Source organism: Amblyomma maculatum, chromosome 6 (assembly GCF_055883805.1).
Source record: "Amblyomma maculatum isolate TAMU_Amacu chromosome 6, ASM5588380v1, whole genome shotgun sequence".
Lineage (NCBI taxonomy): Eukaryota > Metazoa > Arthropoda > Arachnida > Ixodida > Ixodidae > Amblyomma > Amblyomma maculatum.
This window is the reverse complement of record NC_139349.1, coordinates 73,108,226-73,180,314: the sequence shown is the minus strand read 5'-3', so window position 1 is coordinate 73,180,314 and position 72,089 is coordinate 73,108,226. Positions and strand designations below refer to the sequence as shown.

The window sequence follows — 72,089 nt, the reverse complement described above, 5'->3', positions numbered from 1 at the left end:
CTGAAAAAGAATGTTTTGGCTGCAGGAGAGCAATATCACCGAGGCTGATCAACCCACATGTAAAATTGCAGAACACTCTCATGCTGTGCAACAAACATCGTTGTCTTCAGTATGTTCCCACTGCCGCATCATATCACTCAGTGCAGTGAACATCATCGTCTTCATGAAGCTTCGCCTCTGCCGCTCTTTCATTTACTCTAGGTAAAGATGTCATTAGATACATCATGTAGGCGAGCGCTGCCGAGACCTTGAGCGTATTGTTGGGCGAATGCACGAGGCGGTGTTACAAAAAGAGGCGACGTGGAGTAGAGGAACTCACTACCGCTGAACACAGAGACCATAGCCCATGCGAGATATAGGCTGTCCAGACCATCGAACAACAAGTAGCCATACTAGTTCGTTGCCAAGAGGCTTATGAAGGAGAATCGAGGCAAGATTGAAGCAGCAGCAGCAGCAGGAAATGCGCGGCCGGCTGATGGCTAAAGCTCGTGAAACTTGGTTCGAGAATAGCCGAACCTCTTAATTCTTTTTGCAATAAAACATCCGCAATAACTAAAGAGCACTTAAAAGGATGGCATACACTGTTTAGCTCAAAATGGGTTGGCGCATTCATCAACGTGTTTCTCATAGATAAAATGCGAAACTGCAGCATCATTCCCACCATCGTATTTTGGGACGAAATAAGATTTTTTGCTTCCTCTCTGAGCAGTGTCACATTAATTGGTTTCACAATCGGAGAAGGTAGATTGCTGCGTTTCCTTCAGCCTGCATCGGTGCAACCAATACATCCATCACTGCGAAGCCTTGTACAGGCCACATCGAAACAACTTTGAGCGGATAGTTCTCCAGTTCAAATAACTCTGCACTGCCGTATAAATTTCCATTGGAAAGCAGCTGCGGCTCTATGCAGTCCCCGCAAATTCAGCCCTTCACAGGTCAGAAAAGAAACCGGCTGCACCGAGCCTTGCGGTGGCCAGAAACTCGGAACTCAGCCGAATTTCCTGGAACTTCTGCTTGCGCTTGATGGGCTCTGGCATCGCGTCTCGATGTTTTGCTTTCCAGACAGGAAAGCACTCCGCTGTGCAGATAGCAACACCGGGAACTCTTTTGTCAAAACTCGTACCTGACAGGTGGTGTTGCCTTGAACCAACGTTTCTAGTTTGTTGGCTAGTATTGTGTGAGAATATGTACTGGCCTATCTGCATGGTGTTCGTTTGAACAAAGTCTAGGTTTTTATCCAGACATTAGCGCAAGAAGTTTGAATCGAAATTTAGGGCACCATCTCTCAACTTGTCACTTAAACGGGCCTTTCGATCGTCTAACTGGCTTTCCTTATCTTCGCCTAGCTCAGTATCGCGTTTCGAGAATTACTAATATAAACTGCAGAAACAATTGCTGAATTCGTTAAGTAAGCTTCCCGTAGTTCCTGGGAACGCAGCGGACTTGTGTTTGGGCTGTGAAAGAGTGAAATAAGCATACAGTCTTCGCAGACGTCAGTCGTCGTCTAGCTCGTCGCAAATCAGGCGCAAAGACATTTTGCCACCGAAGAAAATGACTTTCCCCTTCGATACGGAACACGGAACACAAAGCAAGAGACGTCCTCCTCCCTTGTGTTGTCTTCGCGTACCACACCAGAGTGCAGCAGATTACCCGCACAATATCTTAATTCAACTCTTATGCGCGGCAAGAAGGCCATCAGTAAACTCGACATCATGCTGTTGAACTTCACTAATGTGGGCAGTTTCGACGTCGCAGCCTCTCTTCAACATGCCGCGTAAGCCTGGCTACTGATTGTGGACAAGCAACATACTGACGCTCGACGCTAAGACCTGCGACGATACAATGCAGAAAACAAATAAGGAGACCGATTTTGGGATCGGACAACCATTCGCCAAAACGGGCTGATTGAAAAGCTTCTCCATCGCTATTTCAGCCCATGCGAAGTCCTTCACCGACAAAGTGAGCTGTCGGATCAAGTCTTACCTAACAGAAGAGAGCCCAAGTAGAACTGGGAGGCTACTTTGCTCGGTTTCTCAGACGTGCAATGCCAAAATATCTTGATCCAGACTGTATTTGTGGTGGTCTTGTCCACTGGCTTCCCAGACCAAGGATGTAACGTAGTGTATAGAACCTCCTAATGAAGCTCTACCCTCTAATACCACGCTATAAAAGGTTGCACCAATATCACCTCCCGCGACGACACGCGCAACCTGAAGACGTGATGTTGCTCATCACTGTGCATATTATGCGTGCTCAGTGACACTGCAGCGTCAAAGGGTATTGTTTTTGACCATGCTTCATCTTCTTTCAATGCGCCCGGAAATGCCTGAGAGGGGAGTAAAGCCGCGAAGCTGTGTAGTGTTTCTTTATTTGGAGTCAGCGTTCGCCGAGAAGCGGCTTCATCACCTTCTAACATAAAATGCCCTGAGATGTATCTTCCTTGCTAACACCGCCCAGTTTTGCAGTTCTTCATGAACTCAATTCAACCTAATGAAGAATGTAATTTAGAAGAAACATGTTGCTTTCGTGATTAAAGCAATACCGCGTCACCACTGTATATAAATTGCGGCAGCCTTCCTTCTATGACTATCAACAACACAGTCGCGAAAAGAAATCGGAATAGCATCGATTAGTGATATCACGTGTCTTGAGTAGCAGAGTGAGAAAAACGAGTGAGAGAGAGAGAAACACAAATAATCTGTTCAAGCGACTCATAAACAAGACTACTGACATCTGAGACTGAGGAACATCCGGTGTTACTTTGTCCCTGGAATGCAGGTCTAAATACCAATGTAGACTGACAACACTGCTGTTCGGGCCCAGGATGGACTACGAACTGGCCAGTACTTACGGCCAAGTAGCCAACCTCTGTCCTTCTCGTGGCGGCCTCTAAAATGTGAACATGGCGCTTACGTCACTTTTGGGTAGATTTATGCGGTGATGAGAAGACGGCGCATGACTGCGAACGTTACCTCGCCCTCTAGAAGAACCAGAATGTCCTAATGAGTACCATTTCTCTTTATTGCTCTCTTCGTAAACTCCTCTCTTTATAGGCTGTCCATTCACTTCGCAGAAATTCGATATACAAGCTTTCTTAACTTCTGTTAGTCTGGCTTCCTGGTGTGAACAAAAATACGTCACTATGCGGAAAGGACCATTCTTCATGGCCAAGATTGATGCCTCATGACAAACCCTTTTTCCCGCCAGTACGTTTAGTTACAAATGGCAAACGTGGTTACAGCTTATCATTTTTTGCGTCCTGAATACAAATATTTATCAGCCTATAGAGGGCCTCATTGTTCACAGCTTTCGTCTTTGTTTTGTTTTCCTGAATAGGATAGAAAACAGGCCCTCTTTGTTCCTCCTTAACCCAGAATTTTCAATAAATGGCACATGACAAAAATTTTATGCCCTCTCTTTTAGCATGAGCCATTCTGACAAGAGCCTTTTTATTCGCCTAAATTTTTTTCTCACTTTCGATGTGAACTATTGTGGTCAGTTTGCCAGACTCGCCTTATATTTGCAACTCAAATATTATGTGCGACCAGCACACCGCTGTATACAGGCGCGTGTTTTGCCTTTACCCCCCGTTTCACTTCAGCCACTTAGAACTTACTCAAGGGTGTGGTACCACGCCTCCATAAGCACGAAATCGGTTCATTTGCAAAGTAAAACCAGCTAACAAGTGAAAGATATTCAGTGGAAGTAATGTGAAGATATAGAGTTAGACTCGGCATGCCACAGCACTGCGCGCATAAAACGCCATACCGAAAAAGGGGCCCATTAAATGGCTGTTCGTTGGCGGCACTACTAGATATTTGAAGCTGCGGAAGAACACGAAATAGGAAGGCTATCGGCTGTTTCCATTGTCGAACTCCTTTTTCACTACACTTCAGCCCCTTCAGTACGCCTCTTTCCGAGACCTCCTTCACAATTCCTCAACTATCTGGCTCGAGGCACTTTGTGTCTTCTCGAAAGAGCTGTTCTGTTTCGCACTATCGGCAAACAGCCGCCGTACTTCGCAGTGTTTATTTGCCGTTGTCTACGGAGTTCCCAACACGTGGCTGTCAATGCTTATGTTGATACCAAATAAATAGAAAATAAATCCTGTTGATTATATGTAACGTTGACTGATTTATAGAAGGACTCTATGGGTAAACGTTTTAGGCATGCTCCTTTTTTTTTCTTAGAAGTAACACGAGCCGTTTACTAGTTGATGTCATAGTCAATGCCTCGGTATTGTTCGGCCAGAACTTTCAAACGCGTTCTGCTTTAGCCGATGCCATTTTGTTATCGCTCAGTCCTTGTATTGCGTTTTCCTCTTAAGCCTATGTAGGCCGCGTCAAAATAACGACAGGTTACCTTGTAGACGACCCAACGATATATAGCTAGCTTAATCAAGAGTTTTACCTGCACAGTGCGTTGTCGTACTTTTCAAGGATGGGGTATCGTCACATGAGCGCTATAATCAGAAAAAACGTCCGCACCAGGCTTCAACTCCCAGCATGAGCGCAGGGTTATAGGCGATAGTGTTTTCGTGTGTCGCAGGTCGGTGTGGCGGAAGAGGGTGGTGCTGGCCCACATCATCTGCCTTGAATTTCCATTTCGCATCACGTACTGCCTTATCTCTTGAATACAGTTCCTCTGAGTTTCAGACATATGCGTGCCTTGTAAGCACGGTTGAAGGTTGAAGAAGCGACTGAACGCTTGTACGCGACAAAATGAGAAGAGTGCGACTTTTCGATTTGAGTGGGCTTACGGCATACATTGGTATCCAAAAGGCTCTCAGAGAGAGACAAAGACGCTGAGAAAAGCAACTCAGTCGTCAACGTCTTCCAATTTGACCTGGATACATTGCTAAGACGTGTTGAGTTTGCGTAAAAAGGCTTGACATCTTTCCAGCAGATGATTCATAAGAATCATCGGCTTAATGTGGAAGAACCTGTAGAGAGGGTTGAAGGAATGAAGATGTGCAGATTCAGTGCATCCTAGGGCAAGGGAAGTACATACACCTTTTATTTCATTTATTCAATATTGTTTTCAAACAACATAGCAGTGTTGAAAGAAATACGTAGCCAAAAAGTCAGATTAAAGGCTTGACCTGGGCTACGCACCTTGGTCAGGTAGCTGTGACAGCGAATTTGGTGTTATAACAAAGTAGTGAGGGACGACTGACACATGCAAGATTAGCTAATACATATTTGGTGGGTACAGCAAAAAAAAAAAGAAAAGGATCCGCGATATATATAGGAGAAAGCTGTAGGAGATAAGCAACAATATAAATTGTATAAAAGCAGAAACATCATAAGAAAGGGCACTCAAAATTAATCTGTAAATGCAAACCGATGCACCGAGAAATACGCTTGAAGTAATTAGCAAGGATCAATGGCACATTAAAATTCTATGCATGGACGGCTGATCAAACATAGGAGTACCATAATAGAAATTGAACTTGAACGATGACGTAGTGATACATTTTAATACAACTGTTGGCACAAAGACAATTGCAGCAGGTTAATCTTGAATCGAATCATTTGATACCCGTAGTTTTTTAGGCAATGTGGTATGTTCCATACTTCAGCGAAGCGCAAAGAACAGGGTTTGATACGGCGCGTTTGTTGCGCAGCGTTATCAACGGTCGGGTTATTGTGTTTTCTTTTCGCTTTATATCGGCGTTTAGGCGTTGCTTTGTAAAGATCAGTCGCTGGTGTCACACCCAGTGAATTGAAAACCGGCTATGTGTGACCATCAAAAGGAGCATTAGCGATTATTCGGGCTACCTTCTTCTGTAATTTATGCAGTTGGTATATATTAGTCGACGTCGTAGTCCCCCGCACCAAGTGGCAGTACATGAGTTTAGATAAAAGTAGCGAGTTCCTTCTGACGCCAGGAGGCAAGAGAAAACGTACTCTGGAAAGCATACCAAGAAAACTGCTCAACTCGCTCAAAAGGCGATTCACATGACTGTCTCTGGACATGTTTCCTTCAAAAAATATCCCAAGACATTTCATCAAAGAAACTATTTCTATACGGGTAGTTCCGAGTGCGAGCGTAGGCAAAGATTTAGGATGCTTGCTTTTTGGTCAGAATAAACTGCTTTTGTCTTTATAGTGTTCACATTTAGAGATAAGCTTTTGCTCCATGTTGGTAGTTTACTAAGTGTTCTGTTGGCACAGGTAGCCAGCTCCGTAATGGTTGGCGCTATGTACAATATAGTCACATCACCTGCGTCAATTACATATTTAGGACTGCCGTCTATGCGTGCAACGTCATTGATACAGAAATTGAACAATAAGGGGCCAAGTATGTTTCTCTGAAGTACACTTGATTGGATGGATACTAGATCGGAAAAGCAATTGTTAATTACTACTTTTGTAGGCTATACTGTACATATGTTTTAATCGGTTTAAGAAAAATACCAGGGGAGCCATAACGTTCATGTTTTTTTAATGTCTGCGGTGATTAAGGCTGTCGAACGCATTAAAAGCTCAACAAAAATACCAAGTGTAAAGCATTTCTTTTCAAATGATTATAAAAGAGTTTCTTTTTCAATTATAAGGGCCATTTCAGTTGATTTACCTTTTACAAAGCCAAACTGAGAAAGTGATGTTGTGCTTCTTAATAAAATCTGTCATGCGCTCATAGGTCAATTTTTTATGCACTTAGAAATCTAGGAAGTAATGATCAATTGTTCGATAAGGTGTTCTTATCTCCGCGTTTAAATGACAGTTAACTTAGTTATTTGTAATGGCTTGGAAAGGTGCCAAGAGAAACACTATAGTTGATTATATGTTCTAGAGGTGTAGCTATTATGATTGATACTTGCTTTATTGGTTTTAATTACAGCCAGTCGGCCTCACAGCTTTTCTTATTAACTAAACGGAAGTACCCTTGACCGTTCAAAAAGCTGCCTGTAAAGAGTTCATTAGAAGCGAAGTATTTAATACACAGGCAGAATTTCACGGTTAGGCAGAGATCGTAGGCATTCAGCACTGCCGCGTCTATGGGCTCCATACTATACATAGTGATACTACCTGGTCTTATTTACATTTAACTATGACACAGCAAGAAAATATATATTTATTGGTCCTGCATAAACCTTCCTTAGTTTTAGCGATAAAGCTTAAATATTCTTCAATTTATATATTTGGTATTTTAAATATTTTGGGCTCAGTCAAGTATCCAATATTTCGAGCAAATGGCAGAATTTTATTTCAAATATGAAAACTGAACCAGCTACTAGTCATTGCGCAAAAATTTTTATTTGTTTCTTTCCAGGCTTTTCAACGTGCTGAGAAGGTATGTCCCAAACCTGCTAATAATTTCTTTTTCAATCAGGCGAAAATTTTATATAGCCTCTCCACATTCTCTCGCACTGCATAAGCTTTCTTGTCATTTTCTGTATTACATTTTTCGTTTAGGAAGATTAAGAACTTGATGCATTTCTGATTAAAAGAAAAAAATCTGAGACTTCCCTTATAGGTTTCGGATTATACACCCTGCTGGCGATATTAATAGGAAATGATCTTGCATTATTATGTCAATTTTATATTGTGAGTAAAGCTGTGGTTACTATTGGTATCACCTGTAATGGGCGATATTTTTTATTCCTGTCAGGATAAAGAAATCGTTCCTGACTCCAGTAAAAACCAAAACAGAAAACAGGCATCAACACTGTTAGCTCATCCAGATTACATATATTTTTGAATTTTACTTTTTAGTCGGTTGTGCATCATATGTGCTGAAAAACCTAGAAGTAGGACTCATAGATCATTTCTTCTACCATAAAGCATACCCTTATGAAAATTCCAATGTGGGAAAAAGTAACTGAAACTGATGTTATCACAAACCTTCAAGATGGTAGTAATCTTGTGTTATTGCTGTACACCGCATAGCACAATCCAAGGTAATCTATATTGTAGGTTGCCTTAGCACTAGCTGCAAACGGTCAAACAAGCCTCCTTGTTCACATTTCCAAGAATCCTCGACGAAATTCCATCGTCAATTTCCCATTGTGCCTGTGACCAATAATTCCAGTTTCGATCTGAAACAGGCCACTCACTCTCCTTCACATTAGTAAAGGGCAATCACTAGCTCGAGTTAGTATTTTTATAAGCGTCATTTTACGTCTTAGGTCTCCATGAGAGTATGGAAGTTAATCCCGCTGTGCAGTTCTCCAACCATTTCTTTTGAGTATAGTCAGAAAATTGGCTGTTAGTCCAAGCGGCCATCCTAGCTTGCCCATAAGTGGTAAGGCTTGTTAATGCTTCAATTTTGCAATTTCAGACTCGTTCTCAGAACCTGCTGTGGCCGTGTGAACTCAACCATTCTCTGTTCGTGGATATCAAGCTTCTTCAACGTTCCAGACTCTGAAGGCGCTCCCGGCGCCCTGTCATTCTGTACTGGAGCCACCTAGCCTCTGAAGCTGAACGAAAAAACATGCAAGAAATGAATCATATAAATTTGAGGGTAAGCTTCCCAATCGAGGTTTACTCTTTTAAATGGGTATGGTAAACCTAGATACTTAACTGTTATGAAGGAACGTTGCTTTTACGGTTGTTTGCTATTCTTAACTTCTTTTCTTGTGTTCAAAGATATATTTTATGACTGTAGGTCTCGACGCCGATCGCATTATTACACACAGAACTGCACTTACTCCGCATTACAGCAAAAAAGAAAACTTTGAGCGGTAGTTTTATTTCACGCCACTCACTGTATCCCAGTTCGCCATCATTTTAAAGATAACCTCCATTAAACCATCGCAGATCTGTTAAATTGTGACATAATGAGATGATTAAAGTCCCCATTAAGAGGCGACTGTAAGCTTGTGGTCACGGTAAGGGGATATCCGATGTCGACGACCCCGTGGTAGCCATCATAACCGTAGTACCACGGTCCTTCCGCTTTCTACCGCGAACATACAGCTTGGCCATCTGTCGTAGAACATGAGCGGTGAGGACGCAGCACACTTTAACTGGCTATGCCTTTCTTGGCTAGTGCCCGTTTGGAGTCGAAGTAATACGGCAGCCGCCATAATAATGCTACTATGGAAGCCGCAAAAATGCTTGATCTCAGCTACCGCTTTATGCTGTATGAGGTACCCCCATTTTAGACAGAACTTCACTTTTTGTTTGCGACCGTCTTTTTATGCAGCTATTGAAAGATGACATGCAATGTGTACCATTAAAGATTTTTTTTTTAAATTCTTGCATTGATTAGGGGATGTACAAGACGACCACCTGCGAAAGCACCATATCTGCCAAACGTAACCGAAAAGCTCCTCCGGCTGAGCAGCCCCGCCGGCAGGCGGAGCAGGTGAGGGGAAGGAGAGTTGATAAATTCAAATCTTTATGTGTCATTGACCCATTGTAGAATGAAACAGTCGGTATGCCCTTACGTTCAGTTGTTCGAACCAGTGAACACATTTAACATAGTTTAATTGGTAACTTGTTTATTGATATGGCTGTAAAATGTTCACTTCCCATTCTGTGATAGGCAGAAAGGGCTAACAAATATATTACGTAGGAAAAAATGCAAGAAAATAATTATTTTCAGTCTTTTGGCTACGATATATCTTTGAGGGCTTGGTTAATATTTGCACATTAATCACTGCACATCAGTAATTGTCGATACACATGATGTTTTATTTTTTGTGAAAAGAGGGTCGCGAATTACGCAAGATACGACCGGGGATGAATGAAAAAAGCCTTTGTCTTACATGGTACTTAATTCGGATATTTCAAATAATTCATATTTGGTTCATAAGCTGAGTTATGTCTCACTTGCTTGAATTTAAAGCAGCAGTCAGGTAAAACAAGTTAGACCATTTTCACGCACAATATTAAAGTCGGAGGATTCAAAGTGCAAGAAATTGTTTACCATCGAGTGAAGTTTTCTAATTAGGAAGAGCTCTGTTGTAAGCTGATCTTGCGTTCCGTTGAGATGAATACCTGCTAGACAATATTTTTGCTTTGGGCATCTTCTGAAAGTCAGTAGTCAAAAATAAACAGCAAAAATGAACGGCTTCATACATGAGCTCTCCGGTGAATTTGTACTGACGCAATGGTGGGAACACAAACCTGCATAAGTACTCGCCTCTCATTCTGCGCAATTTAATACGCCAAGTGAACGGTCGATAGCAGTGTTCCTTGTATACGGCGAAGATGAAGAGGCTGTAAGGGATAGGCAGGCGCTTCGAAAGGCAATTAGCTGCGTGACCAGTTTTTCACTCTTTAGGTTTGACATCCAACGAACAAGCTGTGTATATCGGCCACGTGGGTGTACATGTCTCGGTACTACCCGTCATGTTATCACTGACATGTACGCCGTTTTCTTCTTAACGGCCACAGTACGACGTTTTGAATCAGAAATTAGAAACTGTTGTCTCACCACGCCATTGATAGCAAAGTGCTTTGTTGAAAAGCTGGGCCTATATTTCGCCACGAGCGTACACGCCCCGCTATTATCTGAAGGTTCCATAAAATTAGAAAACCTTGCGAGCAGTGTAAAAACTGCTTCTCAGCACTCTCTAGGAGAAAAAGCGTATGTAGATAGTGCAGGTAGGACCCGCTCTGCAGAATATTGAGGCTCGCCTCGTCGCAGGACTAGACAAAGTCACAGTTTTTCTATCACTAGGCGTCATGAGCGCTTTTGACTGTTGCTTCAGACACTTATCATTAGCATTCATGGCTCTGAAGGAATTACTTTTTAGAGGCACTTGCGTTCCCTTCAACACGAATGTAAATCTTCGATAGTACGTGCTCGCGTGCCTGCAGAAACAGCGTGGTCAGTGCAATGTCCTCTAGATAAGAAATCTTAGTCTGTACTAGGGTAACGAAAGGGCTCTGGTAGAGGAAAATCATGCCGCATTTGCAACCGACGTCATGACCTAGCAACCTAGCTTACCAGCACCTTTCTTCTGTGGCCTGTGTCGTTTCGTGCCCGTACGTTCTTATTCAGTGGTTTATAACGCCAGAAAGCTTTGTGGACCGAAACCGTGCTTCTTATGATGAGTAGAAGAGTGTCCATTGAGTAATTTGGAGCCACCTACTAGGATATTTCGGTTCGCGTTCTTTCACTGCAAGTGACTAACGAACGAAGCAATCATGATTTAGGTCTAATTCACGAAGGAGATGGGCGGTGCTGTGCTGCCTTCGAATAAGTGGATACAAAAGCGAAAAACAAAAGATGGATATGTTCTCTGGTGCATTACCCGCCTCCACGGTGAAGACAAAAACACGTCATTTTACCGGCAAGTAGTGAACGTGCAGTATACGTGCGATAGTGGAAGAAAACAGCCTGCTTGCACCAGGATCCACTCTCCGTCCAAGTAACTCAGTGTAATATTCGAATGAGGTGCATCCAAGGTTGAATGTGGTGCGAATTTTTTGGGTGCAGTCCCTTTTATAGTGCAGTGCTTGAAACTTCGAAACATCCACGGAATGTTTAACTATGCGACGAAATGCAACGTCATCCGCTGTGTTGAACTGTTGGCGATGCTGTACATTCCTGCCACGCGTTTCTATATATTTGTTTAGTGCAACTTCCTTCTACGGTGAAAAAGACGAGAATAATTTTTCTTTACTACGATTAGTGAAAATTGCATTCTGGGTCGCATTTATCCGTTTGTCGCCCGAGTAACGCAAATTTTGAGGACTGATCAGATTAAGCTACAATTCGTCTTGCGCGTAATTGTCTTTAATAATCTCTTCTTGCTTGCTGCTGGCATATTTGTGAGCACAGCATGAGCAATGGCAATAAAAAATGATTTTTTTTAACGTTTAAATCAGTAACTATCTCTAACACCAAACCATGCCTGACCTGCTTAATCGACCTTCCGCTCTGTAAACTAGGTTCAGGCCGACTAAACTCTAGCCAATGTTGTTCTCAAAGACTGATTGCTTTGGCATGTATTTTCCATGAAACGCCACATAACCATATATCGGGTCAATAAAATGCCTCTTACGCTTTTTCATGTTGGTGACGTTGCGTGATTATCGACAAGTAGACGTTCCTCTGTGTGGCTTTAACGTTCTTGTTTTCCTGTTTTGCGTATTTTCATGGAAGATGCTAACGTGTGCTTATTAGCGATATTTCGAATAAACTATCGTTTGGAAGCCAGCGCCTCATTGCATCCTTGTTAGCAGTCAGCTGGGCTGTTTCTCAAGAAAGGAAGTCTTCACATTTTGGTCATCATGGTGATTCTCAAGAACACGGCAGTGGCGGGACGTTATCAGCAGGTTCATGGCGTTGCGATTGCCATTATATATTGTTGTCAGGGAACATTTTTGTGGTTGACGAGAGTTCGGGCGTTTGAATAAATCCGAGGCAACACTTTTATTTCACATCTGAAGAAAGAACGAGCATGGTTGCATTTTTGAGAGCCGCGACGAGTAACCGTGAAGGGAAAACAATTTATCATGCAAGAATGAAATGAGCTGCTAATGTTAATTTTAGCTAATTAGGCATGCTGTCCAGCCTCAGGTGTAACTGTTTCCAAGTTCGCCTCACGCTTGTGTCGCAACAACAGTAACCGAGATGCCAGCCGCATGAGCTTTGCGTAGAGGAGGACGTGAGCAAGCCTTGGCTGTCTGAGTGGCATTGGGCTGTGTCACTTCGGACGGCAAGGCCATCATCATGACATGAATATGGGACCACCAGATCGTCCCTGCCATCATGCGCTTCCGCTGACAGAGTGCGATGGAAATCGTTTCTGCCACCACTCGCGCACATCTGCTTACTTAATGTTTACATCTTTTTCCATCTGCAAAGTCTTCTCCAAGACTCTTGATAAAAAGGAACCTTTTTAGGACATATGCTTTGCCATGCTAGGCTCTACGGTAACATATCCTCGTTTCGTAGAAGGCAGGAAGAAATTGTTGACAGCAAAAAAAGAACACGGAAGCAAAAAAGTAACCTCAGTATTTTACTTAACGTTTCAGTAATCTTGTGAGTTTTTTTGTTTAACCCTCTTCTTATTCAATGCACTTTGTGTTGGCTAGATGGTGCATTTAATAATAATAATTTTACAGGGAAGGGAATGCACAGTAGCTGTCACACTTGTTCCGTGGACACCGGCCGCCCGCCCGGAGCGCCAGTTCCTCTCACCTTCGCCATCTCCGCAATAGCTCCGGGGGAAGGTGACCAGGGGAAGAAAAAGAGAGCTCCTCTCAAAATAGAGGAAAACGATGTTTGTTGTCGCGACAGGCAGGAGAGGGTAATGTCGAATATCCACGATATCTACCATTAGACAAAAGATTTGCGAAGAAAATTGGTTGCGCAAAGTGTCGATGACGAAAATTCTTTCGACAGCCCGCATTTGTCAAAAAACTCGATAACATATTTTTGTACAGCAGGTACAAATGTCGGCAACAATTGCCATCGTAGCGACCAGAGGAAAGTGAACTTGGAGGCATCAGGTCAATGCGAAGGTATTGAGGCGTTTGAAAAGGCCAAGATGGAACACGATGAGCCTGATAGGAATGAGCTCAATGCGATAACAGACGTTGTTCGCTTACTGAAACTGCTCTACACATGCTTGACCGTTTCTTTCTTGCGTTCTTAAATTGAACTCTCCTCTTCATTTTCTTCTCATTCATTTTACGCCGTTTTTATAAAGATCTAGAAATCATGTACTAAGGGTTATTTTTATTAATTGGAGTAGGGGCTTCAGTTAGACGAAACAGTGTCTTTAGCTTCTGGAATGGAAAAGAAGCGACACTGCAGTTTATGTGGAGCAAAATATTCCCGCTTCATATATCTGAAACGCGAGTTCTTTGTTCGATGAAGTGTTGTTAGTTTCCAGTAATTGGACAAAAACCTAACCATATCGGTGAAGGTCCTTGACATAGCATTATCTGCTATTTCTCCTCACTAGCACATGACACGTTTAGAGAAAGACGTCTGAAGACGTCTGAAAAATGCGTTTCCCGAATGTACGAAACTTTCGCTTCCGAATATAGTGAAAGTTTTGGGAAGTTCAACAAAATACCATTAAAGTGAAAACTGTGACCCTCGGTACTGCCGCAGAGTATCTCAGAGAGAGTAAATTGGCATGCTGTTGGCTGACAAAGGCCACCGTGGCCGGAAGCGCACTTACCAAATTTAGAACGCTCCTGCAGCGTCACGGTCGCCCAGCCGTTCGGTTAACGAAACCTGAGCAAACTCCCACCGCCCACCTCTGCTAATGAATCCAATGGCTGTAGTTCTTTAGGATTTGTTTTCTAACGCCCATATCACGCAACTTGTACTTTGAGTTCGAAAGCACTACTTCGCAAGGCCTAAATGGACCAGCATTCTCTGGGTCTTTCACCTGTAAAGATTAGCGAAAAAAAAAAAAAAAACGTCGAACGGACTTCGAACGCAGGAACATCTTGATCGATATGAGTACAATCACCGTAGCCAGTCAGCTACGTTTTGCTCCCACTTTCTCACGTTGTGCAATGCATGTAATCGTCTTGAACTTGGTTTGGTTTGGTTTGATGGTTTGACGCCACAAAGGCTATGAGAAGCTAGGCTGTAAGGGGACTCTGGGCTCTTGCTTACCAAAAGTAAACGACGAGATTTATCCTGAGCAAGTACGGAGGCCGCATTAGCGTTCAGTGTTCTGTGCTTCAGGGCTGCCCGCTCATCAATAATATTTTGCGTTTACATTAAAACCTTGTTCATGAAATATTGAACAAAAACAGTACCAATGAATTTACAGTACAAAGCGGCGGTTGAGCTGCTAGCATATGTAGGCAATTTTGCGGTTTTTGCAGTCGACCAGCTGAATATAAGCGATAAGCTATCAAATGTTTCCGAGGTTTCAGCAGTCACGGGTAAGGAGGTTATACTGGTAAAATTGCCTTTTGCTCTGACATCAACGGTGATCATCACAGTTTTAAGATTTCACTGGCGTGCATATTACGACAACACTGCACTAGTAATTGGAAGTCCGTCTCGATGGGTGTCACAAAAAGGAGCCGTATTACCAAGTGCAGATTAAACTAGCGCTGTAAAAAGTTGAACAATTGGAGCAACCTGTTGATTTTTGCCGGAGCCAATGTGCCATGTGAGTAACTTAAACAGCTGTCCCAGTGAGAGGACCTTCGAGCCGACTCGGACGCACAGCATCAGCTCATGCTGGCGCAGTGGGCCAAAGCCGCTGATGAGGCCAACGGACTCCTGGACAGAGGACTGCCGACTACTGCTCTTTCCTAACTCGCTACCCCTAACCCCAACTTTCCCCAATAAAGTTTATCAATCAAATCAATCAAAGCTGCCCCAGTTCATCTCTGAAATAACAAAACCGCTTTTTTTCGGACAGGACTTTCTGAGGGTGCTTTGCACGCTGTATTGGCTTGCGAAATGCGCTAGCTGCTGATCATGTGATAGTGTCTAACAACCAATAATAAACATATCAAAAAATGGTACCTAGGGGCAAACATTGCCAACGGCAATGGTCGCCCTACCTAAGGATCACCTACCAGTTATTAAGGGACATTTTTTCTAAAACCAATAATGACAAACTTAGCTAATTATTCTTTACTATAATATTAAGCTTCCTATCAAAAAAAAAAAAAAAAAAAACATAGTGACCATTCCACGCTGCTTCCGACAACCCTGAACTTCCAAACATAAAATTTCAGGATCCGGCAAGTAAACTAGCTTATGGTATTGGTCCCAAGTAAGGGTTCTTCCCTCAGGCACTCTAAATTAACGAGTAGTATAAATGCGGTAGGCGGGCTCAGGATTTAAAACAACGAGACAAAAGTTCGTATTTTTGTTTGCTCTCTTCCTCTGCTATCTCGCTTGTAATCCTGAATTGATAAACCCACTTCTAACTTTTCTAACTGAAAGCTTTAAAGTTCACTGTAGTAGATACACACTGGGAACTAATGATCCGATAGTTAGCATTGTCTCCTAAGTTGAAATCAGCTGCCGTTATCTTTTTATTCCTCGCAGTCGATGTAAAGTAGAATTGGGGAAGGTATAAACAAAACCGCACAAAGAATCGTCAGATCATCGAGGTTCAAGCTGAAAAGAAGGCTTGAACAAAAGAATGGGCTCATTTTAATCCGTATAGCATAGAATTCGGCTCATTTTTATTTGATATAGGATTTGTGATCACATATTCAGGGATTTACTGGATAATCTTCGTTCCCACTGCTTTTGCAAAAGTAAAATGAGTAAATGAGCTTTTTGTACAAACGAATTCCGACATAGTACTGATTTTGTTTAATGTGACTCATTCCGAAAATTCCGCATCAGTTTTCGTGTGGTTAAAATGTAAGGGGAAGTTTCTGCCTACGTATATCTTCAGAATTTAATGAATTTAGTCGCTTTTCAATATTTCATACTTCTACTATTCCCAAGCGAAAAATTGCAAGGCACTAAAATTACGACTTCATGTGTAAGCGACAATATGCTATTCTAACTGTATTTTGTTCTTGCAGACCACAAAAAAATGCATTTACATTGTCTAGCCGAAGCAGTATAAGTTGGTTATCACACGCAACCCGCCTTCTTTCAGTAAGCTAGTTATACATCTAAAATGGCTCGCTCCATACAAATACACCTCAAGGAGGTCCAGGTTGTGCCTTTCGTCTTTTTATGAGCACCTTTTCCGACAGAAAGAAAAAAGTAAAAGCCGCACAGTTCTCAATTTTTCCCGCGGATTTTTATCTAGGAAGCCTGAGAGACACCATTAGAGAAATCGTCGAGTCTTTTAGAAAGGAGATCCAAAACAACCCTGGGCTCGAGTAAAATTATCCCAGGAACAAATTATTCCAAAAGCCAGTGAAGAAAAAAAAACTTCGTTTCTGCGAGCTTTGCGGGACAAATGCTTTTCTGATTATCATAACTTAAAAGCGAGCGATGTCACTCTCCATAATTTTACTCTTTGCAGCATATTTTTACTATGCTACGTATGTGTAAAATGCTCAAAATTTATTTTCTACGGGATTTTTAAGGTTTCTTGCAAATAGTGCAACTAGGGGAAATTTTAAATATTGCATGTATATAAGATTCATATCATCAATAATGATCATCATATGATCATTTTTGTTTCTAGAAGCCACCGAATGAATCCGCTTCAGAACTCAAGGTTTCATCATTAATACCGGTCTTTGCTTCTTAGCTCTTCTCACCGCAAGAGACTATGCTATTTTAATGCCAAATTAGATACAAAACCTTACACAAATTCAATGTCACGTTCCACGGGACGGAATTCTGGGAAGATTAGTTCTTTAATTTTCAACGTCCCGTCATACTTTTTTATTCATGCTTCTGTCTGCATAGTATTATTTGCAAGAGGAGTTGTGAAAGAGTACTGAGAACATATGTCACGTTATTTACTCATAACTTGCATTCATGACATCGAAACGACAGCTTGATACAAACTCTGCCTAAATTATAACATGCTCTTTACCACGTCAGGAATCCTTCCTGTAGAATAACCTAGTGCAGCTTATAGCTCCCGCATATATAGCCATATTCATACGGTATAGAACTGTGAGAAAACATATCTTCGAGCTATAGCTGTAAGTATTTGTCGAGAAAACTTATTAGCAATGCAGGTCTCCTAAACAGAACTCTTCACATAATGCATCTGGCTACGCAAAAACCATCGTGCCGTTTCCAGCTCACATGTACACCACTTACTACCGGAAAGGAAGGCCAGTCAATAAGATTCGCATTCTCACAAAAAATATACGTTATTGGCTTCGTCAATACTTCGAAGTGCCTTTATCATTGGGGTACTCTGTGGCACATTTTTCTCTAGTAATGTTCTCAGAGTTGAAGGCGTGTACAAGCGCTCCAGTAACAGAAGCAACCGACCCATTTTCGATTTTGGCAACCTGGAAAAATTCCCCCTCTCCCCATCCGTTTCGGCATCAGCCACCGTCTCCTAATTGCTGAATTTTCCTATATCTACGGAAAATAAGTGAAGCCCGCGTTATTAGATGCATTCGCTGATATTTACTTAAAGACACTACACAGCACATCATGGAAATGCCAGCAAGAGATAATTTGAAATTTTTATGTAATTTACATTATGTAATTATGTAATTCATTTATACAAAATTGCTTGGTTCAATATTAGCTTTCGTTTTTATTGTCATAGTTCGGTGACATTTTTTTCTAAGAAAGAGTACACTGATTCATATGAAAATCTCTCTGGTATACAATTGACTGTTGAAAGGTTGACCCGAGGTTCTTTAAGATCCAATACGAAGCTGCTTTTTGCAGTGCACCTTTTTTTTTTCCCCAAATCTAAGCGTCTAATGTTTATTAGTGATGAATTAACTAACTTTTTAATCAGTTTTGTTATTTAAACAATATTATCACATACAAAAGCCACTTTTAGGTCACAATCGAAGCATATTTGTTATTTTTTAATTACTGACAGCAGATTATGCCCATCGTGCATGATACAATACCTCACGATAGGATCGTTCTCAGGAAGCAGTCTCCGGAGCACACAAGAACAGCAGTAGGTGTACCTGTTACAGACCTGCTACCTAGCTTAAGCTTTCCACGTCCCTTCGAGTTCCTTCTACTCACTTACTGCACCTTATTAAGCCTATTGCCGTCCTTTGCCCTTTTACTTCTCTATCGCCATATACAGTTTGCTAAAGCCGATGGCATCGAGCCCTTTCTGGGGAGCGAACAACAGCCAGCAGCTCCGTGGATATCTTGACATGAGGACTCAGGCAGTAAGAGGCAGCCACGTTTACTGTGATAATGGCACACCTCTTCAGCCTCGTGAGTGGAGCTTACACGAACCTGCAGGAAATGTCGGCAAAGTTACCCAGTTGCTTAGGTAGGAAGAAAAGCAAGGGAACTCTATCTAATGCCAAATGCAGGGGGAGCCGAACTCAAGGATCCATCTCTGTCTGGTCCATCAAGAAGCACAAAAGATAGGGGTGCACAGGTTTAACGACGTCTTAGTAGAAAGACAAGGCGGAAAAGGCTTCTTCTATATAATGCTACCCACATTGCTTTATGAATTCGCTGCCTCATGAAGTCCATCGGCACATTCCTTCGAGCAGTCTTCACCGACGAGAGCGCACGCAAGTCCAAATCGATCTTTACTGCGTGTACATAAAAGTAGCTGAAATTTTAGGCTAAATGCTTAAAAATCAATTAGTAACCTGAGAATAATTATACAAGGGTGATGTTGCGGCCGTCCTGACTGCGAGGCTCTTTTAGGAAATGCAGTGGTAAAACAAGTTTTCAGGCATGTTTCCAAAAATCAGCTGGAACATGTTTATCCACTCGGAGAAAATTACCAAGTACCATTGCGATGATGAATTTTAACTACCGAAGAAAATTTTTTATATCATTGTAACTGTCTACTTCAGAGAGAAGTTTCACAAATATTAACAGCAAGTTCTGATTGTCCGCTCACTTCAAGACGGCCATGCCTTCAAAGTTTCGAAATATCAGGGCAAAAAACTTGGTCAAGCGATGAACAACAAGGACTTCGGCCGCCCCTGTTTTTTTCTTTGCGCTGATTTTTCATGAAATGAACCCGTTCCTACTAGCTCAGCTCGCCGTGTTCATGCCTTCGAAAGTTGACTCGCAAGTGCAAGCCCCAATAGCTCTTTCTTTTGAACTCTTCTACTCAGGCACAAAAGTTCATAAGGATAGCGATCTCCAAATCACTGTGCCTGAGGCTGCCAGTTCACCATGCACGGAAGAAAGCAGCGGCGATGGCTTGCATGCTGGCGCAGCCGGTAGTTTCATTTAAAGTCAAAAGTAGCATTTTTCGTTCTCCTCGTTCGAATGTTCTCATATTACGTCTACATCATAAGGCGGACACTGTGATTTGGTTTAAAACAGAGTTCTGATGTTTGTATACGACACAAATGCATTATGCAAAGTATATACTGAGAGAAATTTGTCTCCTCAAGTAATACCAACCCAACAAAATTATATTTATGCCAATTCTTATTTCGCTTTTTGATCGACAGTAGCACTAGAAGGGTTAGGTTCCTGAATGCCGGTTACCTGACGGCTAGTTTTGGCAACCTTTGCGCAGAATTGGCGCGTCTTATTTTCCTTTTTCGTATCAACGGCCTTAGAAGTAATCAGTTCATGCGCAGCTTATTTCGACAATAGTCTGGCATGAACTCAAGCAGAAATGGTTTTTACCCTCATGGCCCCCGTAAATGCCGTGGCTGCACGAAGTTCTCCTTACACCCTCTAGACTGTCAGTTGTGGGTATGAAAGCTTAAAGCGTGTGCACCACGAATCATTGGAATTATACGCGGTTCTATGAAAATCGACCAATACCATTGACTTAAGGGCCTTGATTGAGTGGCATCCACAGCCATTTTTGTCTAGTTTTCCTCACCTTTAGGGAAATATAGCGAATATAATTGAAACTTCTAAAGCATGGAACCGTTGTCTATTCAGTATCTTCGGGAAAAAAAAAAACGGGCTGAAACATGCGTGGTTTAGTACCCACGAAACGTACGCATCCATATAATAGTCAGCGCCCATTTCTATTAACAAATATATCCCTAATGATATGAGTTGAACTATTGCGTTGTTTTACTTTATTCTTTCTGTATAAATGGGTTAGTTGAACTCATAGCCGAGTGTTCTTGACAATCATGGCAAGGAATGACAAATTCATGAATGCGAATACTCTGCTAGGCTGCTGAAAACTAGCAACGAAAATACTTATATTCTACTTTTCAAAATAGCAAAATTTGTCCTTCGTGTTTTTATAAAAATCTGAAGATGAGCTCACGGTGAAATATTTAAGGATGCAAGACGACTATTTTCTTAGACAAACCACTGATGCGGTGGTCCTTAAAAAGGTTAACACTGTTTAAGATAAAGCGTGCTGTTTCTATGATGGAACAAATAAAACGCTCCTATTACATAAGCGCATCATTACCAGGCCTGGAATTTACACCTAATAGGTGCAGACAGCATTGAATAAATACAAATAGCCAAAACCGGTTTCCCGGAAAGAATTTACAGAACAGATCACTTAAAATCAACACAAAAAACTTGCTTGCTTCATCTTTATAATCGTCAAGTTAAAGAATGCTCGTTATTTACGTTACAAGCTTCTATATTTACCATAGTTCGCCGTGATGAATATTTGGGAAACTGCTCTGTATTGTCTGGATGACAATCATACAGGAATGAAAATGTGTAATTTGCAGCTGAAAAGCTGTATTTGCATTAACTAAAATTGAGGGGCGAATGAAATTAAATATTTACCTCAGAAAGGACTTTCGCCAACGAATAATGCTGAAAAAAAATTTTATCATCTGTTAAATAGAAATCTTTTGCCTTCATTTCCTGTATGACATGTACGAAACAAAATAATGTCTCAAAAATAAAGCAATAGTTTGTCTCTTGTGAATATTCTGAAAATGTTGCCTTCAATTAACTGCGCTGTCTTCCTGTTATCTTTATGAATAACTAATGCACAGATGTCTTAATTCAAAAGAGAATTTTTTTTCTATATCATACATTACAAATTCGGGAAAGATTAACAAAGACCGCTTCACACGCAGCCTGAAATTTGAAACATAGATAAATATCAGTTCAGTTCAGTCGTTCAGTCGTGTCCGACTCTTCGTGACCCTATTGACCATGTCACGCCACGCTTTCCGGTCTCTCACTATCTTCCTAACATCACATAACTTCATCTGCAGTGCCTCGAGGATGCCATCTAACCATAGCGTTCGCTGCCTACCCCTTCTCCGGCGACCCTCAACCTTTCCCAACATCAAATCTTTCTCCAGAGACTCCTCTCTTCTCATCAGATGACCAAATATAGTGTGACACAAATAACCAGGGAATTGATAGAAGCCACTGCAGAAAAAATGTACAGAAGAAGCTGTGCATTGTTACGAAAGATGAAGGCTTTTTATATGATGAAAGATTATGAATCTCCCAGACGTTGTGAATAACAAATTTGTGAGGCCATATTGGATGGTTCATTACTAAAAATAGATTTCTTGTCAGAGCACAGTACTTAACCCAACAAAAAGTTGTTAGTGTAGACAATTCATAGTGGCGAAATGCAGTTATCTCTGCTCACGGCGGATAGATTTTGTGGTACCAGCCTGGCTATTTGTCAATAAACCTCGAGCCATTATACATCATGCTGAGCCGACTACCCATTGAACATTTCCTTGGTAAGAACAGAAATGAGGAGGAGAGGGGGGGGGGGGGGCGGCACCTTAAGTGGTAAAACGCATTAGGAGTGGAACAAGTGAAAATTAAAATCGAATTATTAGGTGCGCAAAGAAAATAAAGGAGCCCCAAAACGGAGTGAAAATGACTGGATACGTTGTACTTTTGTTGCCCCTAATACCCGTCCGCTTCTTAAGAGACGCGTTCGAAACCACGTGTATGCTGCAAGCCCAAAACGCCGCTTTGTACAAAACAACTAACGCGTTACTCTCCCTCCTTATCCCTCAATTCATACACATTTTAGCTATTTCAGAGCCCATTCACTATGATTTCATGCAGGATAGTCTATGGAAGCTAAACCTGCCTAACAAGTCAAAAGCAAAAGTTTCTTCTTCTACCAATAATAATTGTGGAATAGTATCTTTTAAACTTGGAAAGAGGTTAACGTTGTTATAACGATAGAAGAAAGCAGCTTCCGCCGAGCGTATAGCCTTTGCCTACATTTTTTTTTTTATAACATGGCCTCGTTTAAAAGGTAGCAATTAGAATATAGATGCAAAGGACGAAATCTGCATAATATGTAGGATTATCTTCTTTCAAACGTCAACGACCCTCTATCAGAGAGACCAACAAGATGGACATTAGCAAGACCAGCAGCTGGCAGCCATTATCAGAGTCCTTGCTACCGCAAGATAGTATATGACAGAATCTACTTTGGCTCGCGATATCGCTTTGCACAGCGTCAGCGCAACAGCAGCAGGGGAAGCAGCAGAATCAATAAGGGGCATTAGGGCCTGGGCTTAGCGGCAGAAAGAGGACCGGATGGGCTGGACAAGCCACATCCGACTGCTGATGCGGGTGCAAATGAATTAGCTTAGGGAGAGAACTACGCCGTGGAGAGAGAAATTTATTGCAGACGACGTGGGAAGTGTAAGCGTCATGTAGCATCTCGGTCTGCTTCGCGAGGAAATGCCAACGTTCCTAGTCAGCACTCAGAGTGGGAGAACTAGAGAGCACGGAAATCGTCTTCGGGAAAAATGTGCCAAATTATTAGGCCACGTCTAAGAGCGTCGAAGAGTGTGGTGCTTGCCTGTTGCCAACTAAACTGGAAAGCAGTGAATGTGTACATTAAATCGGTGTAAGTGTTAATTGGTGTAAATCGGTTTAAACATGATGTAAGTAAGCGACATATGGCTCGTGAAAGCAACAGAAATCTCCAGTGGTTGGTTTTTACGATACTGTTGTGTTATTCGCGCACCACATGCCAACACGGTTACGTGCTAGCGCAACGTAGTGGCTCCTCGTTCCAGCAATCTGCCCCATTGGTAGAATTTTCGAATAGTTACGCGACAAAGAACATTCGGCTGCCCCGAAAAAAATAAAATCTATAACAAGTATATGAGTCACTCCATGCCAAAGGTATCCGAGTTGGGGATCGGCCCTCTCCAAACTCAACAAAACGTTGATTAATAAATCAATGTACGTAAGACTCTCCATAACAAGTACTACTTCAAAAAATATTGGCACTAAAATTGAACAGAGCCACACTAAGAAGAATAAGGTAAAATTTGAAACAAGGTAGGCTGTGGCGTGTAATCTGGCGAAATATTTACATTAGTTGTGCTCTTTCCAAAAAAATTCGAGCCACGCTTCAGCTGGTAACATGTTTCATTATAATTTCTTTGAACTTTTATAAACAATTTTTGTTGTATTCAAGAAGAACATTTTTGAAGTGTTGCGACAGAGGACATGTCATGACTGCCCATCACTGCCAAATGACTAAGAATAGGAATCGGCGCTGCAAGAACAGTTGCTTTTTCTAGAACCTATTTGTTCGGTCATGTTGATCCTGTTTGAACAAACCCGGATCATCTCTTCTCGAGCGCTGTGTTTAAAAGAGGAGTGTTGTGCGAAAATGGAGTCAACTGAAACAAAAGGCAACCTCAACAGTGAATATTATCTGCTAGGTAGGCCGTAGTCTCGCCATAGTTACCCTCTGCTTTCTCTTGTTTCTAGCCGCCCCTATGCCGGAGCCGACATAGGTACTCGGCTGGGTCACTGAACTCTGACAGTCGACATTCCTTCTCAAATGTTTATGATAAGGCATTTTGTTCAATCAAAAATGCATACAGTGCATTAACATGTGTAGGTCTAGCATTTTATATAGTTGCTTACACATATGCTTTTTTCATCGGCTTAAGCCGCAGATTACATTCCGAGGTGGCTCCAGTAAAAGTGGACAATATATATTGCAAAGAGCACAGGTTCATGTAGCATCTTCCAGAGCATTTATTGTTAATGTTTGTCTTATACAAAAGAAGAAATTAAACCCCTTGCCGCCTGATCTTACGTCGGCCTTGCAGTTTAATCTCACTCATATGGACATTTAACCAACCGCGAAATAACCACGTTGCTTCTAATCTAGCCCGCTCAAAAGGGGTTGTGCCGATTTCCGTTGTGGTGAGACGAAGGCACGTGTGAATATGCCTGCTGTGAAAAAATAATTCCCATGATTATGACAACGATAATACCCAGTTAGTACAGTGCTGAGGTATGAAACGTGCAATGCCAGTATGACTTTCACCTGAACAGCCATTCCGAACAATGGTATAAAGATGGCGTGTTTTTTTTTTTCTTGAAGTGCGCCTTCTGAAAATCGATATGGTCTCAACAGCGTAAATGGGAGTATCTTCTGTAGTTAAAAATTGATGAAATGAAATTATTTAACCTTCGTAAGGCCTTTGAAGGTTGTCTGTGATGCTAGGTGCTTTACGGTATCGCAAACGAAAAGGCAAGCATTCTTATGTGAGGTGTTTCGAAAAAGTTCCACTCTGCGATTATGTAAAATTAATTTTTGTATGAACGATTAAGGAAGTTCTTTTTGCTTTTATATTATTTGCATGTAGCACCATCCAACGGAATAGAGTCCACACTTGCCGGAGATCTCTCTAGAACGTTTTCAGGGCTGTGGCTTTCAAGCGGTACTGGGTTTTAGAGAGTATCGAATAGGCAGAAGTGATAAGTGAGATGATGTATTCTCATCCCCATGAGAAGATACAAGTGCCGCGCACGTACTTGCACGCGTGATCCTATCAATACTTCCGGGGTACCGAATGAAACATGTTTTAATACTACACGTAACGCATGAAAGCTCATTTGTTCCCGCTGTTTGAGGAACGTTTCTGGGTCTCCTCATGGTGTCATTGCTGCTTACGTAATGATTCTCTTCCCGGCACAATATTTAATCCGTCATTGTGATCAAACGAATGAAATATTACTCCCGGTATTGTCAACCGTTACGCCCCCGCGGCTGTATTCAGAGGATTGCGAGCGCTCTATGCAACTGTTGGGTTGCGCACAAGGTTTCATAGAACTTCGGGAATCTGCAAAATTCGCGGGGATCGGCACAGGGGAAGGTGGAAAGAAGGAAAAGCGGGGACTCCCTATGGCGTAACTCAGGTATAGCGAGACGATCATATCTGCTGGTGTGGATGCCCTCTCAAATTATTTGATTTCATCTTCATAAAGCACTGCTCCTATAAACACAGCGCGTGAGAAGCCATGGGTTAAAATGTGATGAGCAATACCTTAACATGTTATTGCACGGAAGGAGGGCAGTTAGAGCAGCGGAGGGTTTGCGTTCTGCTACTATGAATGACCACTCACTGCTGCAGCGCATAATATCAAAATGTTTCCCCACTAAAATAAAATTGAACTCAAATAAATTTTTGAGTGGTTTTTAGCATTTCACCGCTAAACTGTACATAATATGATTAATACTTTATCGAATTGTAAATATTATACAGAGCTGAATAAAAGGTATGATTACTTAGGAATTTCCAGTCAGGTTTTCACTAAAGTTTAATAAGTATGAATTTTGCGCGCAAAGCACAAATTAAGAAACACAGAAAAAGCTGGCTGGCGGCTTTTATTGCATGCATGTAAATAGTATAACTTATATGTATATATATTGCTGATAAAAATATTGAGCGCAAGCATGCTATTTTTTTGAAATTTATTACAGACGGGGTTTTGCGGTTCTTTTAAAAATTCAAAGAACGGTCACATAATGGACTTTCTTCAGATATATTAAGAGAAACTGCTTTTAAGTGTTCGCAAAAGCCAGAACATTAGGAGGCGTAAATCGGAGGAGGTAGAGCGGAATCCCTTGGGGGTTTGAAATTTGTGTGTTTCAAATGCACCCAAAAAGGCTTATGATGTTCAAGTAAAATGTATAATCGTCAATTCGTTGCGTTTGTTATGCCTTCAAATGGGCTTGAAATAAGGAAGGTTGCGGCATTAAACTGAGCTCAGGAGCTTTCGCAGTTATACTTGTCGCGACTTAGGATAACTGCAGGAATTGGACTCTCAAAGAGATCGCATACTGGTTAAATAATAACGCACCAGGATCGTGGCGAAGTCATTAAAGTTAGAGTTAGTACACCCATAATAAAGATTCTTTTTGCGTCTGTGAGTAAAACTTTACAACCAGAGTTGAACTGCTGCATAACGCATCGCCCACTCCAGAAGTTCCGTGAATTGCATGTCAGACTGAAAAGATTTCAGTACATTTTATCTATTTTACGAAGGCGCGATATAAACTAAATGCAAATAAAGGCTGCCTACGAAAAATTAAGGAAAGTTTTAACACGGCTACACTGAAGTAGACAAAGCGAACGCCAGCGACCCCTATATTCATGTCTGCGAACCTCGAGGACACCAAAGCCCTGCATAGACGTCGCGAAGATGTCGGCGGTATTTTGAAGGGGATACCCCAGAAGGCGAGCCAAATGGGTAGTGGTGGCGAGAAAGGGTAGCGGGACTGGAAGATTGTGTGGCATTGTGTCAGGCAATATTGTATAATTGTGGAGATCACCTGCGAATCTCGATCACCTGCAGATCTTAAACGTGCACTGACATAGCACAGCACACGGACACTTCTTCGTTTCGCCCCCTTCGAAACGCAGCCGCTGGTGGTCGGGATCGAACCAGGGTACTGCGGCACAATACTAGGGTATCTTAGCTGCTGCACCACCGCGGTATTCGAAGGATTGAGGCTACGCTTCATAATAATAATAAGGTTCAAAGGAAAGGAAAGGCGCAGTATCTGTCACATTTCTTCTGTGAAAGGGAGGAAGGTGGGAAGGGAGGAAGGTGGAATGGAGGAAGGTGGGAATGAAAGCGGAAGGAGAGAAATGGGTGCCATAGCGAATGGCTGTTGTTGTTGTGGCTGTAAAAAGAAGGAAAAGAGAATGCACGGGCCCGCCACTGGTTGTGCAGCTGAGCCACCTCCGTGCTGTTATGGCTGTAGGAAGAAGGAAAAGAAAATGCACGGGCCTGCTACTGGCTCTGTAGCTGAGCCACCTCCGCTGCCTCGTGCGGACAGAAAAGAAAATAAAGAAGAAATAAAAAGAAGAGGGAGAGAAAGCCGCGTGCCACAACAGCCGTAGTCCACCACTGAAACGGTGGCGGGTGCAATGACAGCCTACGGCAGATAAAAATTCGGTGGCCGGCTAGCCTGCGCCGCAAGCGGCAGTGACCTACCTGTCCCAGCCCCATAAGGGCCAGGAACAGCCACCCTCGATGCAGGGCTCCGGAGTAATTTCGACCACCTGGGAATCTTTAACGTGCGCCTCCATAGAAACGCAGGTTAGACTTCAACACAGATGTTTCAGCAAAAAAAGGCAGAGTATATTTATAGCCACACTTCGTTCTGTGCCTGCTTGCAGGTAAATAGCTAGCCCACGCTACGATTTTGCGTTGGAATATAGAAAAGGAAAGGTACAATATTTTCACACTTTTTCGGGGACACCTCAATGACATAGCAACTGTGTTACCTATTGCTCCTTGAAGGTGAAATGAAGGTCAAAGTAAGGCTTGTGCGACGGCTACTTTATCTAGCGTAGTGAAGCTTTCACTTCAACATTGTAGAGGCTCAATGATCCTTAATACAAGTTTCACGAGCGTCAACTATAAGCCGCAGTCTTAGTCGTTGTTCACTCTTCGATCGTGACTCGCTTCCGTGCTTAGTAAGCTTCTGACAACTAGTTAGCCTCGCTTCTCGAACGGTTCGATGGTCTCAAAAGCCTCTAGGCGCGGCTACGGTCTCTGTCTTTGGCAAAATGCGTGTGTATGCAGGTTTACCAAGACAAAATGAAGGAGCGTGCAGATGAAACTTCATGAAGATGGTGACGTTTAGTACACCGCGCGAGAGTATTTTGCAGCTCGAACGCTCGAACGTATTGCAAGATGACGATGTTTACTGCATACCAAAGCAGTGTGTTGCAATTTTACATGAAGCGCAACGATTAAGCGTGATCGGCTCCGGCGACAGGATGTTCGCTCGTGTATGAGCAAGAGGATGTTTTCTTCACAGCACAACTTGAAGATGATGTTTTCTGCACCACAAGTGGCGCGCGAGTGCGTGGGGACATCTATGAAACTGATGCGGTAATAGGTGTAGGAATAACGCGAAATAATGCAAACTTGCGTATGAACGCATTGGAGCTGAAGCTTTGAAAGAAATAAAATAATGTGACAACGCCTGTGTGCAGTCTCCGCCTTCCACCGGGAGGAGGGGGGTTGTACGCGCCACTAATACTTTTGCTGCACATCAATATCACATACGCTGAGAGCGGTGAATATGGCCACCTTGGTCGCCCTCTCGGGATGAACTAATATCTCACAATCTCCACTCCATTGTAGTGTTCAGTGGATGGTTAAAATGTAATCCACAGCTCACACTCGACACGTAAGCTTTATCATTAAGCGATCCACTTTCGCTACAAATAGGTCTTTTTAAAGCGGCTGCCCTCTAATATGTTAGGAGAATCTTTGCCAAAACCCTATAGCCGTGAACAAACACAGCACAAATAAAGCAATTTAATTTGAATGTGCATCCTCAATAGACTCTTGGCGCCGTTGTCTATCTGTTCAGACTGAGTTAACTGAAATAAAATACTATTACAGCACGTTCGAACGTTTTGCGCCACTCGTAACTTTATTTCTCAGAGCTATGTGATGGGTTAGTTGGTGCATGGCTTTTTCATAATGACGAGTTGCGCGAGCAAAAAACTGTCACAGGAAAAAAGAGAAGAGCAAAGAAAGAGTGCAATTTTTAGTTTTTCTAAGAGTTCCAAAGTTCACCTTGAAGTTCGCGTGCTCACATAAGTTCGTATTGCTCGCGATCTAATGCTCTATCCCTAGAAAAGTTCGTACCACGTGAGCACCGAACGATCTGCAACACAACAGCAGCCTTCGGGCATTTTCAGTAATGAGGAGCGTGCCGAATCGCGATGGATCGCGACTTGGAAGTTGACGCGCTTGCAGATATCCCCCTCTCCTCTACCCACCCGCTGTCGGCTGTTTCAATACTAGTCGAGGAGCTGAGTTCCTGGTGAGAAGCAGTGTAGTCGGAACTAGATTGATATGCACCAGTTCTGGGTCAGAGAGTGCATGCTATGAGTGCATTGATTCAGATTGACTAACGTAACGGTAAATATTTCGTGAGAAGTTCCCTCTACTATTCTGAGCCACGACAGGCTTTTTAAAGAAGCCTAAAAAGACAATTCTCAGTAGCGAAACAGTTCCCTGGGGCGGCTTTAGAAACTTCGCACTAGTTAGTAGCCAGGATCTGTTTTCAGTATAAGCGAAGCAAGTTGTTCCGCTAACAATGCAGCTTAAGGCCATGAGAATGGAGAACTTCCAAGTGGAGATCGAGTCATTAAATATTCAAAGCGCGAGACCATAAAGTAACCAAAAAGTTTTTTTTTTTATATATATCAGACATTCAGCGAAATATATCTGGGAGAAAACTCGTGAACAACTTATTATCAATGTCGCATGCTGTCTACGCCGACCTTAGCGAAAAGGTCAAAGTAACGTTGAGATTTATGGCGCCCGTGAAATTAAACACGCTCAGAAGCGAAAGTGACAATCCTGCACAGACAGAATATGGCAAAATGAGACGACATGAATTATCGATGAGTGCAGCCACGAAAAAAAAATCAAGCAATTGTCAACCCGTACTTCATTTCACGGGGATCTGGTTCCGGACGTGTCGTTTAAAATGCTCAAAAGGGGACAGTGCAGACAGAGAACGAAGAAAATAACTAACAAAAAAGACACTGAATTACAACTGAAGTCTATTCGAAAGAGGCGAACACATAAGGCAGTGAATATGCAAGCTCTCAGCTTTGCCAACGACAGGGGCGCTGTAAAAATGTGATTACAGGCCATAAAATTACAAAAAATCTTAATACCTATAGAACGTTTCATCAAGGGGCATTGGCTGTGGGAAGCGTGACATGTGAAAAGGATAAAAGTGAGATGCAAGGCGAAAGATGGATCATGCGACATGGCGTTACGTAAAAAGAAGGAAGTCGCTAGCGCTCTAGGTGAAAGCGCTAATTAAGTTTTCTAAGGAAAACGGGTATTACTTATTTCCAATCAGCAGTGTGTTTTATTAGTATACAATTGGTATACTGGTGACACAGGTGTCACGTACGCCCTCCTCCCCCCCCCCCCTCTCTCTCTCTCTCTCTCCTTGGTCGTCATGTGAACCGCTACCTTCAAGAATGCAGACGGCAGTCCAGGCATCAGAATTTATCTGGAGGCAGATAAATTCCATCCCAACGAATGGGAGCCCAACAGTCCGTACTCAAGCAATTCGAACGTTAGGAAGCATAATCACTCCTACACACACGAAGAAAGCAGCCTTGGTTGAAAGGTCCTCATCCCACGAAAGCTGAGCAAAAGCAAGCTTCTGAGAAATGTATGCACCGCAGCCCCAAAAGCGAAATCAAGAGACACCAACATGCTTATATAACTAGGCGATAATGCGTTACCCGAAGTGTCTTACACGAGGTTGCAACCAGGTTGCATCTATACACACTGCGAGAGAGCAAGCCAAAGTTCTTCGATCTAACAAAGAAAGCGGGTTCATCGTGGTAGTCAATGGAACAAAAGGCAATTAGACACTACGAGATAGTTTTGAAGAAATCAAGAGAACAGCACTAAATAAGGAAAAAGGGGAAGCGACAACTCTTTGCCAAAAAGCAAGCTTAGAATAATTAGCCTCAGATATCAAGAACTGCAAATGCCTAATATCGAATGTCTTCTTTACAAAAGCCCACAAAGAAGAGTTTCCTTTTCGTGTAATGGGTCACTGAACTAGGAATTTGGCTGCAAACTTCAGGTGCTTATTTGCAAAAAATTGATCTTGGAGCTTGCCATTCATGACCCCTTCTTCATCAAAAACCCAGAGAAATTATCCCGCTACTTGCAGCAAGGTGCCCTGAAGGGGTGGACATCTTCTCAGAGAGATCAAGGACCTCTACCTCACTCTACCGCAACCAGCTCTTCTAGCAACCTTCAGTGAAGCAGTAAACCAACACGAAAGAATTAGTTTCAAAACACTTGTGGCATCTGTGTCACTATGTTCCTCGACATGCTGTGCGTCTACCATTACCCCACTCTTCTTTGATCGGATGCTTTATATGCAAAAGGATGACGTATGCATATGGTCTTGTCATGTATTAGTGCTGAGCGACCTGTTGCTAACCAAACATGGCAGGAACATACTACCAGATCTAAAAATACGGACGCCAACATCATGCGGTGTGTTGACGATTACCTACTCTATTTCAAATCGATCGGCAGCAAACGTCTTGCAACACTTGATGGTATCTAAGGCCTGCTTAGGTTAGATCTGGTAAGCTCTCATTGACCTCAGAATTACCAGCAAACAACAAACTTAGGTCCCTTGAAAATGCCCTTACAATAAGACGAGATTAAATGTGCTGGAAATACGCGCGACGCTCCATGAAGCGCCGTCAACCCTTCTCGTCAACTACTCGAAACTAGTGAAGCTCAGCATTGCCACACCGACTCTAACGAACACACTTGAATGATTGTGCTTTCGTCATTTGCCGGCCAGCGTACAGGCTTAAGTCGGACGGTTAAGAGACATAGGTTTTCCCATGTCGCTCCCTGCAGCTTGACAGAAAAATCACTGCGAACGCTTCACCATGACAGTCGCACTAACAGTATGACGGATCGGGCAAGAACAGCGGTCAATCCCTAAGTACAAGAAGTAAGCCTAGATCCTAGAAGATAACCAGAAGACAAGGAATTCGCCTAGCGTTATTGGTGCCCAACAAACTAGGAGACCTGTGAAAAAAGTCAATCAACACGATCTGCCGAAAAGAGCGAGTAAGATTAAGTACAAAACACCATATTCGAAACTCTGTGTGGCGTCAGTTGTATACGTGACATTGCTGTCATATGATGCGTCCTACATTGGAAAGACAGGAGGATGCATGGTATTGAAGAAGACTAGCTTGTTGGACCGGTTGCTGTATTATACGTGAAAAAGTGGAAACAAACTGTAGAAAGGACATGCTCTTGTGAACGCGTCCTTTCCGCCGGTTTTTTTCCACGTAGAAAGATTCATCAACGAGCGTCTGAGGAAACACTCTAACTCACTCAAGACTAGCACAGACAGTAATTCGCATATGCGCTATAAGAAATTCTCTTGCCTGCCGGCCCTCAACAAGACGAAGATTTTGAAAAGATAGCGGAAAAAGGCACAGGGAAATTCATGAAGTCTGCAGGACTCAAACTCGCGACGGTATGCGTGTCAGCACTCCGTCCTTCAACCAGCTGTAAAAAGCGAGAACCTATCTGAAACAAAAAGTAAACTTACACCATGGAAAACCTCTTTAGCCCCTTTAACTAATGCCGCGTTCTTCGTTTTACCAAAACACATGTTCCATGATTCATATTTCACCCAGCATCTACAGACATCCTCGATTCTTGAAACTTTTTCAAGCTTGCAATATTTATCTAATCGTATCGCTTTTATCAGCCTTTTATACCACCCGTAAAGCTCACTCGGCTGAAAGCTTGCCTAGGATCTAATTTGTGGGCTTCTTTAGAATGAAGTTCAATTATAAATCACCGCTTGTGCTGTTAGTGCTTCTCTTTGTCCTGTGTCTGCGCTGTTCCCTTTGACACCCTTTAACACTCCAGAATTTTTAAGGTCCTTAGAGTCCCCTTTCTTGTGAATGAGGATAATGTTTGCATTCTTCCATTCTTCCGGTACCGTCGATGACACTGGGCATTGCGTATACAGGGTGGCCAGTTTTTCTAGCACAATATCCCCCCCGTCCTTCAGCAAATCCGTAGTTATCTGATCCTCTCCAGCTGATTTCCTCCTTTTCATAGTTTCTAGTGCTTTCTTGACCTCGTCCTTCGTCACTGGTTGAACGTCTGACTGTTTTTCCCTACCGCCAATCTCATTACGGTCCTGACTACTTTGGCTACTGTAGAGATCTGTATAGAACTCTTCGGCTATTTTGACTATCTTTTCCATATTAGTGATGACGTTGCCCGCCTTGTCCCTTATGCATACATCTGGTTTTTGCCTATGCCCAATTTCTTCTTTACCGCTTTAAGGCTTCCCCCGTTCTTTACAGCATGCTCAATTTTCTCCATGTTATACGTCCTTATATCGGCCATCTTGCGCTTATTGATTAGCTTTGATATCTCGGCCAATTCGATCTGGTCTGTTGGATTGGAAGCTTTCATATTCTGGCGTTTCTTAATCAAATCTTTCGTCTCCTTAGACAGCTTACCGGTATCATCTCTAACTATCCTACCGCCTACTTCTACCGCGCACTCAGTAATGATATCTCTGAAATTATTGTTCCTTGCCTCTAGGGTAATGTCGCCATCCTCAGTTAGAGCTGAATACCTATTCTGTAGCGAGATCCTAAACTCTTCTGTCCTGCCCCTCACCGCTAATTCGTTGATGGGTTTCTTTATTACTAATCTGTTGCGTTCCTTCTTCAGATTTAGGCTAATTGGGGACCTCACCATCCTGTGGTCACTGCATCGCACTTTCCCGATCACCTCTACATCTGGCATAATGGCGGGGGTTGAACACATTATAAGGTCGATTTCATTTTTACTCTCTCCGTTAGGACTTTTCCATGTCCATTTCCGGTTCTTCCGTTTGCTGAAGAAGGTATTCATGATTCGTAAGTTATTGCGCTCCGCAAACTCAACTAGTAACTCCCCCCTGCTATTCCTAGAGCCAATGCCATAGTCACCCACTGCCTTGTCTCCTGCCTGTTTTTTCCCTACCTTGGCATTGAAGTCGCCCATTAGTACAGTATACTGCGTTTTAACTTTTCGCATTGCCGATTCTACATCTTCATAGAAGCTTTCAACTGCCTGGTCATCATAACTACATGTAAGTGCATAGGCCTCTACAACCTTCAGTTTATACCGCTTGTTAAGCCTAATTACGATGCCTGCAACCCTCTCATTAATACTATTGAATTCATCTATATTACCCGCTATATACTTATTGACAAGGAAACCTACTCCTAGTTGTCGCCTCTCTGGTAAACCTCGATAACACAGTACATGCCCATCAGTACAGTATATGCCTCATTCGGCCTCCTAACCTCACTAAGCCCTATGATATCCCATTTCATGCCCTCTAGTTCCTCAAACAGCACTGCTAAACTAGCTAAACTTAAAAATTACAGACCAATCAGCTTACTATCTGTTACGTATAAGGTATTTACTAAGGTAATCGCTAATAGAATCAGGACAACCTTAGACTGCAATCAAGCAAAGGATCTAGCAGGGTTTCGGAAACGGTACTCTACTATCGATCATATCCATACCATCAATCAGGTGATAGAAAAATGCTCGGAATATAACCAACCCTTATACATAGCATTCATTGATTACGAAAAAGCATTTGACTCAGTTGAAACCTCGGCGGTGATGCAGGCATTGCGAAATCAGGGGGTAGACGAGCCGTACGTGAAAGTGCTGGAAGATATATATAGTGGCTGCACAGCAACCATAGTTCTGCATAAAGAAAGTAACAAAATTCCCATAAAGAAAGGTGTTAGGCAAGGAGACACAATCTCCCCAGTACTATTCACAGCTTGTTTAGAGGAAGTATTCAGAGACTTGGAATGGGAGCAGTTAGGGATAAGGTAGATGGAGAATACCTCAGTAATCTGCGCTTTGCTGATGACATTGCCTTGCTAAGCAACTCAAGGGATGAACTGCAAATAATGATTGGTGACCTAGACAGGAAAAGTAGAAAGGTAGGCTTCAAAATCAATATGCAGAAGACTAAGGTAATGTTCAACAGCCTCGGGAAGAAACAGCAGTTTGCATTAGGTAGCGAAATACTGGAAGTAGTGGGCGAATATGTCTACTTAGGACAGGTAGTAACCGCAGATCCGGACCATGAAAAGGAAATAACAAGAAGAATAAGATTGGGACGGAGCGCATTTGGCAAGCACTCGCAGATTATGACTAGCAGCTTACTGGTATCGCTCAAGAGGAAAGTATACAACAGTTGCATCTTGCCTGTACTCACCTATGGGGCTGAAACGTGGAGGCTAACCAAGAAAGTTCTACTTAAGTTGAGGACAACCCAGAGGGCTATGGAACGAAAAATGGTAGGGGTAACATTAAAGGGGTCGTGAAACGAAAATGTAGCAGCCCAGTTGCAATTTTCCTTGCTTCAGTAAACATTAGGCATGCCGATTCCAAAATATCTCGTCGAAATATTGCTTCTGCATTTAATAATACCATTCTGAAAGCGCAGCATTTTTGCGTTTCTGAAGCGACCATGCGACCCTGTAGGCCGGAATTAGAAGTACTCGCCTACGTCATATTTAGCCGTTTAGAAACTCAGATATAATCATTATTTCCCATACAATAATAGGTTGCTGTTAAAGTTAGCAAATAAAAATATATTACATCAATTATTCGCTCACGCAAACGCATTTCTTCAACAATACTGTCACGTGACGCGCGGTCGGCGGCGGCGGCGGAGCAGGACGGGTGGTAAAGCTCACTTTACGGGTGGTGTCTGCTTCTCGCTGCGCTCTGGAACAGAGCGGGAGGTGACGCTCAAGTTCAGATTTTCGGTAACGACGGCTATACCTCGCTCCGCCGGGTACTCCAAATGACAATGGTTCCAATCTAATTTGTTGTTGTTATTTTCTTTTTCTTTTTTTGTGAACATTCGTGATGGAGCACAACGTCTTGAGCAGTCTCATACCACCGGTACAACTTGGTTGTGCGGCCGCTGCTGTAATTTTTTTTTATTATTATTATTCTTGGCGTCATTAAAGATACGATCTAAATACGGTTCCAGGTCAAAGAAATCGACAAGTGTGTTCAATCCGAGTGGTGGGTGGAGTGTTTCAGGAGCGGGCGCCGCGGCGCGTACTCGTAATATTAGTTGCTCGCCTCCGCGCTGCATCACTGAGAATAGCGTGTCGAGCTTCGCTTCCTTTATTTCGGCCGGATGACCTAACTATGGCACTACACGGAAAGCCGGAAACCGAACAAAAAAAAAGAAAGGTTGCTACAATGCACTTGGGTGGCCCTTCCACCCTACGCGTTGTCGCAGCTTTGCTCCCCCACCTTCCCGACGCCTCTTTCGTAATCTTTCTAAAAATACGTCTACAGTGCTCAGACCTCGCCTATTTTTCCTGACAACGTTAGGTTCTGGGTTTAGGCGTGTTGTGCGGGTTTGAGTGCTCGCTATGCCAACCGTGTGCGTCGCGAGATTGCAGCACGGCTTCTCCGAGTGGAAGTAACGTTCGCTTTCACAAGTTTTGGCACACCGATTGGGTTCATATGTGTTCGTACTACTTTCTACTGGAAGTCCTAAATGAACCTCGGCGTCATTCGAAGCCTCGGCATGGACCGGAAACGAAGAAAGCTCACCTCAAACGATGCGTCGTACCGACGCAAAACCGCTGGCCCAGTGCATTGGCAAAAAAAAGTGTAGGTCGCGTGATAAAGGCAGTAAACGTAGTTGCGATTTGTAGCCTTACAGATATGTTTATTTGAGAACTACTCGACTCGCAGAAGCCACCAGTTCTATTTGATTGTTTCCTGCCAGACTGCCCTCATAGCAGTAATATGCGCATTTTGGATTTTTTTTTTATTTTGAACGATACCGTGAGGCCAGCACAACAGGTGCCCCTACCATATCGTACCACCCAGAACAGGCCCCAATTGGTTCCACTTCGATCACGTTCTTTCCACAGCACTCATCTAGTCCCATAGAACCTGATGAAGACTCCAAAGAGGAGGATCATGTTGAGCAGAGCTCAGAATCCTTCACATCATTTAAAAGACATTTCTAGGGTAAAAATTGTTCACCTCAAAAGCTCATACGCCCCATGTCCTTGCATTACGATGGTGTGATTACCAGATCAACCATCCAGGAGAAATGCATTCACGCAAGTGTTATTGATTGGAAAGGCGGATAGATTGGCTTAAAAGTTTAATATCTGACCTGCTACAGAAAGAGAAGAACAAAGAGGGTCGTGACTTGATTAAAATATATACAGAATCCTTCACATCATTTAAAAGACATTTCTAGGGTAAAAATTGTTCACCTCACAAGCTCATACGCCCCATGTCCTTGCATTACGATGGTGTGATTACCAGATCAACCATCCAGGAGAAATGCATTCACGCAAGTGTTATTGATTGGAAAGGCGGATAGATTGGCTTAAAAGTTTAATATCTGACCTGCTACAGAAAGAGAAAAACAAAGAGGGTCATGACTTGATTAAAATATATACAGGAATAGTAACTTGCACCACAGTCACGAGTCTGTGTCATGCAAGAAGCAGCAGAAAGCCTGCACTGCCTGTAGAGCTTTCCATTTCTGGCCAACCGGCCAATAAGTCCTCTGAGAGAGGCCTGTTGCCAAAACACTTCAAAGAAGTAACTCGAGTTATTGTTTTGCACGCATATACTGGGACACACCAATAGTACACGCTCCAGAGTCTCCGTAATGTCACGTGTGGAACATTCTGGGCAGTCCGCCTGTCCAATTAAGTATAAATATTTGTGTGTGAAACCACATTTAGATGCAGTCTATGGAGAAAGCATGCATAATGGCATATAATTGGCAAGTGGGTATGGATCCACTAAAGCACTACCTTGTGGCCTTGAGCACAAGTAGATATAAGGAACTCAGTGATGTGTAGTGCCAAAGGCTGGTAAGGGTGTGGTGTTGAAAACTTCCAAAAATTTGTAATGCAGGCTTTGAAACTGTGAATTCACACCACTTCGAAAGTGGTTTCCCACAGATGTGGAAAGCCTCTTACCAAGGGGCCACAAGCTCAGCAGAGGTTTGTGGAGAATTATGCCCTTAAAAAAAAGATGAGTCATGTTCTGAGCGGCATCACCACAATTGTAGGCGACTGTTGCGGTGATACAGATCTGTGTATACATGGATAGAGTTGTAATATTCTCACCAGATATATGTCAGATTAAGTTGCTTGAATCTACTAATTGATATCTTGGATTTCTCCAGTATCCCGAGAACATGCAAACGCACCAAAGGTTGAGTCATTACACACAGAGGTTGGGTGGGGTGGTATGGGAAGTCGTAGCGTGATAGCATTTGTAATTAATGGCAGCGGAGTGTACGTGAAAAACTGCTGTTCAGCTGCTCATCATCAGTGGGTGGCAATGGTGTTGTGCAAGTAGTCGTAAATACACACAAAGTGGTTCGTGTGACAATTATGTAGATATTGGGCAGGCACGTGACATTCTGAAGTAACAGCACAAAACGTGGATGGGAGCACAAGACGAGAAGACGACACAATGTCTCATCGTCTTCTCGTCTTGTGCTCCCGTCCACATTTTGCGCTGTTACCTCAGGATGGAAAACCAACGAGCCCAACCTGCTATTCTGGCTAACATGCCATTGTTTGAGGTGCATTGTGGCAGCCAAGGTTTATCCCAAGCACCTGCACTTCTATGTACATGTTAAAGAGTACTGGGAGTGGTGCTCATATGGGTGTGTACCATTTTCCTGGCTCGGGCAATCAGATTGCAGGCGGGCTAGCACACACAGCCCAAAGCACATGTAGTAGAAGTTTGGACTGTCGAACCGCAAAGTCTTCAGTTCAATTCCTTTCCTTATATTTTTCAATTTGTATGAGTATCATACAGTCTGTGCTTGTATGGTTAAATTGCGAGGGTGTACATATCACCTGCGCTCCTGACCAACCTCACTCTGCATAAGTATTCAGCAAGCAGTTTTCGTTCCATCAAAAGGCTTTCACAATATTCAGCGACACAAGCAGCTACTCAGACAGCATCAGTGTAGCATTCTTGGAGCTTCGCAAATCTGTGGTTACATTGTTTACTAGCAAAACATGCACGGTATGTAGATATGTGTACTAGGACGCATAAGATGCCGTGACAATGTGGACTGCCCTTACGTCTACAGCTGCCCTTTAATCCTGTTACATTCTAGCCTGCAGTGAATTCAGCAGCAAGGTTTCACAATTAAATCATCCCAACTTTATATTTCTAGACTTGACCCCAGCACCGACAAAGTTCATTGTATTACCAGCATTTTGGTGGCATATTCAACCAGCAGGCCAATTAACTCAACGTCATGCAGGTTCTAGTGCAGATGTTTTCATGCAAACTACGGGTATCATCAACGAAGGAGGCTTTACTATACATACCTTTTCAGCACGCTGTTTTACGACTGGTTAAAGTCTGGTACATTTCAAAGTATAAGGCACATATTATTGTATGCATGTCTACAGATTGCAGATTATGCTGGCTTGCTTCTGAATGAGACTGCAAAATGCTGAAAACAGTGGCCACCTTTCAAAGCAGCTTTTGCAGAAAACGGTTTGATTTTTCTATTCCCCATGAGCCACTATTTTTCGAGGTCGTGTAAAGGTGAACGCGGCAACTAGAAAATCTAGGTTTGTCAGTGCCACAAGGACCACCACTTTGTAGTACATTTGGGCATTACATAATGTTACCAAGTGAGTGTTAGAGACATGTTGCTTTCAAAATAATTTATTGGTTGGCCGCAGGTTCATCAATGCATACAAAATTTTTAGGCTAGAAGGAAGTTGACCTAGAGCAAGACATCTTTTATTCACGCTTCTTTGCTGTCTTCCTCTCTCCTAAATATACAAATGTGTATATACAGCTTCACAATCATGATGTGTTGAGGTCAGTGCTAAATAAAAAAAAAATGCATCCGACAAAGGTATAGTTAGAGATTGAGTACACAAAATTCATTCTAAGTGAGCCTATATATGTCTTGTAGATTCCAAGGGAAGGCAAGTATAGCAGGGGGCAGCAGAAACTCAGGCAGGCAGATAAAAAGTTTGCGGGGATCAGATGGATGCAGCTGACAGAGGATCGGGTTATTTGGATAGATATGGGAGAGACATCTATACAAGCAGGTATATACACAACTGCACAATTATGATGCATTTGCAGTCAGTGCTAAAAAAAATTCCACCCGTTAAAGGTATAGGTGGGGAGTGAGCACACAAAATTCATTCTAAGTGAGCCTATATATGTCTTGTAGATTCCAGGGGAAGGCAAGCGTAGCAGGGGGCGGCAGAAATTCGGGCAGACAGATGAGATTAGGAAGTCTGCGGGGATCATATGGATGCAGCTGATGTATCTGCGGTCAGTTCCAAAAGAAGAAAAATTCTACCCGTCAAAGGTAAAGGAAGGGAGTGAGTACACAAAATTCATTCTAAGTGAGCCTATATATGTCTTTTAGATTCCAAGGGAAGGCAAGTTTAGCAGGGGGCGGCAGAAACTCGGGCAAGCAGATGAAATTAGGAAGTTTGCGAGAATCATGCACCTGGCACAGGATCGGGTTATTCGGATGGATATGCATTTGCCCAGCAGTGGGTGCAGTCAGGCTAGTGATATCAACAAGACTAACAAATGGATGAGTTGGTACTGATTCATCTTAAAACCAGCCAGAAGACGAAACACGTGAGAGGAGCACAAGACAAAGTTTGACTAACAACTGAAATGTTACTGAAGGAAAGAGGCAAAAGAAGATTCGCACAGAAATGCACGTGCACGAAAAACCCCCAAAGCAGTGAAAGCGTGGAAAGCAGAAAGGGTCTAAAAAATCAAAATCTAAAAAAAGCAAATTCCATATGGTCAAGAACCACTCGTTACAAAAGGGAAGCCACAGATCCAAGTCCAAAGGCACACTATACTGCAAAGGCTAAGGACGTATGTGTGGCTAAGAAATCGGTCAACAGTCTTTTGGGGCCTTTTTTACATGTGCATCTCTGTGCAAGTCTTCTTTTGCCTCTATCCTTTAGTAAAATTCCAGTTATTAGTCCAGCTGTCCTGCAATTCTCTCTTCTCATATTTTCCGGCTTGTTTCAGAATGAATAAGGTGATGACTCTACAAACCTTGCACAAACTGGAAACCAGTGTAACTGTCAGATGGAAACCTTTCTCTTATTTGGCTTGCATTACAAATAGGGAGGACTTTACTGTGATGTCTGCCGAGGCATCCCCAAAGCCAGTGCGCAAGCTGGCTGTAGCAGATGTAGTGGTGCCTCCTGTTGACAAGAGAAAAAGCAATATTCACTTTTCAGCATAGCAAAATGAAAATATGATTTAGGTCTTTTACAAATTTGAAAGTTATTCATGCATCTGTACAATTAATTCCCGTCTAACAGAAGCTGTACAGTGTAACTTTCACTATCAATTTATTCTCCCTGGAAGTATGGCAAACTTTGAATTCTGCTGCAGGTGATTGAGAGAGAATGAGACCCACCCAATATTAGAACTCCAGTGCAATCACAATTTGCTACTGCAGCAAAATAATGCCTGAAGGCAATGCAGCTTTTGACTGACAAAACCTGGTAGTCGTCTTACACCCTCTATACTAGTGTTGTGGCCGATGTCAATGTCCACGCTGATATCATCCGCATAGCACGAAGATGTTAAGTATGCGACTTATGCATTAAGCAGCTCTGTGCATGGAGTCATTCTATTCGAAGGAGCCATAAACTACAAGTGCACTTCTGTCAACAGCTCTCAGTTGTTTTCCCACAACACGGCACGTGCCAAACTTTCTGCAAGTGCCGCAAAACTACTCTATAACTTCATTTGCTAACTGTAAAATTTCCAACACTTACTCAAACTGTGGAAGTTTCGGTGTACTGGCCTTTGGGAGAACGTCTTTCTTTTTTTTTTTTTGGTTGTTACATTTCAGCACATGTAAAATGTCAGTGTCAAAGCATTTTGGAGAGGTTTACTGTGTGCAGGTGTTGATGATGGTATCAGTAAAGTCAATTTTTTTAATTATATTTGCACACTATACAACACTCACCTAATGCAAGTGGGTAAAAAAAAAACTAGCAAATAAAACTTTGAGTGCTGGTATGGTGATTGTTCTGGCAGCAAGTGGGGACAGGCTATAACAAGAGTTGTCAGGCTAGTTAGTGATCGTCTGCAGAAGCCAGTCCTGCTCTGTGTGTTTTTCTTTTCTGTGTCGTTTTTTAGTGCATTTTCCCACGGCTTCCGCAGGAGACAGGCTACTTCACTGCATGCAATTTCACTTAGCACAGAGTCCTCCGAAATGAGATTGCTTTTGTACTTATTTACTGCATTTCTTGTGGCATTCCTTATGTATTTATGTTTTGAAGTGCTGCACTTGCTGAAGGTCATACCTGGCTAATAAAACAAGCAAATGTGTCCGGACAGCGTCCCCCCCCCCCCTCGTTACTTCACATCAATGTGCATGCCCTTTCCATTTAGCAAGTTCACACTATCAGATGATGCGTGTTTTCTCATTTACTCGTGCATGGAATTAAGCAAACCAGTAATTTGCATGGTGAAACGTCGTGCTCATGCGCTTCTACGAAAACAAGAAAAATATGAAAACCAGCGATGTGTTCGCGCTAACGTGGCGCAATATCAACACTGTAGACAGTGTAGATGATCGCAGGTAAGTAACGTTAAAGGGGAAGCTTTATTTTATTAACACTGCCTTCCGCAATAGATTTCATTACAGCATTTCTTGCTCGAGAAAATGAAAAACAGGTGCCGCTTGTTCAAGTTATGTCGCCTTTCGCTCAAGGTTCTTACCTTGTTTTCTCGACTAGCAGTCCATGATCAAGAAGCATTTGGAGTAAATGCGGATGATCTGTAACACCCAGACGGCTGCTTCAACTACGTAGTCGCCGCCGGGATCTCGCCAGATGCTCTCAAGAGCAGTCGGCATCGGCACGCACCGCCCGCAGCTGCACCTGTTCGAAAGCTTCGGTTAGCGATTGCGCACTCTCGCAACGGTAAACGTAGGCTAGGCTGCAAGACTCGGACATACATACCAATGCGTAGTTCCGAAACGGCTGGGATCGGGAGGCTGATGGTCGGGGCTTCTGCAAGCCGGAGTTGTGCCGCGGTTACCGCGGCCTCTCGACACAAGTGTTACTGTACCGGTCGCTCGCAGGATCCATCTTCGCCGACCTGGCACCCGAAAAGTTGCGTCGGCGTAAGGCTCAAAGCCCACGATGTAACCATGTTTTAACAGTAGCGACTATATTCTAGTTCACTATAGCAGCACAGCGACGCTGGAACCCACGGAGGAACCTAGGCGTCGGCCATATTAAAAAACCCTGTGCGAACGTAGAGTAGGGCACAATTAGAACCTCTAAAATACACCGAGCTTGGTCAACTTTGGCTCAGTAGGCTCCGGCAACGGGAGCTTCTCATTGGCTTAGCGCTATGACGTACCTGTTGAGTTGAGGAGGACGCGCGCTAGGAAACCGAAATTCTGTTTTTGTCGCTATTAAATCAACGCGGGCGAAGAAACGAATCGAGGTATATTATATGATGCAGGACAAGGATTCCATTTAACTAAGCCGTGCAAAATTTCCGGAAAACGTTTCACGACCCCTTTAAGAGATAGAAAGCGGGCAGAGTTGGTCAGAGAAATAACTCAAGTTACCGACATTCTAGTAGAAATTAAGAAGAAGAAATGGACATGGGCAGGACATGTAGTGCGAAGAGAGGATAACCGATGGTCGCTGAGAGTAACAAACTGGATTCCAAGGGAAGGAAAACATAGCAGGGGGCGGCAGAAAGTTAGGTGGGCGGATGAGATTAAGAAGTTCGCAGGGGTCAAGTGGATGCAGCTAGCACAGAACCGGGTTAAGTGGAGAACTATGGGAGAGGCCTTCGCCCCGCAGTGGGTATAATCAGGTTGATGGTGATGATGATGATGATGATGATGATGATGATGATGATGATGATGATGATGATGATGATGATGATGATGATGAACACTCCAGAATAGAACACATTACTAGAACTTTGCCTGAGCAACATCTACATTTCCTACAATTCGAATTTCTACAAACTGAAGCGAGCAATAGCGCAAGTCTCCCCATGCAAGCATTCGAGGAAATAAAAGTAATGCGGAATTTCACACCGGCAGCCAAGGCCTTTTAGTGGTATGTGCGGGTAACGGTGAGCTTCAGCAAGAACATCGATTTCCCTTCTTCGATGTCATGTCTTGGTCCAGGGGAAAAAAGGCAATTCCCTTTTTATCTTGGTGTATTGAAATCCTGCTCGAATTACGCGGCATCTGAATTTTACTTCAAGCCATCCAATTGCACACAAAGCCTATAGTCGCCTGGCTGAATACAATTTCGACATGTTTACGGAAGGAGCAAGAGTTGAAAAATAAATTAGAGTGCTCTGGAGAGTTCCCTCAAGTGGTTATGCAGTCATTTTGCAAAGAATACACAACAGGATGTCACGCATCCGGATACTATTCTACAAGAAATCGCTCCACCATAGTTGCATTTATTTGTTAAATCAGGTCCACAAGTCAAGCATAATATCATGCCACATGGCTGATTGCAGATGGCTATAAGCATAGTCGCCACAAAATGTAGTAGTCAACTCCTGTGGTCCTCATCTGCAATCCAGATCCAAAACCTAGTGAACTTTCGCGTGCCGCCAGACAATATATAACCGTGAGAGATCAGTGAAAGAATTTCTCAAGTGCTTTAAAGATACTGCTTGTGCGTCACCTGTGTGCCGGCGAACATAAGGCACGGAACCAATACATGATCGTCAGAAACTGATTACCAGATGAAGAGTTTCCAGGCGTCACCGGAAGATACATTCGTGGACTGTAATCATGCCTACATTGGTAAGACCAGTCGGTTCACTAGACGAAGAGTAGATCATCAATGCGATGTTATAAATGCGCATGCGGGCTATGAAAAAGGCACCGGCCATCGGACTAAGACAGATGTCCCTATACTGGGTGTTTGTTTCGTAGATACAAAATTAAAACATAGCTGGTTTATATTTATTTGCGCCCTGGGCTAAACTGGTGGCACAAGCAGACACCAGATAAAGAAAAAATACTTCAATTAGTTCGCTAAACAAATAAATATGTCAATAACTTTTTAAAATTTTATTGGTATGCAGCACATTAGAATTTGAGCTGGTCCTCGAAACATTGTAACCGAGATAAAGTATCTGAAAATTGTAACTCGTCCTACAAGGCCCACAGATGTCGGTCTGATTGGAAAGTGATGACACGTTTTCTCTTAGACTCTTCATTCATCCAGACTAGACAGGAAACATTAAACCATACCTTAGACGCCATGCCAACAATTTATGCCCAACCTTTACGCCACAATATGTGCATACACCTTCGCCCCTGCTCCCTTTCCGTTCACTGGGATGAATAACCTCCTACGGGTTTCGAAACATTATTTTTGTACTATAATTTTGCCACTGCTTCTTCACTTTGAATTCAATGCTTAACGTGGACATAGGTCATAGGTTCTCCACAGTTGCACATGCGTAGTGCTCATTAGTGCTGGCTGCAGGGGTTTTCGGTGTGCCCGAATGTGATTTGCTGTCCTCTTGCGTCTTCAAGAGGACACGACATTCAGCAAGCCTATATTGCACACGAAGAGCGCCTTAGGTTTCTTATTTTACATCTTAGTAAAATTTAAGCTTCAAATGATTACTGCCGTTTTCTCATCTTAGCCTCAAGTCTTGACAGAAACACATACAAGCATCGTAATTAAACAGTCATACCTTGAAGAGTTCGAATATCGGCGAAGTTTCCCATATTTAACGCGTCTAACATTGCCTACAGAGCTATTGCCGACTACTTTACAGTTTTTTGTTGCGTCTTAGCAATAGCTTTAATTTATTGGTGTACGTTAAACATGTATTCTTCTGTGCGTGAGAAAAGCCGGTAAATTCCTCGTTCAACACAAAGTAACGTGCAAAATAAAAAGTGTGCGAGGTTCTTCAATCGTCAAAAAATTTTGTTTACTCTTTGTACAATCACATACATTATGTCAAAAGGCCATTTTGCTTTATTGATACATACGCTTACCTTCTTGATAATATATTTTAAGACTGAATTGTCATGAAAGCATTACTGGTGCTGTTATCTGAAGTCCCCTGCTCCTAGATTGATATTGATTTTGACCGCCATCTTGGGCTGTTTTTCTGAATTGGATACATATATAGGGGTCTGGTCACAGTTCAGGCTGGATGCATGAACTATTAGACGGAATTAAAATAAATGACTAACTAAAAGTAAATTTGTAAGTGTTAAATTAGTGTCGTGTTATTCTGTATTGAATGCTGCAGTTTTTGCATGTAATTTATTGTACAGTCAAGCATAAGGAGCACGTTTTCAGCGCTATTTTGCTGAAAGCTATTCAGGTCTTGATCAACGAAGATATTTCTTAAACGTGTACACTGCTTTCCTCTCTTTTTTTCCAGCGATTCTTCCCAGAATAGCGTTGCAACAAGTGTAAAACAACTGCAAAAGCTTAAATAGCAGCCCAGATAATGTGTCGCAAATACATTCTGCGGAGTTTCTGTCTTCTCGTTTCTAACCGTACCGAGTAAATGAGCGTATTAATCGGAATACGCTGACTCTAATGTCTTGACTTCGCAAATGTTTCGTACACTTATATACAATTTCTTTTCTATTTTTATCCATGCAGGTAAACTACATATATTTGTCCGCTATACTCTCTTCCAATCGTTAATCAGGTCGCGAGTCTGAAATAGTGTCTTTCCGAGGAATGGCAACAGCTACATATAACATGCTATTATACATTCAGACAGGCCGTTCGACTAGTGCGCGTCTGCAGCGTGTGCTGTAAGCAGCTCGCATATTCGTTTTGAGCTTCCAATGTATGCCACATAAAGTTATTAGTTTTCTGAACTGCAGCTCAAACGTTTGATTCTTTTTCCATAAATTAAGCTGCCATTTATAAAAAGAAGAATGTTTGGTAGCAAAGTGTTCCCAGGCTTTATTTGGTCACCTATTGTACGAAGTCAACCATACATTTATAGGGCTTAAGAATTCAATTTCATTACATATCACCAGAAATTTCGGGCTCCCCTGTCGCGTAGAAAAGCAGGGTTTTCTTGGCCCTAGCTCAGACATTACACGTTTTTGCTTGTTTCAAACATTGTTCAATCCTTAAACTAACGTTGAACTTTTACTGGTCATACCATCCGACTGCGATCACTAAGCACGACTTTGCCGCCTGCCACAGTTTGCAGTTCCCGTCGTGACGTATCAGATAACTGCAACTAGTATACTTCTACTACGGTATGCATATTCTGCCACTTTCTGTAATTATCCATTACAAGTTCCTTTCTCGGAACATTGTTTCCTACACTCAAAAGTATTTACAAGGTTGCAAAACTCCTGTTTTTACTCAAAGCAATATTTAAATGTTGTTTTGGTTAACAGCAAATATCCGCTAGCAAATATTCTATACAGGACCAATCAATGATACCATGTGATCAAGATTAGTGCCACTGGTATAGTGAACGAATAAAAATGCCAGTTGAACATTCTTTTAATCCGAAGGATGAGCATCGTACTGATGGAAATTTTTACCTGCAGAACTCAACAGGGAATTGTTACCAGTTTTTGTTTCCAAGCGCCCAAGTACTGTACTTGCAATATAGAATTTCGTCGTTTTATTTCTTTCATTACGCAGCAAAAACAGAAAACAAGTACCCCACAAAATGACTTTTCTTTAACTGTGGCTGCAATAACATAAAATTTCTACATATCGTCCGTGATGGTTTTTCGGCGCTTCGTTTAGCATCAGCTAAACTGATGCTAAGGCTTGCTTATTTGTTCTCACTTTTTCTCCTGACTGGAATCATTTCGCCGTATTAAACGAAATTGCAGACATAAAGAAGCCAGAATAATTGGAGCCGTTCTGGCTTCAAAGGGCTTCTGATGATGGTGTCATTAGGAAACATCCGGGCCATTATGTTCAACCTCAAAAGCTAGCGAAGAACACTAGAAACATAAAACCCTAAACTCGGAACTTCTCCATCTTAGCAGCTTTTTCGGGCATCGCTGAACTTAAAGAACGAAGACGAGTTAAAAAATCTTCTTCGGCAACTACGGTCGGCCGTAACCCCAGTTTGATTAGGTGCCATTACAACGTTATCTTTAATCGAGAAACGTGTGATATGGTGTCAGATCTACAGCTACAGAACAGATGCGCAAACGTAGGTCGTCTAACGACGTGAGGTGTTATTGGAAGCCGGTCTGAATTGTATATAAAGCGCAAGCGCAAACCGTCACACGGAGAAGTACGTTTGCCGTTTCCTACGACAAAATGAAATAGATTTGCAATTGAGAATTTATATTTTAGCTTGAAATGTCGATGATTTAGCAAAAAATGTTCCTCTGAATATGCTTTTTTTTTTTCAAGAATATAAATATAGCACTTTTAAATCTAAATAAATTCTACGAATTCGTTTAAGAGCGTTTTTGTCTTTTAAAGGGCTCTGATCCCTCCTATATCCGCAAAAAAATGCACTGAAGGGGACTAGCACATATCTTGACACGCAGAACCTTTCTCTCGGCAGAGACGTGAATACAAAGAAGTGTGTGAATAAATATTCTTTCTCCTCCAGCATGCTTGAGATTGTTTACAGAATTTTTCAAATTATCAATTGCAGTTAGAGAGGGGACTCGCCTATTGTTTCAATTAAGTGGTAGCCTGTTAATGCGCTTTTTTTCGAACACATCTATTGAGCAAGAACCTAGTATGTTGCCTGCTAATCTTATCCATTCTGTCATAGGAGGTCCCCCGGACAGTTTATACTTCGGGACCTCCTTCTGTAATACTAATAATCCATGTACATGTATGTACTTCACAGTGAAAAATAAAGATGATGATGATGATGAACGCAAGACGAGAGAGAATGGTTTATCACATGTTTAATCTGCCTATCTAACTTTGCAATAAGAATTCACTGTTTTTGGTATGAATCTTGCATCTGATAACGCAAAAACATGTCGCTGAATCCAGCATCAGGTGGTCTGAAGAATGAAACAGATTTGAAATAAAAGTAGCAGCACGTTTAAGCAGCACGTTTAAGCATTCAGTTTCTTACTCTTACCTAGAGGGAAAGCTGTGCTGCCATCTATGGGAGTTTACATGGAGTTTCCTGACGTTCAATATTCTGATTATAGATTGCGAAAAGAGAGCGGAACAGCTTGCCAGTGTGAAATTTATATAATATAAGCGATGACGCTTTCCCCCATTGGCTAAGTATTGAGCAGTACAGAAAACAATATTTCGCACTTAATAGGCATACGTTGCTCTGTGTTGAATTGAGTGTCTTATTTTGTTATGTACAAAGGTTATGTTACATATAATTTTATGCATAGATTTGCTTTACGGGTTATAGACCAACTAGCCTCCTCTCTGTTGTCCTGCAATTATTGTAAGGGGGCCAGGGCCCCGTCAAGCTGTTTCCACAGCTTTTAGTCCTGGCTCCTCCTTTCCCTGCAGGAAAGAAAATAAACCTGTTGACTTGACTTTGAAAGGAAAAAGAAACGTTTTGGAAATATTTATGCTTGATGAATAACTTTAGGAAGTTTTGTATTGGCATTTTGGAAAAGAAAAACCCGCTACTATGGCTTTTGCGGTCTACTTTCATATTTCGAGATGATGATGATGATTATGATGATGAGAAGGGAGTTTAATTCTGGTTTGGTTTATGGTTTATATGGTTTAACGTCCCAAAGCGACTCAGGCTATGAGAGACGCCATAGTGGAAGGCTCCGGACATTTCGACCACTGCGGTTTTTAACGTGCCCTGACAACGCACAGAACACGGGCGCCTTGCTTTTGTCTCTAACAGAAAGCGACCGCCGCGTCCAGGATTCGATCCCGCATCCTAGAAGCGGAAGTCAAGTGCCGTAACCACTGCTCAACCACGGTGGGTTAAAAAAAAAAGTTGAAGAAAATTTCGTCCCATTCACTCTCATTTACCTGCATGGAATTTGATAAAAGCAGTATTCTGAAGATTTAGATTTCGTCAGATATTCTTTTTTTATCTGCCTTTTTTTATATATATGGGGAGAGCGTGGTGCCAGTATGGCAAATAATTGTTCAGCAGTATTTATATGGACATTCAGGAACGAAAAAGAATTGTGATGACCCGAAAATTTTTCGAAAGTTTTTGGCCGCGCGCTCGAACGCAATTTATTTCCCTGTCTGGTGTCCTTTTTACAAATGCTCATTTATGAGTTAAACGCTCTTTATAAATGGTACATTTACTTGGTATATTTTCACTCAGCCTTAGTCAGAGTCTTTATGTTTTCCGCAGGGCACCGTCCCGCAATCAGAAGGTCCTACGTCCAGATCCCGCATCGCCTAAATTAATTTAGCTTCCTTTTAATCGGAATTGATCTTTCGTAGCATACCCTGTGAATTTTGGTGTCAACTTAGATATTTGAAAATGTCAGTGAATTTATATCTTCATGCAAGACAGACATTAGCTCCCGGTATGCACGGACGGACTGGCGGGCAAAGGGAAGTGAAAATGAAGCTATTAACTCGATTCCTGCATTATTATGAACAAGTCAAATATCATCCATATATGCTAACCTATCTAGCAACGCATGCTATTTTATCAGACGTGCCATCATGTAGGAAGGAAAAATAATAAAAATGGGTGACTCTTAGGCCTGATAACTGCAAAGCCATGGTGAACGAAACCCTTCTCTTCACCGCAAACGCTAGTGAACGCGTGCGAACTACGTAGAAGGAGGGAGACTGATGTCGTAACGAGTAGTCAAGAAAGGCGCACGCAACAGTAAGCCTATGCATGACAGAACTTTACCCCTTTTTTTATAACTCCGCTTCCTGCTCTCAGAGAATAAATACGGCTGCGCCTTCCCCGACAAATCAGAAGAGAGGAGACACGGACGAATGTTCGTCGCGACGAAGCAACAGTAGTAGAACAAGTAGTGGCGGCAACGACAAAATTTGGCCGGCTCTCACCGAAAATAACGACGAGCAGTGTGCGCCCATGTCAAAGTCGTCCTCGGAACAGACAGGTTCATTTCTTTTACCACGAATGAGCCCCAGGCGCAATTTTTTCGTGCTTCAGAAATCGGAAGAGCAGGGCGGGAGTAAGGAAATTCTTCCACGAAGTTTCCCTCTCTAGTTTTCCTATCCGAAATTATTCCGTCGTATTACTTTCACTGACTCTAATTTTGCTTACATTTTATTGTTTTTCTCCCCGTTTTGATTATTGAATGCTACTCTCTCGGTGCTTTATTTGTAATAAAAATACGGCTAAAAAATTTACTTTTTCCTTTGTCGGTGTCCCTTCACTACGATTATCTTCGCATCGCACACTGTGAAGTGTCCTTTGCTGGCCAATTACTCCACCTCCTCCTCGCTCCTTTCCAGGTCTTCAAAGTATGCTACCGGCCCACGGTGTCATTAGTGAAGCATACAGTTCCAGCCACGTTCGAACTGAAAGTTTTAATTGGTGCAGTCTTTTTTTCCTACTTCCAGAACCCCGGATGTTGGGATGTTCAGAACGAGTCAAAAAGAAGCGAAAAAATGTCTGAACAGATAATTTTGGAGTAAGAAGACCGCATCGGTGGAGCAGGAAGAAGTCAGGAAAATGAAAGCGAGAATTGAATAGGCGGCTCAAAGTCCGCACGGCTCTCTTGTTTTTATATTTGCCAAGATTTTTCCTTTCTTAACAAAGTGAATGCCCCTTGTTCAAATATTCGATGTCTCTAATGATGATTGCAACAAATTCGATCCTGCAATTCTAAGATAGCGCATTTTCTTCTTATAACACAATACGGGGGCGAAAAAAAATAGAACTGGGTATTTATTGTTGGAGTCCTCCTTTGCCCTTCTGGAAGGCCTTTCAACCCGAAGTTAGATGGTTTCGGCTTGCTCCATTATGTAAAGCATAAACACTTTCTCTATGTGATACGCAAACAAATGAAGAACAATAACTGTTAAGAAGAAGGAGAAGGACCGCTCGCTGGACGCTTACGAAGCAGACGCAGTATGTCACATTGCTGTCGCTCAAAGCGAGAGCCTCTCTGGTTTGTACTAGATCACCCCGCTGTTTCTGCCGACCTCAACGTCGCCAAATAAATATTTTTCTACACAACAGTATTGAGTGCTGGATTAGGATCATGTTTGCTATTGGTCTCCAACATGGGCGTATGAATATCCGATATTTTCGCTCAAACATTTGAATATCCTCCAAACCAAACAACACATTTTCAAAACTGTTCGACATTAATCGATTATGTTCTCAGCATATTGAATAATTTTCAAATAATTGAACCCGCGTTCGAAAAGGGGCAGTCGTCAATATATTAGACGGGTATTGCAAACAAGTACCCCACATTGACGTCTCCTACTGTTCTGCAGCGTTTAGTACACGCGGGAAGAATGGCTCAGTCTCACGACGCAGTCGAAACGTGCGGTGGGCTCATATTGCTCATTCATGGCCTTTAAGACTCAATGACGCAGTATGACTTAGGAATGATTAGGAAACCTTGCATTGATGATAGATCTCATACGCAGCGGTCATCTATACGCTCTCTCTTACGAATTGATCTCCTGCCGTATGTTTTGAGGGATGGGTTTACTTTCATAACGCGAAGCATGAGAATCCTATTGAGAGGAAAATGGGCATCCGTCATAAAGGCATAATGGGCATCCGTCATCCGTCACAACCCCCTGTCGACAGCACCCACCAGAATAAAATAAACCAATTATTGAAAAGCATTAGGAACAGTTGTTAGAAGAGAGGGAAACGTGCTGTTCCTAAGTATTGGCGTCATCCGACGAAAACAGGCGCCATATAGACCCACCTGTTTAACGAGGCATCACCTAAAATGTGCTATCATCATTTAAAGAGGTGGTCGTAAAACCTCCCGCCAAAGCGAAGTAATAAAAAGTGGCCTTTGAACCCACCTGTACAAAAATGGCGCCATAAAATCACCTGCCACATTTAACCTATTCAGTCATGTGGAAAACAGCATTGTAAATTTAGAAACTTCATGTACACGTTTCCAAAGTAAGCGATCTTTATGCAAATCAAGGTGCAAGAAATGCACCGAGAAGTGGGCAAGGTGAACGAAACTTCATTTGCAAACAACGTGGCCACAATGTTTTCACATTAACTGCAAATCGAATGGTTTAAGGGTCGTTAGAAAATTTAGAACGCAGCTCTGCCGTTTCTAGCTTGAGCGGAATCGCCGTCACCATTGCCTTCGTCATGTGAGAAGGCATACGGTGGCCCCAAGGGCACTCTCTTTTAAAGTTGACAAAAGTCAACCAGATTCACAAGGCTCTGATCAGCCGCCTGCAACACGCCACGATCATCAGGAACACAGGCATCTCGAGCAATCTGGAAAATGACAGCGTTTGAATACTGAGGGATTCCTTAGCGCAATCATGTCCTGCACTTAAACACGAAACGTAAATGTACTCAAGTTAGGAGGCCAGCCGAGGTCACTCAGAGGGAATGAGAGGAGAAGCCTTTTTAGCTGCTTGCAAATTTCGCGTCACTGGACATCATAACTGTCAGTGAACGCTGCATTTCCTTTCGTCACGGATAAAAAAAAAAAATAATTTTTACAGACAACCAGTTGGTGGTATCGATGCCCACTTTGGCATTTATAAACACGCACATACTGCAAAGCTAGGCTATGTGAGTCGATAATGGCATAGTACTTCTTCGTTGTTGGGGACATTTTGACAGCTGGCGTATATGGTTCACTTTGCGCCATTTTCACACATCAGTGCCGTATTTTAAAATGCAAAATATACTAAAAAGTAAAAAATAACAGCGGTATACATGACAGCACACCAGCAGTAACTCTACGCAGCACAAAAAGACGCAAGGTAATTGTACAGTTGTCGTGAAGACAAAAATCATATTTAAGCTGCACACACTTGAAAGGAAACGGAAAAGATGCAAATAATATATCTGATGTGAAAAAATTTAAAGATGGTTACGTTATCCGGAAATGAGAAACTTTAGCTAAGTCGTTCTGGTATTTAGGCAGATTAGTTGCTTTTTACAGATATTAGCAAAAGAATTTTTAAAAATTTACACACACACACAAATACCCACACACACACACAAACATATATAATATATATATATATAATGTTGCTGTTGCTACGAGTGGAATCATCCAAGATGAGACAGGCGAAGTGTTTGTACATATGACGCGTGCTTGGGGACGGAATCCTCGGCAGCGGTCTACGCTTTGCCGTCCGGTGCCCCGCTTGTGCTGTGCTATGAACGTTCCTGACCCGTAACATCTTTGTGGAGTTGAGGGGCGTGAGATGCGCTACGATTTACTCCCTGTCCAATCTTGACAGTTGCATGCGCTTCTCGAGTCATATTTCGACATCTTCAACCTGCATCACAGCGCGCTCGGCCAAACTCTTACTGTCACGCACCGCATAGACACCGGTGACGCTCCTTCTATCCGACGATAACAATACCGGGTCTCCCATACAGAACGAAAGGTAATCCAGGCGGAAGTGGCAAAAATGTTGGACCAGCCTTTCCATAAACCTTTGTTCCAGGTGAGCATGGCTGGTTTCGGAAGGCCGAGCAATAATTCCGGGCATCAGGTTTACTAGTGAGGATTGTTGAAGGATGCCCCCTAGGCCACCCAATCGCTTCCCTCCAGTTAGGCCATGACGGCTACGCTGAAGCCAGGAAAAGGAACTATAGAGATGAACATTTATTACCCCCTCATTATATAAAACCAATAATCCATACCCTGAAGTTGCATAGCCTTAGGACAAAACATATTCTTAGTGACGTAAAAGAAAAAGCGGAAATATCGTTTTTATTTTGTGTTTCATTTAACTCCATTTATATCCAACATTGGCAATAATGGGTGCTTGAATGTTTGCACATAAGTAATTATTTTGTCATTGTAGGTTTTAAGTAAAAATAATTCACTTCAATGCAGGGAAGCTGACACTTCAGAAGTGAGGCTGAAATGGAATAAAGATGTTTAAAACACTGAGGTGCGGTGTATTGAACTACATTTACCTATGATCAACGAAGGCTCCATTTTTATACTCATATACTCATTTATTTCGCCTACGCCAGGCAGCCGTACCTACCTGCATCACCAGTCTACCCCGGGCTCATCAGCACAAACGTAGCTCCATGAAGCCAGATTAGGCCTAGGCTTCAATGTGGACCCACATCCCTATTCAGATCACGAGCATAGGAATATCTATGTCGGCTAGCCGAGATCTTGATTTCACCAGTTTCGTTGCTTGTTGGACACAAAAGCGCGAAAACGAAACCGAAAGCCGAGAGCGGCAGCTCGTGTATATCGAAAACGATCCCAGTGCCAAAGACAGAAAAGAAAACATATTCACCCGAACGAAACAACGCGAACACTGGTCTCCAGGGGCTCGCATTCTTTACAAAACCATCAGTATTCCCCACACTGATGGAACTCTCATTTCCGTTCATTGATTTGCTGTGCAGAAAACAAAAACAGCCTTTTATTCGTATCATTTCTTTTCAGGCTATATACCTAGTCCTGGCTATATGCCTCGCTCTCCTCAGGCACCCGCATCTTTGTCGTTGTCTTTCTATAAACAGGTTGCGTGTCATTTTTCTCCCCTGCCCTCACTCGGGCTCTCCTGCATTCTTCCTACTGCTTCCTATGGGGAGCAGCCACGCCGTATCCATACAAAGTGGAGGTCGCGAAATCCTCGACTGTTTAAAAAGCTAGCAACCCAGCTTGCAAGTCAAAACCACGCATAACAATTGTTTTGCGTGGTTCCGACATCGAACGGGCGTTAAGGCCAGCGCGTAAGCATTCTTTGAACCTCTGGCGTGCTGCTGCTGAGTCTCTTTCCACCGGGCCTCGAATTGAGTCTCCATTATCTGCCTGTGCGAATCCTCGTCTTTTGTTGCTCGTTTCAGATTGCTATAACAGCTTCAAAGGGCGGATTGTGGCTTTAAATTGCTTCAGTTCCGAGGAATCGCGAGATGCAAGCTGAATAAATAGGCCCTGGGGTATCGTTATGCAAAACGAAACGGGTGCAGATCTGTTTGCCCAGAATGTCTCCGATATACTGGGGAAAAGGAGAAACAAGCAGCGAAATTATGCGGGAGGGGGGGGGGCGGAGCAAGGCGACTAGGAAGGCCTGAGAATGGAACTAAGGTTGCTTTGCCGCAAATAACAATGGGCTCAACGCCCTAAATCAGCAATTTTACGTAGAAACAAAAGACGCAGAAGCAGTCATATCTGAGCGCTGGAGATGGTTGCCATGAGATGGTGACGCTGCTATTGAACTGGGCATCTTCGTTTGGGTTAAGGCGAAAGACACTAAGCTTTCTTCAAGCTTCCTATACTTCAATAGTTGAGTGCGGTTACCCGAAATTTCCGACTAGTGAATGTGGTGCGATCCGCCACTAGTGAGCCATGTATTCTCGTGAATTTGAACCCTTAACTGTATGTTGCTCTTTGTTTCAAGTGTACCTATAATTCATTTTATTCGAGTGTGCTGTACGCATATTTAAATGAATTTAGAATGCGTTCTCTCACCTTGCTTCCCTTTCTGCCTCTGTATCGTGGCTCTTTTTGCGCTGCTTATCAGGCATGCTGATTCTTGCTCATGTTAGTTAGTGTCAGTCGGTCATCACTGCATTGTTACGCGTAAATATTCGTTACTGGAAATTCCTGGTGAGGGTCCAAGTCAAGCCTTTTAATGAGAAAGCAGTCATATGGTGTCCCCAACAGAACAAGAATTTTTTGTGATCTTGTTTGCGTCGTCGCTTTGAGTGACTAAGCAGTTTCGCGGGGTCACAACAATGTGGCCTCATGCGCGTATTTCAAACCAAGTCAGGTAAAATTACTCCAACACGCGCGTCTTTTCTACAGATCTTTCAAGTTAGCCAGCCAAAAGAGATAACGCTGGAGCCTATGACTGATCATGGCCCCATCTAATACATTTGAACTAATAAAGAAAAAAAAAAAGCAATCGCCACGGATTCTACCCGGCCGGGCTGAAACCATGGAACTCCAATTGATTAGCTGAGTTTCCTAACATCTGAGACAGCGGCGGGTGGTTTCGATCGACATGATCAGGTTTGAGAAAAGTTAAATATCTGACTTTTGACAGGGTGGCTTCCAGATGGTGTCATAAAAATATTTTAAACACGTGATTTTCGTGATGAGGTGCCCCGTTGAAGAGGAGCTGATAGCAAAAGTAGTGGTGGCTCCCAGGTGGCGCCAGTGCACCTACAGTGCACCAGGCTCATATCAACAAAAATTTGTATCATGGAACTACCTTACACCAACCCCCAACCACACTGAAATAAAACGTGTAGGGCGAAAAAAGCCACTGTTTGCGCGCTATGATCACTCCAATCGGGACAACCTCTGTCAATACTTGCTTTAATTTTTCTTAGCTACATCTCCCTTCAAAACTGTAGTGTCCTTGGAAAAATATCTTGAATAAAATTAAATAAAATGTTCTGGCAAGATTTGCGTGAAAAGCTACAGATCTAAGGGGTTTCGAAAGAAAAAATTATTAGACTGCACTTAAGTCTGCTTAAGAGCGGAAATGATGAAAGCCACTTTATGACTGTTTTTATTACCTGCGTCGTCATTGTTATCTCTGCTGTCATCATCACTATCGTTATCATCGTTATGACCTAAATGCACGGTCACTGTCCTCGCCACTATCATCATTATCACTGCCACTGAGTGCATTGTCATCGCTTCTATTATCCTTACGCTAGACAAAGGAATTACGATCGGTTTCTCATGCGAGCTGGTTAAATTGGGCTTGAAGCCTTGCAGGATTAGTATGTTTCCATGCGATGAAACAAAAAACCCGGCGTAGCCGAGTTAGTTGGGCGCTGAGCTGGGGATCAGAAATATAGTGGTACAATTCTCTGGGTAGACAGATTTTTTTTTGTAATATTTTGTGCATGCGAACAATTCCTGCGGTCACTTCCACAGCGCATGAACCTAAAGAGGCTTTCTCCTTAAACGAAGCTGAAAGATTAAGTAACTATCAATTTGATTCTTGATAACCTAACCGCCGCCAATTGTTTACACTGGCTGTCTACCGCTGAAGCGATAGAAACCAGTGACGTACCAGTGACGAAATATGAGATCTGTTGGTGGTAACGCGTTACAAGTAATGACGTTACCGGTAACGTGTCACTTTTTTATTTAACTTGGTAACGTATCCTTTACCATTGATGAACTCTAACGGGGAATGTAATTACGCAAAAAAAAGTGTCGGTAACGTGATGTTCCAAAGTCACTAGGTAATTTTTATTCCAAATATACCCACCCGCCCCTTTTTAAGAAAGAAAAGCGGAGAGCACTTATATTGATATTGTAAATAAACACGATGTAGAGGTGCTCTCGACAATCGTTGTGAGTCGCATGCATGCCCGTAAACGCCTGGCCTTGAGGACGCACCGAAGTAAATTATACATATACTTTCCTTCACCTGCCTTCACGCACACAACTCTCGAAAGAGGTTAAGCATGACGAGCCACTGAGACTTGTAAAAATGGCACTGAATTACTTAAAAAGCACTGACTCCCTGGCGATGTAATATTATAAGCAATTTTAGTCCACTCTAACATTGTTGTTGAAAGAATGTGTGTAATTTACATGCGTTAAATCCAGATTTTCAGAAATATTGTTGTTTATGCTAGCAGTTTTATGGGAAATAGGACCTTCATAACTTTTTACCGTGAGTTATTGCAGCAATGACACACTGATTAAAATTTGTGGCCGTGGAGTAACGGCAAAGTAACGTGCGATACCTTTTTTTGGCAACGGTGGCAATAACTTGTTACCTTCTTCTTGTTGGTAATCTAGGGAGGTAACGCGTTTCTTTTTTAGCGTAACGACAAATGTATTTAATTCCTTTTTCTTCGGTAACGCCTACAAAACTGACAATGAGGTGCTTTCCTCACATACACCATGTGCTTTGCCTCACATACAGTCTGCTTGCAAAAGAGCACGTTTTACAGGGGCACGAGAGTAGAAAGCATAGAGATAATACAGACGGGCACAAAGCACTACAAGAACTGGACTATGAGTTCCCACGAGAACTGGAGCGCCATAACTGCCTGTGAAGCTCCTAAATATTTACTCACATTGTTCTGTCTCCACCTGCAAACAATCTAATGACGAGGTGGAGTAAATAAATGGGTCAGTCAAGGTTGTGAAGATGACCAACACATTTACGGCAATTTCTTCGACTCGATATATGTGATTAAATAAACAAATGTGAGGTGTTGGAAAGTGCACGAAGCAGAATTTGGTGAAAGAAAAGATGCCTGAACGTGATGAACAAACATCTGACAGGAAATCTGCTTTGAATGAAAGAGATAATAGCTAAATGTTCAAAGAAGATTAGGATCGAGGAATGACGCTACAAAAAGAAAAGATAATTTGTTCAATAACGAAAAAAACATGGTTACAAACTGCCCTTTATTGTTTACGCATACAATCTTTCCGAAACAGGTCCTTATGAAATGCACTCCACCAGTGGAAATACCGTGGGCAAGACTTATTTACCTTTGGCAGTTGCTTACAGTGCAATCGCTCTGATTTAGCGAATGGTGCAACTATCAATTACATGGCGATTTGTTAGCGTTTTCGGATTTTAAGTTTTATATTAACTCAAGAGAAATCCCCAGGGCTTAAAGTGTTTCATCTGTCTACTTTTGTGTTTACTTCCTCCTACCGCACCAAGTTTCTTTTGTTTGCTTAGGACAAAAAAAATCTTCAAGACCCACATGTTTGCTGGAGAGTCATCGTTTGGGCTGTCAATACCTTCGATGGCAATAAATATTGCGTGCAGGCTTTCTTTTTTTTTACTCAGTGGCAGTGCTAAGTAACTAGCAGTAGGTAGTTCTAGAACACTACTAAGCTGGAACTCAATGAGGGTGAAATCGGTGAGCGTCAACATGACGATGAAGCTAGCGGGTGCAGCAGGCTGCTTTTCGTCGTTGGTAGATAAAGAAATGACCCAAAATTCAACAAACCTTTGTCGGGACCTCCTTCCTTTCTGCGTTCAGGAGGACTACGCATCATGAGAAATTTTGACCAAAAGAGATATAATAGCCGCGTACAAGGCTAGGTAGCTCTGCACTGCGTCACTGTACGATGTCGCCTCGCAACATTCCGCGAACTTAGTGTGAGACGGTCGGTTGCAGTGACACGTTTTATCTGAATCGGAAGAAAATTAACCCCATCTTTCATTAAACTCTCTTTACCTCACGATAAAAAGCGTTCAATGTTTGTTTTTGAACGTGCTCGGCTTGCTCCATCACTTGCGATATGGGGCGCACGCAGCCTTTGCAACGAAGCGACCTATATAGCCAAGATTTCTCTACTAATCGAACACTTTCAAAGAAGGGCGTTTAGTGCAGTCTTAAGAAGCCTACAACAAAAACAAGAACGAGAGCTAACTCATAATTGCAAATTTACTTCAGAAATTATAGGCATATACGAAAAATAACAACAGAACAAAGAACGGACCGGCGATAATAATGAGAGAAAGAGCGCTAACCAGTTCGCTGAATCGTGACAGGTCTAAGAAACCGCAACTCGGCTCCTCATCTGGTCACCTGTGTCGTCAAGAAAGGCATTGCACCTTCATGGTTTAAGAGTGCGATCGCAAAATTGTCTATTCACTCCCTGCAATGGAGTTTTAGTGTGCATATGGACAGACGTAGGCATAATGGATACCCCAAGCATGTGGTACTACAGGCTAGGGGAAAGTTAGTTAGGTACGTCAACGCTGGATTTAGGCCAAGCAAACTGGCTGGGTAACGGCGAAGGTTTCCACGGCTCCTTACACAAACAGAATGTCATATCGGCCTAAAAACGTTGCATGCCCAGATTACTTATTAGTCGTTTATGTGCAATAAAAATTGGCCAAACGTTGTTTTAAAATACAGAACCAGCAGCACGGCGAGAAAATAAAAAGAACAAACGTGGGCAGCTATAAGCACAGGGCGCCCTTCCCCATTCATGCAACCCGAGTAATGTACACGGTGCCATTCGCCAGCAATGCTACGTACATTCTTTGTCAAACCTATAGAGCCCAGGGCGTCTGCTTCTGAGCCGTATCGTGGCACTGATTTAGCATTAGTGGAGCTGTTTCCACTGAAGAGGGCAGAAAAAAAATCTTACCATCAAGAGATTTAGAACACTGGAAATGTGTTACAAGCCGCACGAAGTGGCTCAGAAGCAGACCACCTGGGCTCTACACTTTTGACACAGGCTGCACATCGGACAAACCGGCTGATATTTGAATAAGAGGTTGAAGGAACATAGCAAATATTTAGGTGGAGACCCTCTTCAATAATCTGCCCTAAACATTTCCGCCCGTAAGGATCAATGATGCAAAAGAAAAAGAGAAAATGTGAAAACTTGCACCTTTGCTAGCAAACGTAACTCTCTCCATTACAGATTCTTGGGACTAATTACTGACCGCAGACAATCTTGTTCGAAACATATTATTACAGTGAAGAAAAGGCTAATCAATTTTTGCCATGTACTTCGCTTCATAGCAGGCATTAAATAGGGTTCAATTGAGCGCTCTTTACTACGGCTTTACGAGACTGTTTTTAGTTTGTTGGCTACATCCGGTACTTTCTCACAGCACTATCTAATTTGAACATTTCCTGCACATATATATATATATATATATATATATATATATATATATATATATATATATATATATATATATATATATATATATATATATATATATATATATATATATATTCAAACAGGATGTCACACAACTTTCGCGATTATTTATTTTATTCCAACAGTTTCGGACGGTGGACCGTCCTTCTTCAAGGTAGAATTGAGAATGTAGAATAAGTCCGCACATTACGCCACTGTTAGGAGAGGGAGAAGGAATTCTCGCTCTCCATCTTTGGAGAAGCAAACATTACTGAATAGATAGAAAGGGCGAAAAGCCCCAGTTGATTATTGGCTGGTGATGCATATATAAATATATATATATATATATATATATATATATATATATATATATATATATATATATATATATATATATATATATATATATATATATATATATATATATATATATATATATATATATATATATATATATATATATATTGTCACGTGCTTCGGGGCTTCAGGAAAGGAAGAAGAGGCTGGAGAGATGAATAAGAAACGGAAGACACAGTGATGTGTGCTGCTGTTCCTTGCGTGACTCGCAGTGCTTTAGACTACCAATAAACACCCCTGTTACGTACTGAGTACGTAACAGTTGTGGTGGAGTTTGCGGTGTAGATCAACACGGATCCCCGTTGTCTTCGACGAAGCCGCCGGCTCGCTGGTTTGCCACCCCTACCATCTGACATATCTCAAGACGGCGACGCTGACCGAACAACACCTGCGGTGAGCAACTGGCAGCACTACCGCGAGCCGCGCACATTTGGTGGAAAATCTGACGAGGACGTCGACGAATGGCTAACCAACTACGAGCGGGTGAACCGGTACAATCGTTGGCATGCGACCGCGAAACTAGCAAACGTATTGTTCTTCTTGGAAGGCACTGCCCTAGTTTGGTTTGATAATCATGAAGGCTCGCTTACCAGCTGGGATTGTTTCACAGAAGAGATAAAGGACTGCTTTGGCGACGAATCCGCGAAGAAGAAACGCGCAGAACAAACGTTGATGCAGCGGGCCCAGGTACCTGGCGAGACATGCACCGCATATATCGAGGATATTGTGAAATTGTGCAAGGTGGTAAACCCTCGGATGTCCGAGGAAGATAAAGTGGGGCACTTGCTTAAAGCCATCGCTGTAGATGTCTATAATTTTCTTATCAGCAAAACAATTATAACTCTACAGCTGACTTCATCAGGCACTGCCGCACTTTCGAAACCTTGAAGTTGCGCCGTATCACTCCTAAATTTGGGCGACAGGCCACATCTGTTGCGAGCGTTGATGTTAGTGCTCCGGAGTCCATGGCTGATCTGATACGCCGGATTGTGCGGGAAGAATTGTTGCGTGACAAAGACTCAGCGTGCCGGGACGAACACCAGTATGACGATTGCGCGCTGCAAGCAGAACCCGCGACCCCATCAAATTCCTGGACTCCGGCTTCAAATGCTTCACGCTTTGTCGAGGGCAGACAGCATAACGATTTAAGCACTTCTCAGCCACGGATGGGCCGAAGAACCACCTACACACGCCAGGTGGTTCGTCAGCAACGCCAATCCGATTACTACCGCCAACCAGAACCAGTTTCCGCCCGCATTTACTCGGACCGGTGGCGCCAGCAACCCGTGTGTTATAGCTGCGGCATGCCCGGACACATCTCTCGGTATTGCCGTCGGCGGGGCCTGCTACCACAAGATTATCGACCGCTGCCCAACGTTTCTAATCATTTCGACACTGAATCTTATCCGACACCGACTCTGGATACATACCGCCCGGCACAGATGCGAAACGGATCGCCTGCTTCGAACCGCAGCTTGACGCCGCCAACCCAAAGACAGCGACAATCGCCGTCTCCTCGGCGCCGTTCTTCCCCTTCGGGAAACTAGAACACGCGGCCGATGGGGGTGAGGTCGCCGGAAAATCAACGTTCCCAATACCTCTGCCTGTGTTTATGGTAAAGAACAAACTCTAAGTATCCATTGACGGCATCCCCACCATGCAACTAATTGACACTGGCGCAACAGTCTCTGTTATGAGTTTAGCCTTCAAGAATCGATTAGGACATAAAGTGATGTTTAGCGTGAATCAAGCTGTGGTATTCCGTGGTGTTGGCGGTGAATCATTGGTGCCTTTGGGTATGTGCTATGCGAAAGTTGTGATTGGGGCCAAGCGTTTTGAACCGAATTCACAGTGTTGCCTCGTTCCACGTATGAAGTAATTCTAGGTATAGACTTTTTGCAACAGTGTGGTGCAATGTTAGACTGCCGTAGTGGACAGATCTTGCTTAATGCTGCGTTGATGTCGGTCCTTGTAGAAGCCTCGTCGCTCGATTTAGGAGCGTTTTCTGTGTCTGAAGATACAGTTGTACCTGCGATGTCCGGAGATTTCATTCAAGTTATTTCATCTACGAATTTGTGCGAGAATTTCGACGCCATAGTGGAACCTACAACGCTGTCTTGTGCAAAAAACAGTGTCTTGGTGCCTCGTTGCATAGTTTCAGTCACCAGAGGCCACACCTTGCTGTGGACTGTAAACTATTCAGACGAGCCAGCCGTGTTGCCTCGTGGCATGAGGCTCGCTCATTACGAGAAAGGTGTGTCGAATTACGTGGCGGCACTAAGTAACCATGCTCCTGACGAGAAAACATCTCATTTTGCAGAGTCTCCAATCCAGGCAATGATAAACACAGCGTAGGGAGCACAGGAGCGCCGAATTTTGACAGACCTGCTCTCCAAGCATGTTTCGGTTTTCGACTTCGCCAGAGATCATCAGCCACCGATTCCAAATTCTCGCATCCATCATTCGATTGATACTGGAATTTCTCGCCCGATAAGACAGAAGCCCTATCATGTGTCTCCGGCCGAACGTCAGCTTATTGACGAACAAGTTCATGACATGCTCCAACGTGGCGTTATCCAGGAATCTTCAAGTCCTTGGGCGGCTCCAGTTATTCTCGTTAAAAAGAAAGACAACACATGACGTTTCTGTGTGGACTATCGTCGTCTTAACGCCGTCACCAAAAAAGATGTATATCCACTTCCACGTATTGACGATGCAATCGACTGTCTTCATTCGGCGTCATACTTCTCCTCGGTAGACTTGAGATCGGGGTACTGGCAGATACCGATGAACCCAAGCGACAAAGAAAAGACGGCATTTGTGACCCCCAATGGTCTCTATGAGTTCAACGTAATGCCCTTTGGATTGTGCAATGCGCCTGCCACGTTCGAACGATTCATGGACACCATTCTGCGCGGACTCAAGTGGAAAATTTGTGCTATTTGGACGACGTTGCGATCTTCGGAAAGACCTTTCAGGAACACAATAGCCGCCTCGCCATCGTTCTTGATTGCACTGAGAGAGCAGGCCTCGTCCTCAACTCTAAGAAGTGCCACTTTGGCGAACGCCAAACAATTGTTCTTGGTTGCTTGGTCGATAAGGATGGTGTTCGGCCGGATCCTCAGAAAATTGCGGCTGTAACCAGCTTTACAGCACCGAAATCAGTGAAGCAGCTTCGGAGCTTTTTAGGACTGTGTTCCTATTTTCGTCGTTTTGTGCCCAGATTCGGTGACATCGCATACCCGCTCATGCGCCTTTTGCACAAAGATGCACCGTTCAATTGGACTACTGACTGCGACTCTGCCTTCCGCCACCTCAAATTCCTTCTGACATCAGGACCTATCCTACGTCACTTCTGTCCTTCCGCCTCCATTGAAGTTCACACCGACGTTAGTGGCGTGGGCGTTGGTGCTGTGCTCATCCAGCGTCATGGCACCGATCAGCACGTGATAGCCTATGCTAGTCGTTCGTTGAGCAAGGCGGAGCGCAACTACACCGTTACTAAACAAGAGTGCCTCGCAGTGGTTTTTGCGGTGCAACGATTCTGTTCCTACCTATATGGCAATGTTTTTACCATCGTCACTGACCACCATTCGCTCTGTTGGCTCGTAAATCTTCGTGACCCTTGCGGCCGGCTCGTTCGATGGGCATTGCGGTTGCAAGAGTTTAACTTCACTGTGGCATACAAAAGCGGCCGCCAACATGCTGACGCTGACTGTCTGTCACGCTTGCCGCTTTCATCAACTGGTAGTGATGATGACAACTTTTATGACTACCTGGCGCCTATCTCGGCAACGTTTCCTGACCCTCAACGGTTCCAGACAGAACGCAACGATCAGACTTCGGCACCGCTCTTATCTGCCGCTCATGATTCAAGCGATGAGCGTTTCTGCGTTCGTGCCGGCCTACTTTACCAGAAGAATTTCAACCCCGGAGGTGCACGCTTTCTCCTCGTCGTGCCGGAAAACCTCCGCATTCCCGTTCTTGAAATGATGCACGACGATACCACGCCGGGCCACTTGGGTGTCGCCCGGACCCTTCATCGCACACAGGAACGATTTTACTGGCCGAAAATGCGTCAAGTCATTCAGAGCTATGTAGCCAGTTGCATCAAGTGCCAGCAGTACAAGCTCCCTACTTCCCGTCCACCTGGACCGCTGCACCCTATTGCGCCTCCGACCACACCCTTTGAGCAGGTGGGCATCGACCTCTTGGGTCCTTTTCCGCGATCTTCTAACGGTAACCGGTGGATAGTGGTATGTGTTGACCATCTCACTCGATATTCAGAAACAGCCGCAATACCCTCAGCCACTGCTTACGAAGTATCCCTATTTCTTCTGCGATTTCTCGTCCTGCGCCATGACCCTCCTCGAGTTCTGATCAGTGACCGTGGGCGCCAATTTACTGCTGAAGTTATCGAAGAACTCCTTCGTCTATGCACCTGCGATTACCGTCATACAACGCCGTATCACCCGCAATCGAATGGACTTGTTGAACGGACCAACCGCACTCTGACCACTATGTTGGCGATGTATGTGGACTCTGATCACAAAAACTGGGATGAAATCCTCCCTTTTATTACATTCGCGTATAACACTGCACAGCATGAGACTACTGGCTACAGTCCGTTTTACCTCCTGTATGCTCGAGTTCCCCGCAGTTGTCTTGATACCATCCTTCCTTTCTCCCTCCACAACGACCCTACTATCGCCACTACTTTATGTCGAGCCCAAGAAGCTCGCCGCGTTGCCCGCCTCCGCATCCTAGACTCACAGGAACGTTATGACAACCGACGCCCACATGTCTCTTATGTGCCCGGTGATTTAGTGTTGCTGTCGACGCCGCTGCGCAAGCCTGGTTTAGCCCAGAAGCTGCTGTTTCGTTTTAGCGGCCCTTTTGTCGTTTTGGAGCGCCTGAGTGACGTGAACTATGTAATTTCACGCCGCACCGAAAGTGGCCGATGCTCACGCCGGACCCAGGTGGTGCATGTGGCTCGGCTAAAAAGTTTCCATCCCCGGCACCTTCCTTAAACTGCTTGTCCTCGGGCTTCGTCTGCGAGGGGGGAAGTGTCACGTGCTTCGGTGCGTCAGGAAAGGAAGAGGCTGGAGAGAAGAAGAAACGGAAGGCACAGTGGTGTGTGCTGCTGTTCCTTGCGTGACTCGCAGCGCTTTAGACTACCAATAAACACCACCGTTACGTACTGAGTACCTAATAATATATATATATATATATATATATATATATATATATATATATATTGGGACGGAAGATATGGTTGGTTGGTTGGTTCACAGGAAGGGAAAGGCGCAGTATCTGTCACACTTGCTCTGTGGACACCTGAACCGCGCCGTAAGGGAAGGGAGGAAGGTGGGAGTGAAAGTGGAAAGAGAGAAAGGGGAGCCGTAGTGGAGGGCTACGGAGTAATTTCGACCACCTGGGGATCTTTAACGTGCGCTGACATCGCACAGCACACGGACGCCACTTCGTTTCGCCTCCATCGAAACGCAGCCGCCGAGGTCGGCTGCGTTTCGATGGAGGCGAAACGAAGTGGCGTCCGTGTGCTGTGCGATGTCAGCGCACGTTAAAGATCCCCAGGTGGTCGAAATTACTCCGTAGCCCTCCACTACGGCTCCCCTTTCTCTCTTTCCTTGTACAGCCTAGATGCACTTTATCAAAAGCACAATTGAAAAGGCGCATGCTCGCCCAATGTCCATAAACGTCTCATACCAATCACTTCGTGTATATTGAAGCGAAAAGCTTCACTAGGCAAGTCAACATTGAGTCTGGCGTGCGTGTCATCACTTTTAGCCACAGCTACACATGCGCGAACTCGCCGAGTGACGTAACTAGGAGAGGCGCAGGTGTTGGAAGCGAACAGCTTCACTCGAGGGTCAGAACCGAGCTTCGCGTATGCCGTGACGTCACAGCCAAAGCCGAATGCGCAGCGCCCTCACTAAGCTCTGCCGGCGTTTCCTAGGAACGCTTAAGAGATGTGCGACTCCTATTAATTAAAAAATAATAGTATCCATCCTGGAATCCAAACTTCATCCCTTGTATCCCCAGCCGAGCGTTTTACCGCTGTGCCACGCCGCGGGTCGTGAAGCGCTGCTTATAATTCCGCTTGTGTACCGTGAGGATGATAGCGGGATTCCGCGAGTGACAGATACTGCGATTGGCGCACAATTTGAAAGTCCAATTAGGGTGACTACAAGGATGTGACGTCACCCACCTGCCGTCAACAATGAGGCCCAAGCGGGACCGAATGCGCTCCACCGCAGCCGCCGGGCTGCGCTTCTTGTCTTCCGCGAGACAGATGCTGCGCCTTTCCTTTCCTGTAAACGAATTTTAGAACGCCGGTGAGCTTATACGCGCTCGACATGAAAGCCAAGGAGAGTTTAGCTGCTGACGAACGGCGCAGAATTCTGAAGAAATTAACTTCTTCTGATCCCGAGGTAGTCACTGCTTTTCGCTACGTATATCCAGGCATAGCAAAGCTAAGCCTTAATTTTTTGCGAGCACTTACACGACACCGTTATCACACACTGGGCAATATTCTGGTTGCGTGGCTGGACCGCAGTTTTACAAGTGCACTTCGCAGCCATCAGTCGAAAGTACCAACATTATATGCCCTCCCATATCGTCCCACCCAACCCCCATGGGTGATGGATAAACCTTCAGTGAACCTACGTGTTCCCTTAACGAGATCAATGATGCCACTTAGTGGGCTCAAACAACTTACTCTGGCGCACATCTGGTCCGAATATCAAACTTGTATTCGTGCATACACTGACGTCTGACGTATCTGTGTCAGCAAATGCATCCGCTGCTGCAGTGGTCATACCCGCTCAGGCAACGACTCTCCATTTGGTTTTGGGGCATAGTTTTACGTCAGCTGCTGTTGAAATTGTAGCCAATCGGAAACGTATTCGCTAGATATGTGGGGAACCACCTCAAAAGTAGTGTATATTCACGGACTCAAAAATGCATTGAAAATTTTGATAAATTTCTTACTCCACACCACTTACCAATCTCTGGCACATCATTGAGCTAATTACATCTGTCCGACTCCAAGGCCACAAGATAATGTTTCAATGAATCTCTGCCCCACAGCGGGCTATAGGAAAATATGATAACTGCATCAATCAGGAAAACCTGCTATACTATATCATCTCCATTTTTCTTCACCTAGCATATTGCGAAACGGACTGCACTTCGGTGATAAAATATTAGTGTCCTACACGCGAACTTCAATCTTCTCAGTACTTTCAGAAGAGAACATGAAGTCAGCATTTATACTTCAGTTCCTGATAGCTGCCGCTGAATATATTAAGGGAACAGAGCGAAAGGTTATGCTCTTCGGGAAAGCCGGCGGCGCCCGCGACAGGCAGGCGAAAATCCTGATGAGAGAGAGGACAACACAAAAAAAAAATCATATTGGTTAAAGCATTCTATAAATTACATATTAAGGTCGTAACATGGCTGAAATGTTAAGGCGAGGTGAAAGGACGTAGCGGTAATTTCGCTGAAGCGAAAATGGACTGAGATGGCAGTCTATCCTTGGGTTACGACATGGACGCGCTACGCCTGTATGGCTTCGAAGAATGTTTGTTTCGTGCATGGTCTTTATTACACGCGGTAATGTACAGGCCATCGAAGAACTTTTGTTTGACTTGTGTATCTTGAGCAAAATAAACAAACGTTGGATATAAACATCAAGAATATGGCATCCATATCTGCGAAATAATACTTACGTAAAACGAATGATACTCAAACTCGGTTACTTGTGTGTGCTATCGCGTTACGCAATTAATACGGAACTTAAGTTTAATTATCCTTGCTAAGCTATTCCGCACTGACAGGTCCCCGCAGGTCCCGTTCACGTTTTAGACCAGTCAGCAATGCGCTTTCAAAGTTTTATAGCATTTTTTTTTAGCTCTCCTTTTAGGGATTCAATAGAGCCACTTGAATCAAGAAGAACGGCGAGTAGAGTTTCACCGATCTCATCTTCAACATAGGTGCCACCCGAGGATAATGCCACGCCAGTTACCGCGTACACCCTGCATGCACTCACAATGGCGCTCTTAAGACGACGTCAAACCCTACATAAAGATCTTGATCTGAAATGAAGCTTTTTTTCATTAGAAATAAGTTCATTCTTGGCATTTAGAGTGGTTTAGCAAACATCTGACCGCTGTCTTTCTTTACTGTATAAACTATGGTGCTTTGGAGGCTTAGTGTATAGTAGATTAACGCCGCGTTTACTTTCTTTTGCAAGGGTTAAGCAACAACAAAACAGTTACAGCGCGCATGGTATCGCTAATGTTGCGGGCCGGAATTTTGTGGTTATTGTTAAAAACAGTTAACTTATGATTTAGTGTACACATTTGTTTCTTTACCTTTTTCAGTACTCCTTACAAAGAGACCGACGCATGCATAATGCATTCTGAATTGCAGAATAACTTTATAGTTAGGCGCTGTATGATTTTTATACGCATTACAGTATTCTCTGTAGCTTCATTCTATTGTCTGTGTTTAGATAAAGAAGCTTTAAAATAAACACGCACGCTTCTAAAGAACTTATTTCTACAAATTTTATCTAGCCTGCATCCTTAGGCTTTATGCTATCATAAGTTGTGCCGCTGTTAGCCCGGTAGTGGTCTATTCTTCAAGAGCTTAAGAAGGTGCTAAAAGTCAGTTACACTGTAAAATAGAAAGAACGTCAATATTTCCAAGACAAAAATATTGACGACTGAATTTTACTCCAGCAATAATGACCTTGCTCGCTACCATTTATAAACCGTAGTATATTATCTGCACGCAACTTCCCCAATGCACTACAGCATTGAAGTTTGAACCTAGCACTCTCTTCCAGATTTTTGAAGTACCAACTTCTGTCAAAACCAAGAGTTCTGTCTTTCCTACTGTCTTATAAGAGTATGGTTTTCAAAATATGCAAATACTTTTTGACAGCTCTTCTCCAACAGTACGCCATGAATTTAAAAACACGCGATCACATAAATGCAAAATAAAAAGAAAAACGACCGTAATCTGCATATAGTACAGGGCATCGTGGCAAAGTCACGTAGTCTCACAACGCATATATCATTGATTCGCCAGGCAGAAGGAAATACTTAGACGATACCTTCAAATAAGCGCCCAAAAAAGCCTCACGGAACTTGATTTGTGGTGCGATCAATATTCAAGCAAGTCCGCTTTAGGAGCCCGAGTAATAAAGTAGGCACAACAAACGCGCCATACCTGAAACATCGCGAATAGCGCCATCTAGTAGTAGCCGGTGATTTTTCAGGTTTTGAAATTCAAAGCAAGTTCGTGGCTCTGCTCCTTAAGCTTTACTGAAGTTTTTTGCAATGTCAAAATTTAAGTTACACATTCGCAGGCACCCACTCTGCAAGAACACGCAAAGGCTTTCAGTGTGATCGTGAGGTTACGCTGGGAGACGGTCATTTGTTGTTTGCATGATATTTTTTGTTATTCCTTGTGTCAATGTGCTGCGGATATTCTATTAATACTTTGACGTTAGAGCACATTATAAGATACCTAATCAAGCACACTGCCTGATTACCTGTCACTAATAAACCGTGATATGGCACAACCCTTGATATTAGTTACATTTCTTCAGGAACAGTTATATTCATCACCGACG

General features: G+C 43.1%; 1 long non-coding RNA gene across 2 annotated transcripts; it reads right to left on the bottom strand.

The window, feature by feature from the left end:
* Positions 1-40,036: 40,036 nt before the first annotated feature.
* On the bottom strand, positions 40,037-43,907 carry LOC146186014 (uncharacterized). Of its 2 annotated transcripts, none has more exons than XR_014708067.1 (3): positions 43,352-43,907; positions 43,114-43,274; positions 40,037-41,579 (listed from the first exon to the last, which is right to left on the bottom strand). It is a non-coding gene; the product is annotated as an uncharacterized LOC146186014 (long non-coding RNA). The 2 variants fall into 2 exon arrangements; XR_014708066.1 differs by having other exon boundaries at positions 43,356-43,900.
* Positions 43,908-72,089: the final 28,182 nt, after the last annotated feature.